This window comes from Centruroides vittatus, unplaced genomic scaffold (genome assembly GCF_030686945.1).
Source record: "Centruroides vittatus isolate TY-2023 unplaced genomic scaffold, ASM3068694v2 contig_549, whole genome shotgun sequence".
NCBI lineage: Eukaryota > Metazoa > Arthropoda > Arachnida > Scorpiones > Buthidae > Centruroides > Centruroides vittatus.
This window is the reverse complement of record NW_027122325.1, coordinates 3,473,314-3,525,520: the sequence shown is the minus strand read 5'-3', so window position 1 is coordinate 3,525,520 and position 52,207 is coordinate 3,473,314. Positions and strand designations below refer to the sequence as shown.

The window sequence follows — 52,207 nt, the reverse complement described above, 5'->3', positions numbered from 1 at the left end:
ATACACTTAAAACAGAAAACACACATAATTTAAAGTAAAAATAATTCAATTAAATGCCCTATTAATAAATTAAAACATGAAAACAATAAATAAAATATATAAATACTGCATAATAATAAAATGAAAATTACGCATTTACTGATCGTACACTATCAACTTCGGAATCTTAAACATAGCTGCCAGGTTCGTAACGTGTACAACTTTCATGCAATTGGGTTGAACAGAATCATTCGAATGCAATCGTTCGAACGGCTCTAATTTCAATTGCTTCAGAGTTCCAGTGTGCTCTCTGTTTCATTCTTCAATTCTCTGGATTTAATGTTAAAAGAAAGTAGAATGAAATTAAAATGTAGGCACCAACCAGTTTTTTTATATATATTTTAACATTATTAAAAAGATTTGCTACCCTAGTATATTTAAATTTTCTTCCTCCTCCTGTTTTTTAAAATATAATACAGTATATTCATTTTTTAATAATTCACAATAAAACAAGAGTAATAATATATAAATGCATTTAATATACAATTCACAAAACAGTTGTTTACAGATTTCTATAAATTTCTTACAAAAAAATTTAATTTACAAAGCTTTTTATTTCTTTTTCATCGAGGCACAATGTGAAATCGACTTACTGAAGTTACTATATGTTACTGCTGATTGTCTGACTAGAAATTTAACAATTTTTCTCACTACAGTATTAGATTATTACAAAATTTTAATAAAATCTTTTAAATTGCTTGGTAACTTAATTAAGGCCTAACCAAATTTAATTCATATTTTATCATCATCATCATCATCACTTGTGAGGTTTTGAAAACCTACTTATTTTTATATTGATTCATATAATTCAATTTCAGCATTAACTGCATCAGTATACAGACTGGCTTTACTTGACGATTCTAATTCATCTTCAGCTACTTTTCTTGTTTTTTCGATATACTGATCTTCTAATTTTTTCAATTTATTTTGAAGTTCTCTTTCTCCAAGTAAGTTAGAATATATTCGTCTGTGAACTTTGTACAAATAATGGCTTCGATCCAAATATTTTTCGTATGACGATTTAATCTAAAAAATTAAGAAAAAAACTATATTTAATGTACGATGCAATATTTATCTTATATTAAATACCATACTGGCCCGAATATAAGTAGATTGCCAATTCTGGAGTCCCCAGGAGAAGTAGGTTTCCTTCATATGTATTCCATAAAATGTACCTACAATTTTCATGACTATCGAAATATTTTTCATAAAGACCAAAACATACAATAATATCGAATGCATAAATTTGTAATTAAAATAGGAATTTACACTTTACAACAGAATAAATTTTGAGGCAAGTTTGCAGCAACCTGCACCCCAATTTTTGATGATTGCTGGATTAGTAGACTCCTAAGAGTAAAATAAAAGACATTACCAAAATAAAATTTATGTACAAGTAACCTAATTGATCTTTAAAACTGTTAAAATATTGACTAATATTTGGGCCAGTACAATAAAAATATTTTATAAGCTTTAAAAGCTTTATTCTTTTTGTAATGTAACAATATTATCTCAAAATCAAAAATTCATCTTAAAGTTAAATTTAATATAATATACAGCAGGGCCGCATAGACAATCCTGTATGGCAATCCTGAACCCACTATCACGGTAAATATCTCCACAGAATGTGGGTGTGGTCACTCTTAGCTTCATTTTTCCCCATAAACCTTATTGTCGTGGGTATCTCTACTAGGAGCTTGTGCTCCAGCCAGCATTGCTCTATGGATCAGTAAAATTACTGGGCTCTCCCACCATTATCAGGTGGTGACCACAGGAGAGAATTATTATCATTATTAACATAAATTTTAAACCAAAGCTCATGCTTTGATTAAATGATTAAATAATTAAAAAACTTGAAACTTTAACAAATTTTGAGTATATTCTATTAAATCTTCCTAATTTTATGAAATAAACTGTAATCAAAATGATAATCAGTACAATATTATACAAATTCTTAAAAAGGAAAACAAAAAGTACACTCAACTGCTTTTATTTATTGCAAGGAATCTTTGGGTATAAAATATTTACAATCAAATTCTAAAACATTTAAAAAACGAATTCAAATATTCTAAAATCTAGAACAAACTGCATATAATATTATATATTCCATAGAATAAAAAGCAAGATCTGATTTAATTCACTTGATATTATTCATGATGGATCATGATAAATATTTCTAATCAAGTAAAAATTACCATCAAAGTTTTTTTAAGTAAACATGATCTTTTTGAACCTTTAATCTTGACATTTTATGCTTCTAACAAGCTAAGATTTATATTTTTAAGCATTGGAATGACCAAAATTAGACTTGTTAGTACTTTAGCTCCTGAACTTATTTGTTTTCCTGATTGTTTCTGATTTAATGCAAGGAATTTATTTTCAACAAATAGATTTCTAATAACATCATAACTTTTGTCAATTTTACTGAGATCATTATTAGATCATTAGACCTGTTAAAAATTAAATACAATATTTTATTCTTTATTAGCATTGCTGCTATTAGCATTATATATAAAATAATTCACTAGCATAACTACAACTTTTCAAGATTTATTAATATTTATTTATCTGATAAATATTAATAAATTTAAATATTTTTAAATTTAATAAATAATAAATAATAAATTATAATTTAATATTTTAATATGTTAAATAGAATTAATAAACTTTTGTTCCAAATTCATTATAATCCGTCGTAGACTGCATATCGTATTAAAACACTACACATATGCCACCTTATAAAATGCAGCCGTGTTTATTCGGTACGAACGTTTTCGGTCGTGTTAAACGACCTTCTTCAGGAAAATATCCAAAAAAGAAAAAGAAAAAATCGAACACATCGAAAATTTGCAAAAGCGAATAAACTTTGGAACGTTTTTAAAAATATTCTAAAGAGAATTGCATGCGCCATCTCTACATCGATGCGTATTAAATAACACATTACATGAGAATAAGATAAAAATAAAAAATGAAGATAAAGATAAATAACGGACAATGAAAAATAATATGCTCCTTGGAGACATTAAAAGTAAAGTACAAACATAAACTATGGTGCAAGCCGAACGGCGCACAAAACATCGGGAAGGAGAGGAGCTGTGCAGAGACAATAACTACGGTTTCTGTCCTTGCGTAGACGTCCGCATATCCGCTTTTCTGACGTTTACATGTCGCCTGAGCGCCAGGTTGCAGATATTTTACTAGCCTCTCTGAAGTTGATAGATTGTCCTTTCTGGCTTGCTTTACAGATATGCCAAGCTTCTGTATATATTTACCCCAGATATTATTATATAATATATATATTCTGTAAATATTTACCCCAGAGCCCTTACAGCATAAAACAACCCCTAGACCTTCTACAAAAAATGGCTAACATGAGCCCGCAAGAAATTATATATATGACCGTATTAGACTTCAAGGCTCTGTATCCCTCTGTCAAGCTGGAACCATGCTTCTGTCATCTAAGGGACTTCCTGTTAACCGTGATCAAGTCCCCAGAAAAGAAGAGAAAACAAATACTAGAGATGGCGCACCTAACCACTTTCTCATCCATCTTTAGCTTTAATGGCATCACTTACATGCAACAGAAGGGTGTAGCCATGGGTAGCCCCCTGGCAGGTACTTTATGCGAGATGGTCCTAAGAACTTTGGAGAATGCACTCCTGCCAAAATATGCAACGCAAATCCTAACATATGCAAGGTATGTTGATGATGTGGTTGTTTTCTGGAATGTCAAACCCAACTTACACTAATTCATAACAGACATCAACGATAACAAATTCGGCCTCGAGATCGAACTCGAGCAAGAAAACGATAAGCATATACACTTTCTAGATTTATCCATACAGCTCGACAGCCAAGGAGCTTTCCGTACTAAGGTATACATTGGGTTAGGGTGAAGGAGGGCCGCACTCGGAGGTATAGCCCAAGAACTAAGGTATACAGAAAGCCTACTTACAACCCAATCTTTATCCCATGGAACTCGCACGACCCGCCAGCGTACAAACTCGCAGCATTCCGAGCGCTCGCTGCACGAGCACACACACACTGCAGTAGTACCCAAGACAAAAATGAAGAGATGAACTACATCATTAAGCTAGCTCAGAAGAACGGGATCAGTCCTAAAGCTTTCACTAGCAAGAGTATGACACGCAATAAGGAGCGAAACCTCCTAAATACAGAGGAGTTTACATTGATGGAATACAGGGCGGAACTGGGCAGCATCTATAGGCGTATAGGAACCACCACTAACAAAAGAATAATATATAAACGGAATCCCACTATATACCAGCTGCTAAGAGCGGTTAAAGACGCCATGGACACTAACTCCCTTCCGGGGTTTACAGGATCCCTATTACGAGACACACGAAGGCAAAATAAGCTATTTTACATCGGAGCCACCAGAAGATCACTCAAGGAAAGGCTGGCGGAACATCAGAGAAATATAAGAAGTGAACAACCATGCACAGCGTTGGCGACTTACGTCCTGGCAGATCCCCAAGAAGTCCAAGCTGAATGGGCACAAGCAAGATTAGTACAAGCAGTTCGCAACATAAAGCACCTCCAGTATACAGAAGCTTGGCATATCTGCAAAGCAAGCCAGAAAGGACAATCTATCAACTTCAGAGAGGCTAGTAAAATATCTGCAGCCTGGCACTCAGGCGACATGTAAATGTCAGAAAAGCGGATATGCGGACGTCTACGCAAGGACAGAAACCGTAGTTATTGTCTCTGCACAGCTCCTCTCCTTCCCGATGTTTTGTGCGCCGTTCGGCTTGCACCATAGTTTATGTTTGTACTTTACTTTTAATGTCTCCAAGGAGCATATTATTTTTCATTGTCCGTTATTTATCTTTATTTTTATTTTTTATTTTTATCTTATTCTCATGTAATGTGTTATTTAATACGCATCGATGTAGAGATGGCGCATGCAATTCTCTTTAGAATATTTTTAAAAACGTTCCAAAGTTTATTCGCTTTTGCAAATTTTCAATGTGTTCGATTTTTTTCTTTTTCTTTTTTGGATATTTTCCTGAAGAAGGTCGTTTAACATGACCGAAAACGTTCGTACCGAATAAACACGGCTGCATTTTATAAGGTGGCATATGTGTAGTGTTTCATTATAATCCATATTATAGCATAAAATATTAACAATAGAGATGCATTAGGATCTGACCGAGTTTTCACAAGGTCATATAAAAAGACAAATCAAATCAGTTCTCAACAAAGTTAGATATGTTGTTCGATTTCAAAATTATTTATTCTAATTGGAATTTTACTAAAAGTGCAGCTTTGTTAATAGTATGAGCAGAAAATGCTATTTTTTCACAAAATTATGGAAACTCCTGTTATGATCCATCATTTCTTGTTCATAAGAAATAAATCAGATCTTTTTATTATTACAATTTTCATTGCATGAAGAATACACTTTCTTTTTTTAACTGCAGTTAATGTTTTAAAATGTTGTTTTTAAATGTTTGATATCTTTTTGTTATATCTGAAGATGCTTTGTAATAAAAACAAAAAGCATTTATAGTATCTATTTTTTAAAGATTTTTTACTTAAAATATTTATGGTTATACTATGCATATTTTGCTTTCTTAAAATACATATAACATAAAATAAATACAAAATGAATTATAAATTATATCTTTTAAACAATTTTTAAATAAATATTAGTTTTTACCTTTGTAGAATCTTTAGGATCCATATATGTAGGAGAGACAGTTTTCTCTGTAAACTGTATATTTGGAATAAACATAAAAGGCTTAAACATGGATCTCAATGGATCTGGTGTTGCTGTGAAAAAGTGATAACAAAATACTTTTGATGCTATTGAAGGAAGTACAGAAACCTGAAAAAAATATTTAATTTTATTAAAAATAGAAAGAACTAAAGTTGCTAACAATAAATAATCATCCTCAATTAGTCATTTAAAATCATTAACAGTTATATTATAACAGACATGTGTTTATTGATTTGTAAAAATCTATGACAATGATGCCTATTTAACTATTATATATACTATATCTTAAATTGTTTAAGAATAACACAGTTCATTTTAGTTAGTTAATTAAGAAATGGTCAATTTTAATGTAATAAAATTGTTTGAAAATAATTACAAAGAAAATTTGAGAACTATAATAAATAACACGAAAAGTTCAATAATATATAATTATAATATTAATAAATTTACCAAATTACAAAATAAATAACTTAGACAAGTTCAAAATTTCAAATGTAGATGTAATAATATTTAAGAAAGAAAATGTTACAAATTAAAAATTATTTATTGCCAAAATATTTTCATAAGTCTTAGATTTTTCAGAATATTTTAAATGGAAAACGTTTTATTTAAAAAGACAATTTCTTATAAAATATTCATTGCTTGGATCCACATCTTAAAAATATCATTAAATATTAAAAATTTCCAATGTCACTTTGTTTATTGTTTTGTTAATTGAATCAGAAATAATATAAATTAGAACTTTAAAATTCATTTTATTATAATTGTTATTTTTTAACTTATATCTTACGTTATTTACTCAAATGGAAATAAACAATGCATAGTTCAAGATATACAGTCATTTTTACATGAGTATAACTGTGAATACCTTACAACTGCTTAGATTGAGAAAAATCCCCATGAGATTCAACAAATGGATTCCTCTGTTGAAAAATCTCGATGAGATTCCATTACACAATGAAAGATATGATGTGAATTTATACAGACACTTTTCTCATATGTCTATTCTTTTTTCAAGAAAATCATTGAATCAGATCTGTAATCTGCTCTCTTGCTACCAAGAGATATCAAAACATACTAAACAGTTTTGTAACCTCATAACTGCAGTAGCAAGGATGCAATGATTTGACAGATTATTTTTTATTCAAGATTGAACATATCACAGTAAATAGTCAGTATAGCAGATGTTATAACGTTTAACCAATAACAAAGTGATTAATAATTGCTCACTTTCAATAGCATTATCATATTGTTAATGAAATCAATCTCTGTGATTTTTGGTTGTACAGATGATTCAAAAGCAATATGTTTTTAATTTTGCAATCTTGAATAACTGCTTCTGAAACATCACTGTAGACCAGCAAGAATGTGAAGGTGGTAATGTTAATTAATAGTCTGGCCTTCAGGAACCCAGTGAAGGTACAAAATCCCATGAATATCGAAAAAAAAAAACAATCATCATCATGAATCATCTTCGACGTCTTCTCGGCCATCTTGAAAATGCTTAAACCACTCAAAAACACGTGCATGCGATAAACATTCATTGCCATACACTTCTTTCAATAAATTATAAGTTTCAGTAGCAGTTTTTCCAAGTTTCACAACAATTCATTGCTCTATTGTTACAGTTAACATTTTTCCAGCGAAACAAAAAAACAACTCTAATGCGAATGAAGGCTACAGCTATATGAAAGAGAGAGGTACTGCATTCAAAAGAGAAGGCTTCACGCTAAACAGCTGTCGGTCGCTGGCATTTGGTGCATGCGTACATCTTCTGTAGCAGCGTCAGTCTAATTATTTAATAATAGCCACACCTTGTATAGGCAACATTTTCTTCAAAACAGTTTCTTTCAGCAGTTTTCCATTATAATGCAGAGAATAAAAAGTATAGTTCTTGTTACTTTGAACATTTGAAATTTACAAATCCAAACTCAAATGTGGGTTCCAGAGAGATAGGCTGATGCCTTTTCTGCCTCAGCCATCTAGCCATTGAATGAATGGTTACATTTACACAAAAATGACAAATTTATTTGAGGAAATCAGTACAAATTACACAGCACTAAGTAAAGGTTACAATATCCATTCCAACACAAAATTTCCAACTTTGCATATAATCTCTTAAATTAAACATTTTGTCTTCCATTACTCAAGGAAAAGAAGAAATAATCAATACAGTAGACCCCCCCTATAACATGGTAGATAAGTTCCGTGTTATAGAGGGGTCTACTGTAACCATAAATTGCAGTTAATTACATTTTAAATAAAAATTAACTGCAATTTATGGTTATTGAAGTGCATTTTTAGTATATGTATCAGTGCAGTTTCTATTACACATCACAATTTTTCTATTTCTAGTGATGTTTCCTCATTTGCTGCAGCTGATGGCCAATCTGAGCAAGGATCATCTTTTCCACATCAATTACATTCATTTTTTAAACGTTATGAGAAGGAATCTACATTGCACAATAAAACATCCTATATTTTATCATGAAGAAAATAGTTGTATAATATGTCATCAAATTAGTTTATAACAAATTTGCTATTTTATCATTATAAGTATGTTATCAATATCATTCTGAGAATGTTTTTGAAGCTACCATATGTTTTATTAAAAATGATAAAATACCTGACTTGCAGTTGAGACAAATGAACCTGAACACATACATATTCCACTTGTAGTGTCACGTAATATTTTCATCATATGCCTTTCAGAAAAATCCTCTGAAAATTACATAAACAAATTAAAATCATAGTTCATATTCTGAATATCAATTTACTTTATATGAAACTTCTTTCTGATATCATTAATAATAGGAATAAGATAGCAGAAAAAGTTTTATGTAAATATTAATAAAAAATTCATAAATAAAAAAATGCATAATTTATGTTGCTTAAAAAGATTTATTCAGAAGCATTTTTTGACTTTAATCAGACCATGCTTCATTTATATACAAATTATGCAAAACTTTTTAAAATAAAAATTTTGTATACTTAATTTTGTTCTACAACATTCAATGTTGCATGTTCAATTTTCATTCTTTTAGAGTAGCATTTGAAATCTTTTTCAATATCTTCATAGCACTTTTTTAGAAAATATTACATCAAAGAAATAAAATTATGGCATTTTCAAAACTAATCAATATTATAGAATATTGAATAACCATCTATAATAAAACTATAAATATCTTACTATATTAGTTTAATGTCTCTAAATTAATGTTGTTTTCAATAATAAAGTAGCTTTATTCATTAATTGTGAGTTTGCTTTTTGGAACAAATCAGACAATGACTATAACAATGACAATAAGATAGTTACTATTTCAGAAGCATTTTATTACTAATCTCTCTATCAGATATGTATTTTGAGCCTAGCCTTTGTCAGTTTGACCTATTCAGAGATCAGAATGTAAGAGTGACAATATTTAATAATATAGCATTTATCTTATCTGTACATACAGTTATTCTAAATTTTAATTTGTGTGACTAATTTTACAATTATTGATTTCCACTCATTATAGATTAGTAAGAATGATAATGAAAGATTAGTAATAAAAAGCTACTGAAATAGTTGCAATGTATCCAGGGCCTTTCAGAGAAAATGCAAGGCCCGGAGCACTAGCAAAGGGATAATTGTGTGCACATGAAGAAAGGGGCAGGGTCTTTGACGTTATCAAGTGTGCTAGCACATGTTTGCTAGAGTTTTGCTCTTGCAAAGATGTAGTTTGCAGAGGCTCTTAGTATTGTAAAACACCATTAGCACAGAACTGACCAAACAGGCCTCGTTCTCTGCTTTTATGCATTTTTTGTTGGGCTGGGATTCAGAGATGGAGGAAGGGGTAACTTTTGAGTGTGGGTATGCATAGTGAAGAACATCCCCTCCAGAATAGGGTTGGTCAGGGTGGTATACTTCTAACCAATCAGGAACTGGCTCATATCTCTCAATCCTCTCTGACTCCTCCTACAGAAATTTAGAATTTAATTTGATAAATGTAAAAATTTAGCAAATCACTTTGCCTTCTCCTATATTTTTGTCTAACATACTGAGTTGCCAAGTTGAGGCCTCTAATATTGCGAGACCCAGGGCAGTTTTCCCCTCCTGTCCCCCCTCTGATTGACACTGTATGTATCTGAGATAAACATGTTTCTATCATCTTTAAAAAATGTTTCATTAATTTACTCTTATTACTTAAACATCCAAAGACCAATTTTACAAGAATTATTATTTTTATATTAGGAAAAAATAATGATTCAAAAGTTAGTAGTACTTGTTTGATGTTACTAACTGATCAGTTTTATATTATACAAAGAGACAAAACATTATAAAGAATTATTATGTCCAATTGAAAAACATATAATATCCAATTTTCATATGGATAGTTGATTATGCAGTTTGTATAAAAGAATACATCATACAGTATAACTCCTTATCTAATTATATAAAATAATCATTTAATATCTACTTATATTTTTATAATTCACAAAATGTTTTATTTTGTTCTCAGAAATATGACTATTTTCAATCTCAATTTTTTTTAAACATATTAAATACCACTACCATCAACCCAATATTTGAGTTTTTCTTCCTAATTTAACATATCTCATAACGAGCAATTATTTATTGTGACATTGTCACAACGCTGGGCTGCAATTTTTAATCATGTTTTTAATTTATTTAATTTAATGTGTGTGCTCTCCACCTCAAATTATTGATAGTAGTGGCTTGCCCCTGTACATAATACTTTTCCTTTAATAATAGAGTTGTGCAGGTCATCTATTAACTGCTTCCAGGAGAAAAGTTTTGAATTGAAATAATGTGACTTCTGGTTTGCATCAGAAGTTCACATATATTTAATCGGGACCTCCTGCCCCTAAGGTTTCCATATCTTGTCTCAGGATTTCATCTATCTATCTTTCATTCTGGAGATTAATTAAGCAAGAAACGAGAAAATTAACATCCAGGCGTTGTGTTTATGAATATCGCTATAATCACTAGCGCTTTTGACGAAACTATTTTCGTCTTTCTCAGGTAGATAAAAATGGTTAAAATCCTTTTTCGAATCAAAAAATTTTCGAAATGCAAAAACTGCTTTAGAACTTTGGAACAAACTCAACGATGGAACAGAGCGAGAAGAAATTTAAATGTGCGCTACGTCACCACGCACGCACATTTAAATTTCTTCTCGCTCTGTTCCATCGTTGAGTTTGTTCCAAAGTTCTAAAGCGGTTTTTGCATTTCGAAAATTTTTTGATTCGAAAAAGGATTTTAACCATTTTTATCTACCTGAGAAAGACGAAAATAGTTTCGTCAAAAGCGCTAGTGATTATAGCGATATTCATAAACACTTAACGCCTGGATGTTAATTTTCTCGTTTCTTGCTTATTCAGAGATTGGCGTGAAGTCCACCATCGTACGATTTACTTTTGAGATTAATTAAGAAAAGATGGACGGATGACAGTGGGAACTTATAGGACTACGGTACAATTCTTTCAAATTGCAGCCCAATTAATACTCTGGAGACCTTTAATAAATATTAAAGGTTTAAATACATTAAAATCTTTCCCTGAATATTACTTGCTAAAATATGGGTGTGTCTAATCTTCATATGTTCTATAAGCCATCAGTATACAGTAAAAATATTTTCTATATAATATCATATTATATTTTTGACCATAATGGATAATTTAAATATAATTTTAACTTATTAAATTTATATCATAAGCTGATAGAAAGAAAATAAGGTTAATATTTTGGAGAAATGTTAAAATCAGTTATTTTATTGCCTATAATATATCTTTAAATTTAATTATGATCATCAATAATAGTAATTAAATTTGAGCTTAAAAATTTCACAAATGGTCATGATTTATAGAACACACTGCTTACAGTATAAATATATCATTGATATTTCATAAAATTTTACTTGAAACTGAATGCTGAGCCAATAATTGTCTTCCACTTTTAAATCTAGGATCATCTCCAGTTCCATCACCAAATGCTTCAGCAAAGTCAAATTCTCCTTGGGACAAATGCCAAAGTTTATGTTTCATGGCATATTCTTTCAAGTTTTCACTCATTAAATCTATTTTAGTATGAATTGATAAACTATTTGATATATTTCTAAATCCACCTAAAAAAATCAATTAAGAATTCAATAAATAAAATTTACTACCAAAATATTTTAGTTAATATCAAATTTTACTTTCACTAACTTGTAACATGTTCAGCTGCCCACAGTTTTCCTGCTGTTTCCAAAATCCAAGCTTCTTTTCTATCAACAATAAGAAAACTGTTATGGTATGTGAAAGAAGGCATAATATCAGAACAAGGACCCCCTTGGCCATATTTTTCTAGCAATTGGGTTATTACGTCAAGTGCTTCTCTTGCAGTATTGCCACGCTCTAATCCCAATCTAAAAAAAAATATCATTTATATAATACTAGATTACAAATATAAATAATGAAATGATACCAGTAATATCCAGCAAATAATATATTTTTAAATTGTCATCATCAGGTTAAAAAAGCAATCAAACATATATATGAAAAGTAATGACATAACCAGATATTTTTAAAGATAAGATTTAAAATTATAAGTGTACTTCAAAGATATTGAATTTTGTATACACAGAAAGATCTAAAAACTAATTAACTATTTTAAAGTAAAAGAGCTTTATTGTGTGATACTTCTTCTAACAAAATTTATAAAATTTACAAAACAGTTTTAAAATGAGATCTATTATATTCAATATACAATTTACAACATTTCAGTGCAAAGCTGTAAATCTTCAGTTATTACAGTTTTTGGATAAGTGATTCACTGCTCCTATTTCTTCAAATATTTTTATTAAATTTGAAAATAGTTTAACTTAAAATAATAGGAAAAAAATGTTTATCCTTTTGAAACTTTTCAAGTAAACATTTTTTTTCCAGTATTCCATCAATTCTATAAAAAACTTGATTTTGATTTATATAATAATTTAAATCAAAATCATGTTTTCCATTCAATTTCTATTAACTAATTCAATTTACATGGGAATGTCATTACATGCAAGTTGTGCCAAACGATCACTGTAATTAACCGGGTTATTATTTTGCTATTATTAATAATTAGATATTAAGTAATTTAGTAATAGATGTAGACGTTAGGCATCATCTCTTATCTAAATTAATAATTATAATTTTTAATAATTTATTAAATAATTTAAAACTGTCTGGAAGAACTATTCTGGGCTAGTTCTTTTCTTCCAGATGGTTATCTATTACTAAATTACTTACTATCCAATTATTAATAATAGCCCAATTAATTATGGCAACCGTTTGGTTTTGTATCAATGCATCAGGCTTCAGGATGTTTATTATATATGCAAGTTGTGTAATACTTTTACTATTATTTATTTCATAGTTAGACATACGGTATTTATCTAGCTAAGAGGACATTTCTCTATGGTCAATATTTCTATTTTTTTATAAGAAAGTAAAACGTAGACTATTTGATTATCAGAGTGAAAGTATAAAGCTTTGATGTTAATTCCATTAATTAAAATGGAATTAACATCAAAGTTTATCAATCAGCTTTACAACTTCACTTTGCTCATCAAATAGTCTTTGTTCTTGCTAAAATTCATTTGAAGCATTACAAAAGAAGACGATTCTTTTCTTAAGTGAATAATTACTATAGATAAAACCTAGGACAGACTGTATGAAGTACAGCTTAAAGGCAGCCAAATGAATGAAAGCATTTTGATTCTCCCCAAAGCAATAGCTATATGGAGTTACAAGATGGCTAACCTCCTCAGCTTAGTCAGCAGCACCCATATGCAGTATATATAGTATGTACCGTACTTTCTCTTTCATCACATAAAAAAGTAATCTAGCCTAAGTTAATTGCTAATTATGGGAAATTCTAGAGCATCACCTTTATCCAGCTGTATAGTGCAAGCAGCTTGACCTACTACAAAATACCAATCATTCTGTAGAATAATGTTCACTGTCATTTTCTGCCAGGAATGTCAAGTTAAGAATATTCTTTTCAACTAAGGCTGGGAAGTACTAGAACATCCCCTACTTGCCTGATATGAGCTCCTGCAATTTTTGTTTGTACAGATCAAAGAACCACTACATAGAAAACAATTCCAAGACAGAGAAGAGATTATTTGTATTTTTGAGCAGAGAAAAACATCTTCAGTAAAATAATTCCACAGATGGTAATGCAACTTTTAATTAAAGTTTTAAATAAGGAGAGAGACTACATAGAAAGAATTCACACACAACTAATTTGTATAATAAGATTTCCGAAAAATTTCTGCTGTCAAAACTTAATTGACAGCCTTTACAGTATAACTATCAACAAGGAAATGAAGCTATATATATTTAAAATGAAAAACTTTATGCACTTTGTACAATTAATATCATGAACTCTTTTGAAACAAATGAATTAATTGCTAAAGAAATGTAGGAACTCTTTTCATAATTTAAGCTAATTAGATTAATAAATTTTTCTTGCAGAGCAAATTAAAGTAAATCTTGACTTTACATAAAATAAAAAGTTTTGAATTAAAAATATTTTATATTAAAACTTAATTGAACAGCAAAATAAATTTTGTATCTCTAAAATGTTTCTAAAATTGAAAAATTCTCCATGAAATGGTAGACTGTATGATAGGTAGGCAATGATGAACAGATATTTATACATGCCATCTATCATTGGTAAATGTTTATATGGTACATATTATGTTGTTATACATTTACTAGCAATGGTAATGATGTTTTGAAATAGAAAATATTTATAACTATAAAAAAAGCAATTAAATAAGCATTTTGTATTGTCTTTTATCTTATCATTAAATTTTGAAACTATTAAATATAAATTTTTCTTTATTTTTTTTAAATTAGAATACTTATAAAGTAACTAAAGTTTAAATTACTAAATATACTTTTAATGAATAAATAGAAATTTTTAAAATTTTGTATAAATAACAATTTAAATTTATATTATTTGTGTACATATACTTGCTTTTACCTAAGAAGATCCATCCCTAATAATGCTTTTTCATTGTCACGTGGACTATTAAGAGCAGTCCATACAGCTTCATTTCCTATACATACACCATGCTCATTTGCTCCCATTTCAGCTCCCCACATCCATGCAGGTTTACTCAAGATTACAGCATATGAATGCTGTACCTGATCAATTTCTATGTAAGTACACTAAAAAAGTAAGTTAAAACAGAGTTAGCTATCAAAGCATACACAAATATATAAAAATACTTATGCACAAGTTAATGAAGACTTCATTAAAAAGACACATTTTGTATTATTAAGATTTATGTTAAATGTTAAAAATTATTTCAAACAATAAATATAAAATTGTTCACAGTTTTGCTTCTTATAAATAAAAGCAATATATAAACATTCATTTTCATTTTTAAAAATTCACAAAATCAATAGTTCTGCTGTAACTATTGATTTTGTGATTCTTTTAATACTCTTCTGGTCTGATTTTTTTGAGTTAAGGGACCAAATTGTACTTGGTCAGCTTAAATCACAGAATTAAAAAATAATTTTTTTCATCAGTATGTGGAAAATAAGACATTTTGAATTCTTAATTAAATAAAAGAGAATATAACTAGACAATATTTATATAATAATCTCATTCACAACATAATTGTATCCTGTAAATAGTATACCTAGTTGACTCAACATTGATTTATGTTAATAAACTTAATGATCAGCAAGCATCTATGTTGATAAATATGAATAAACTTAGTATATTCCAATACAGTCTCTTCAACCTTAAAATTCCCGGTACATAAGACGACAGTTAACACAAACTAACGTTTTCGATCCTCCACCGAGTATAAATACTGTTAACAAATGCATATTTATTTATATTATTATTATTATTATTAATTAATGAAAATAGCATTCTGTATAAATAGCCATATTCCACTTGTTTAATAAATTACACAGTTATGTGACATTTGGCACAGTGTACAGGATATGTAAATCTTGGATAATTCAAAATTTGATAATTTTAAGTCATTAATATTTCATCCCCTAAATTTCAAACCAATAAGGATTTCCTGTATTTCCCAAAATGTTAATAAATGCATATCATATTCAGATCTTTCTTATTAATATTTTTATTATCCCCAATTCAAATCTAATTCATTTGGATTTGATTCCAGATCCCCAGAACATTAGGCTGCCACCTTAATCACTCAGCCATCTGTAGTAGCTAATTGGTTAGACTGGACAACAGCGATGTTGAGTCAAATATTGTTACAAAATAAGCAGCTTATTAATTTCTGTATTAATGTTTCTCTTGTTTTATTTGCTATTAATTAACTCTACAAATTCATTACAAGTATAGTAAGAAAGATAATTTAATCTGCCAGAACAACAGTTAGTGTACATTTTAATGTAATGTTTTAAAAATTCATCAAATTCACTTAAATAATGTAGACACAATAAATAATTTCATTATTAGCTGGCTGAGTGCTATGGAAGAAGGGTATGGGTGCTTAAAGTCCTCTCAGTCAGTGATGTGAGTGACAAGTATGATTATATCTAAATTAATAGTTCTAAAGATGAAGATTGGTTGGAGATCTGAGTAGAATAACTGGCAACATGTCTTCATGGTATGTGAGAGTTGCAAGTTGAAGTCCCATTTTAGGCTGATTCTTTTCTTCCAGAAAATTCTAAGTTAAATTTAATTTGTTATGATTATTAAACCTACTATAAGATGACAGCATAATTGTCTACCTGTAGACAAATTATTTAGTATCTAATTAATTTCATAGACATCTCATAGTCCAATAATTTGGCAGTGTATTCGGCTTTATAAATTTAATATTAAAAATATTAAAAATATGCATTTTATTTTTCCACTACAATCATTTATTGTGACATTGTCACAGTGCCAAGTTGCAATCTTAATCATCTTTTAAATTTTAATTAAAAAAAATCATGTGACTTTCAGTCCAGGCTGGAAGCTAATATATAGTTAGTCAGAGTCTCTGGCCAATAAACTTTCCATTTCTGTTCTTGATTTTCACCTATCTAACTCTGTTCTTGAGATTAATGAAGGAAGACAGATGACAATGGGAATGTACAGGTCTGCAATTTCAAAATTGCAGTCCAATAACTAAATTATTTTTTATATCATTTTTTGTGAGGAGTGAGGTTTTAAAGTGAAGGCCCCCAGCTTGTAACTAATGTACCTTATGGTATATACAGTCCTGCTTAATTAAAAAGCATTAAATTTGGAAAAATATCCAAATTTAATTCTACTCCTGTTGAGTGTACAAAAGTAGAATGTGGCAAATCATATTGAGAAAAATGCTGTAATTACCAAATGACAACAATGCAGATCAATTCACTACCATGATTGAGCTGAATTTGGGTGTGAAGCTCATAGTTGTACCACCTTGAGTTAATGTAAACATATAATCAAACAACAGTCAAAATCTGCTATAACGTATGTTCATATTATATAGCATCTGTTAAATTAAGTGTATATTGTTAAATTTAATCAAAATATAAAATTAATATGGTCATTTTGTATATTCTTTCTTTTTATTAACAGACAAATGAATTAATCATTTGTCTGTTATTATCATAGATATTATTATCATAGATATTATTATCATAGATATTATTATCATAGATAATTATATCATAGATAATTTCTTTCTTCTATAAAAACAAGTTCTTTTACCTTTAATTTTGTTCCAGGAGAATAATCTCGAGATGACACATATACCACTTCTTGTACTTCTTCAGAAGGCCTATCTGAATTTTTCCCAAATATAATAAAATTATTTGCTGTGACTGGTGGTAAAACAACAAATGTATCACAGCTGGAACACTTCAATTTGGGAGATGCCATATCTATTTCATAAAAAGAAACATAGGAATGATATTAATAAAAAAAAAGTCAAATTAATTATATTATTTTTTAATATAAAACTAATAAACTTGTCAATTAAATTGCACAGAAAATAGATTCCATAAAGCAATACAGGAAATCCTTGTTAATTCAAACTAGGATAGTTTGAAATACTATTAGTTCATAACTGCACTTTTGTCTCAGCTAGGGATATAGAGATTTACATGATAAGGAATTTAGTTAGTTCAAAATACAGTTACTTCATAATTCAAAGTGGAAATTCTGTCCGAACTGTGATATGCATATGTTAACTCATTCATTTAAGTCAAGGCCATGCAGTAGATTTTCTCAGTATGATGCAAGCAGGACACAAGTCTTTGAAATGCTGCCCCTTTACGGTGCCGCCTGATGCGGCTACCTCTCTGTATCATAGCACAGCACAGCCCTGGTTTAATTCGAAGTGCCTCCATGCTATAAGAGAACAATGAACCAAGAACAACTCTAATCTAGTCAATATCTGTTTGCTTTTACAGTAACACATTTTCAAGTGTCACCTTACATATGGACTACCCTTTATTCTTGTCTTTCATAAAATATGGCTGGGTTTTGGGATTGCAAAAGTGGGTTACAAGTAGCTGGTTGAGATATTTGTAGGACTTTGGGCTACTTCATTTACTACTTTTTGGGCCACTTTTAAAATAATTTGGGCTAAATTTTGAGGAATTCGGCTTTACGCTTTAGAAAAACCTATCTGGCAACCTGTGAGGTTCTCACCAGACATGTGTAGTCTACCTGCAGTTTATTATTATTATTATTATAAATTATTAATTAATGACATAGTATTCTGTATAAGTAGCCATATTCCACTTGCTTAATAAATTACATCAGTTACATGGCATTTGGCATATTGTACAGAAATATGCAAATCTTGGATAATTCGAAGTTTCATAATTTGAAGTTACTAATATTTTGTACCCTAAATTTCAAACTAAAAAAGATTTCCTGTATTTCTCAAAATGTTAATAAATGCATATCATATTCAGATCTTTCTTATTAATATTTTTATTATCCCTATCTAATTTATATAAAGTATTTAAATAAGATTTAAGTTTTAAGTATCCAGTTCATCTGTTTACTTTTAATTGGGAACTAAAATAAGTTTAAAGATGTGCATTTAAATTATTTCAGATTTTCTTACTATAAAATTAATCTATAACAAAAAACACTTGAAATTATCTATAATATTCTCTTTATTTTAGGGGGAAATCTATAATGAGAATCTCCATAGTATACATTTAATCAGTGGCACGCTGTCCATGGAAGATGTGGAAGCACAGTTTCCCTTGTATTTTCTAAAATATAAATACATATTATGCAATTATTTTCATATTTTAATGTACTTTGAATTACTCAAAATTAATATTTTATTATAACCTCATTATGTATTTTATTACAAATTTCTATACATATGAAAAAAATGATAAGATTACTATTGAATATTAAAATATAAATTTGTATATGCATATTCCCAATAGGGCACCATATTGTCAAATACGGGATAGCTTCCATGGCAAAAATATTTGAATCGTGTAAAGCAGCCAGATTACACGCATTCATGCATGTCCTTTACAGAGGACCAACCTCAGACGGTTTAGCTCATGGATGCTACACACCAAAATATTGTATCGTATAATGCTTCTAATGATTCCATCCATTAGCCACTCTTTGACTAAGTGGATTGTTTTAAGATTTAGAAAATAAAGAAGAGTTCATGTTATTTTTTATGTACATTTCTTTACAAAGCTATATTTAATTATAATTATATTGACAGAATTTCAGACATAAAATCTTTAGAATTTGTATCACTTTTAGATGTTAATAATTTTAAATATTATGAAAAACAATTTTCCAAAGCAAGTTTGACTTCTTTAAATTAAGTAAATTTTATGGAGGATTTTTTGATTTATCTAAATTATGTAGTGAATTGCCATATTTATATTCATTTCCAGATTATATTGGCAAGTCACTTTTAGACATAAAAGATATCATAATTAATGATGATCTGAACAAAGATGTACTAAAATAATTATATGATTTAATATCATTAATTTTTACAGTACCATCCACAAGTAGGTCTGTTCGGCACATTTTTCAACCATGAAGTGAATTGATACATTGGCAAGGAACATTCACTCATTCAGAAGAAAGATTGTTCTCACTAGCATTGCTTTCAATAGAAAAAGAGCTTTTAAATACATTGATGGAATCACTGAAAAGCGATTTTTATGATAAAGTAATTAATGACTTTGTGGGAAAAAATTGCCGAATAGAGTTTATAAAAACTAATAATAACAAGTTTTTATATCTTTGTTTCCTGTCAATTATCCATTTTAGAATTAAAATAAATAAACTGTTTATTTTTGTAATTTCTAGTATTTGTTTAAAATTTTTATGAAAATATAACTTCCCTATCATCAAATGTCACGGCACACCACTGTATTTAATACTTTAGAAAATATCACATCAGAGGAATAAAATTGTGACATTTTCAAATCTAATCAATAATAAAATATTGATTAAACCTGTAATAAAACTATAAATATCTTGATTAGAAAAAGTATATAAAATTTAAATGTAATTTTGTAAAGTTTATGTATTTTAGATATTTTTCTAAAGAAAACTTTTATCGTCTGCAAAAAGAATACACATCTGAGATAAATACACTGAATTCCCAATTATCCATGCTAATTATTGATGGGTGTGCACAGAAAACTGAAAAGCATGTATAATCCAAAACAGCCCTTTAAACTATAAAAAAAAAACAAAAAACTATTCAGAAGTTTTAAATGAACTATAGTATATACACAGTTCAACTCTACAGGGTAGTATATCAGTACAGCAGTTACAAACTTTCAGGAGAGATAGAGTACACCTAGATGATGGGATATCATATAGCAATGCATGGTCAGAAATGCTTTCCTGGTGCAGTAGTGACCACACAAAACACAAGAAATGAAGTACACAAACAGGGTGAGAAAACATGTTTATTATTCTTAGTACAGCAAAAATCAAAGAAAGTGTTCGAAATTATGACCCTGGGCCATGATGCAGGCCTCACATCTCCAGCGCATTGAAGATCTAATGTTGTCAAAAATATCAGGTGTGTCCTGGACTTTCCCAGCAGCTGCCACGATGCATGCAACAAGTTCCTCAGCACTGTTAATGAAAGTTTTATACACCAGTGCCTTGACGTATTGCGTACACCAGCCAAAGATGTCCCATTTTTGCTGTACTAAGAATAATAAATATAACACCAACCAAATGCCGAAATTCTATCGGGCTAGTATAAGGCTAATTACTAAATAAATTACTGGCAATGCATCTGCACGGTAAGCAGAAGTTGTGGGTTCGAGTCCCACTCCGGGCTGATTTTTTCTCCCAGCAAATCTAAATTATTTAAATTAATTAATTAAAAATTATAATTATTAATGTTAATACGAGATGGCGCCTAACGCCTCCCTCTAGAGTCAAATTGCTTACGTAATTTATTTAGTAACTAGCCTTATACTAGCCCGATAGAATTTCGGCATTTGGTTGGTGTTTAGCTTTAATATATCAGGTTTAGTGATGATGTTTAATAAATAATAAACATGTTTTTTCACCCTGTTTGTGTCCTTCCTTTCTTGTGTTTTGTGTTGTCACTACTGTGCCAGGAAAGCATTTCCAACCATGCATTGCTATATGATTTCCCATCATCTAGGTGTACTCTATCTCTCCTGAAAGTTTGTAACCACTGTACTGATACACCCTGTATTATAACACAAAGCAAATGTGAGTCCTAAGTTTCATAAGCTGATATGTATATTTAGTCAATAAACATAGTCCAAATTATTGTATTTTAATTTTAGGACTAGTAGGATATTTTTTTCAAATCTGCTGTTAGATATTTTTTCAAATCCCATGGATGTTTTAGATCATTTATTGGAAAGTCAGCTGAGCTTGAAAGCTTACAGCTTATACACTGATGATATGTATACTACTTCCCATTCATTAAACTGCCCATGAACAAGCCAGATAAAATATTTTGACAATGCATGGATAATCCATCCAGAGATAATAGGGAGTTCAGTGTATGTTTCTATCATTCCTTAGAGCACATTTCATTAATGTATTATTATTATTATTAAATAATATTTTAAAATAAACTCCTTTAATAAACTTTTAATATGTTGTTTTATTAAAAACTAACGAGTACAGATATTCTCAAACATTTTCACGGGGCAAAAGATTTATGCTCAAAGTCTTAAGATTTTAATAGAAATCTTAAAATAAGGTAACTAAAAATTTCAAAATTATTATTATTATTATTATTATTTCAATTACATAATTATAGAAACTTTTTGTACTAAATGAAATATATCTTTAATTTTGAAATTATTGGCAAATTATAATTAAATAACACTAATAAACTTCACTAATAATTAATTTGAATCATCATCATCTCCAAACCCAATTTATTAGTAACCAAACAAAGTGTCAAATTATCAGGCTATAATATGGCTAATTTAATGATTAGAAACTAATTAATCCACTTACCTTTAGAATTTTGTTTTGTTTTTTTGTAAAATTAGCTAAATAATGTTTTAAATCTTTTTAAAATTCTTGTAAAAAAATATGAAAGACAGTATTGATAATATAATCATATTGATATTTTCACCATCTAATTTGATGTATGAAGTAGTGCATTTATTATTTATGTAATATTGACATAAAAATAAAATATATACAGTATTTCATTACTTGAAATTTAGCCATTTAAGTTTTCAGCATCAAAAATTTTTGATGCTGAAAACTTAAATGGCTAAATCAATATTAATATCAATATTTTGTAGGGTAGTGTTTCACATTTTAATTTACTAATTTTAAATTATAAAGTTTGTAGAAAATATTTTATTAGAAAATAAGTACATCAAAATACATTTAATTTACAAATATGTAGAAAATAATTGGTATACAAAATTGCAATAGGCCTATATCTTGCTACGGCATAATTTTTTTTGTGAAAGTACAAACTATTAACCTTTATACTTGTGCTAAACACTTTTTATTTTAATTTATTATGCAAGTTTTAATGCATAGTTTCATCTAGATGATTAATATAAAAGTCATTCTTAAATTGTAAAGAAATTACTTCACAAATCAAAGTTTTGTTTGCTTTATTTGAATTTTTTTATTTTTTGCAGAATACAGATATTTTTGTAATACTTTTTCAAAATATTTTAATTTCATATTGGATAATGTTATTTCAATCAAAATTTATTTTTCGTATTAATTTAAAAAGCCATAAATAATAAATATAAGCAAGATTTATATTGGTGAGTTATTACTGTTATTTATTTTCTCATTAATTTATAATTTCAAGAATGCAAAAAGAGATAAATGAAAATTATTGTATAAAATAAAAATTTAATTTTCATATAATTAAAACTAACAAAAATCTTTAATAAAATATTTAACATTTAAGATAAAGTTAAATTATTTAGACCCACTATACCACAAAATTCCTGTAAAATATCATAAATATATCTTGAATATTTGCAGGTCTATGTATAAGAGTTTTAGAACAATGGGGGTTTTTAAAAAGCATATTATTTTTTCATTACAGCTTATTTGCTTTTAGACTATAGACTTTTCTAATTATTTTTTATTTAGTTTTTTTAATTATTCCCATATAGAGGTTAAACTCCAAAATTGCCATGTGCATGGCCTTGCATAATAAAAAGATACTTATAGACACGAAATAAGAGAATCTAACAAATTTCAAAGCCCACCAGTGACCGATTGGATAAAATCACTGAACACCGGTAGTTGGTTGTGGGTTCGCACCTCACCAATGGGCTGGCCATGTGAGGTTTTCCAGGTTTTCATCACATTTGTAGCAATAAACAGAGGCTAATTTTCCCCATAGAAAGTCCTCTTGGGAGATTCACAGTTATAGAATATATTGAATTTTAAATAAACAAATATGAAGTTTCAAATAGGCTAATAAAAAATTCAATTGCACAAATGTTTGTGTAAAACTAACACCAATGAGTATTAATTAACAGTAATTAAAAAAAACGCATTACTGCTTTTAATAACTAAGCTTTATCAAAAACAGTCAACAAGATATTTTTTAAACATATACAATTAATTAAAGCAGAATATTAATAAAAATCTATTCTTCCCTACTTTTAGGATGAAAATTCATCCATTTTTCAATATCTTCCATTATTATCCCCTCCTAATTATTGAATAAACTTAAATTTAAAAAGTTTGTATCTTATTCCATACAGTTTAATCTCAAAATGCAATACTGTATTATGAAAACAAAACTATTCATGAGTCATGAATCACAGGAAAAATGTGTAAATGATATATAGTAGGCTACAGACAACATTAATTTGAGAATTTACTTATATACGAGGTAAAAACATAGCCTATACACAAAATATATATTTAAAAAATTTTTTTAAATTAAATTGTATTACCTTCTACGCAGGTATGTTATGCAGCGGCGTGTCCTCTATTTTCTGCGTGTCACTGACTTCCAGCAAACGCTCTTATACAACTAGCAAAAGAAAATAAAAAAAAAGGTTAAAAAATAACATATTGATCGATGTTCACGTTTACAGACATTAGTGCGTACCACATGTCAAATGTAGTTCAGTGCAGCATGTTGCCAACCGTATCAGAAGGAACCGTACCATTACCTACTCTTACATTCGGAAGGTCGCGCCATTAGCGAAAAAGTCGAAGGAAGAAAAAAGACATAAGAGTAATTTTAACCAGGAAAGCTGTTTATCTGTTAAAGCGATAGTATGGTGCAGTACTGGGTTTAATAGTAGTACGGTAGTATGGAGATCAATAGTTTAATTTTTAATGTTTACTTTTATAAACATTATCCATAGAATATAAAACTTTTTCCAGTCAAAATTGTTTCTATAATGATTAATAATAGCCCTTATCGGCGCTTGCCTTATCAAACATCTTTATTTCACAAATTACCGTGTAATAGCCGTGGGCACGTTTCGGATCATTCATTCCCTCTTATTTTTCATATCCCTTATTAGGTTTTTGACAAGACATCTTTGAGATAAAATAATCACAAAACCTTCTGGCCCACCAATGAGTTATTTTTTCTACACTTGTATCCGATTTTTAAAGGTCATTTTTTGCTCTCTCTTTATCACTAGTTATTGGGCAGACGGCCGGATGGCCGAGCTGTCAAGTTAGAAGTCTACCGCTCTGGGGGACCCGGGATCAAATCCGGACGGGTCGAAAAATCCCCGGGAATTTTTAGGGAATGGTCCGACCGGATATGTCGGCCCCCTCCTTCACCTGGCCGAACCTATAGTGGGCTTGGTAAAAGAGGCCCTCTTAGTGCCCACAGGGTTGAAGGAGTTAAAAAAAACAAAAACAAAAAAACTAGTTATTGAGCTCAACCAATTAGCCTAGTAACTAAGGATTAAGGCAAGCGCTGAAAAGAACAACTTTTTATACAAAGAATTTGAAAAATAAATGACACGATTAGACAGGCAGGAAAACTAAATAAAAAACACAAGAACGAAGCAATCGACGTGGATTTTTATTCTTGGATCACTTCTATGTGTCGGCAAGTGCAGCGATGTTTGTCCAGTGACAAGTCTGTCCGCGTAAGCATCGTCTCTTTCTGTCCAACTGCTCTTCAATTCTATCGCGATACGACAAAGTCGCGCGATGTCTTAATGTTTTCATTCTAAAATTAAAAAATTTCAATTTAACGAATTACAATAGATTTGAGAATCACTAAAATACATTTCAAATGTATTTTCAGTTTATGAATTTAAGTCAATATTGCGTTTTAAATACTCGTTGAATTTTTCGTTTCATTTCACATAAATATCCTTAATTATATCCCAAATTCTCCTTAATGTATTATAGACTTGAGCCATCTGAAATAGAAATAATAAAGCGTACAGTAATATTACAATCTATGGTGATTAAATTTAGACCTGTATTAATTTTTAAAACAATGGTTAGATTTTCATATTCAAATAGTTTCAAAGCATTTCTAATTTAGAATTTATTTTGTAGTAGTATGTATAAATATCTTTATTTGCAGTGTAGCAATCTCCTCAAATGAATGTTAAATTATAATGAAATAAGAAATGATTATGATTTTATAAAATAAATAACGTGAATTAAGGAATTAATATATTTTGGCATGAAGAAGCAATAGAAAATACGAATGGACTGAAACAATCGCTCCTATATCAGGTAACCATCATCCTTGTAGATTTACGTCTGTTTTAAAAACAGTATTGTAAACAATAGCGGATCTATAAATCTTTAGAAGGGAGTTGTAGAAAAGAAACAATATGCCTTACAATTTTTTTACTTTTAGTAGAATTGCTATGTGACATGTTGCTGAAATTTATGCAATGTAAAATTATATAACTATATAGATATAAAACGAATAAATTTATTACTTCACTAATTACGTTGTTATATTTCGTACGAAAGTAGTATAAATATTTTACCACATGTTGAAGTTCAGATGGACGACGTCGGAATTCAACAGCCAAACAGCATTTTTCTCAAGAGGCAGGGATCTAATTGCCTGTGACATTTTGCTTCCACTATCTGGGAGATTAGCAGGTATTCTAGATATGATTCAAATCCCACAACCGAACGACTAAAGTATAACGATTTAATAAACTCTGTTTCTAGATCAGCTTTAAAAATGTGCAAATAATGCCACAATTTCGCGAGGTAATAATAAAACTTTTTATTTATCTTTATTAATCTATATATATTAATTTTTTTTAAACTCTGTCCTGAGGGAACTGAAAAGGCCTTTTTCCAGCAAACCATTATGAGTTCGGCCAGACCCAAATCGGATGACCGGGTGGTGAGGAACTGGGATCGCGATACGGTCAACTGAGTAATGGCGTGTGGACATCTAGGCGACGAAATTATAGATCAAATATGCGCAAATGACAAATTACCAAATAAGCTATCTTATGCAATTTAGCTTAGAAATGTTTCTAAATTATTTTTGAAAATTATTTGCTCTTATACATAAGCCTACTTATTAAAATTTGTCTTTGTTTTAGGAATGGAAAAAGTTAAATCGCCGAACGATGAAGGATGATTCATAAAATAAAGCAATTAAGAATTCAAATTTAAATACCAAATGAATGGACTATATGAGATAACGACAATTCAAAAAAGTGAAATAAAAAATATTTCGTGAAAAATTCGTAAGAATCATTTTCATTTTCATGATCATTTTCATTTTCAGGTTAAACTAAGAACACGATGACAAGTAACATCATGTTTAGGTCGATTTATATACTACATTTGTTTTTGAATATTTTTAAAAGCATTTTCCACTCCATGCGCAAGGTTTTCAACATGACCACTATTGATTGGTAGACCCATATGAGATTGAGGATGGTGAGGAATAAAGCTCAAAATTCCAAGAAAATGTCCTGGAAGACCTGGAACGCAAACTCGGATTCATGAGAGAGTGGAGCACGCGTCTTGGTTGCCTTAGTTATTTAATGATTCTTTAAATATGTCCTAATTAGTATTTGAATCAACTAAAACTATTTATATTATTATGGATGTTTTTATAAAAATACGGAAAAGTATTTTTTTGACAAATTTATGTTACTGACAAGTTTGTACAGTACGTATTCTATATTATATAAATTTATATGCATATATTGTGTACTTTATAAACTCTAAATATGTATCTTTAGGTGATACTTGAACATTTTTCCTTTATTTTGACCGTTTTCGCCTTGCAAGCTCTAAGAGAGCTTTTTCTATGTCCATTACGGGTCCGTCCGGCCCACAAGGAAGCAGTCGGATGAAGAAGAATAATGCTTGACATATCCAAAACAGACAAATAGACCGCTGATGAAAAATTCTTGGATTTGCTCATCTGGGTTCGATCCTATGTTTCCCAGAGCGGAAGACAAGTGACCGTTAAATTTGACTTTGCTATGTATCATTCTGGAAGTGGATCATATTTTCGTTAGGACAGCCTGAATTCTAATTTCTCTTCGATCAGATTTTTCTCTCTTCTCTTTTTCTAGGACTACAGAAAGAAACTATGTAATGAAAAATACTTTTTCTTCGTTTTCTTCATTAAAGATGCATTTCATCATATTAATTAATATCGATATTCATTTTTCAGGAACAAATTTAAAAAGATTTTTCTAGAAAGTTCTACATCATCTTTTTTTATTTATTGCAAAATGGTTCGGAAATTTGTCGTTTTTCGTGACATCGCAAAAACTTTATTAATATAAATTACCGTGTGATAATTAGGAATGGTTATAAATGACACGACTTGTTGACTGTTCGTGTGCCGCTATGATTTCTTTAATTAAAACTTATCAGACTAGATGAAGAGGAAAAAATTTCTCTGTTGGTTTTAAGTCATCTCCAAAGGTAATTATTATTATATTGATCAATTAAAAAATAGAATAAAGTAGCATCAGAGTGTTATCAAAAGAATCAAATTTTAGAAATAATATTTACTTAAATTAACTGGATAAATTTTTAAAGTTTATTATTATTTTTTTAAGATATATATAAAACATATCATTAATCGAAATGTCTATTTAATGTTTTTAATTATTGTACAATATAGTGCAATGATTAAACTACATTACCCTGTATACAGTGTATAATACAATACAGAATACAGTATATATTGTAGTAGAACTTTATTGCAATCTTAGCAGAATAAGTTACATTAATTTCTAATAGTCTAGATTTATTGTTCTATTGTATATTGCAAAAATTATTTTCATACATCACTCTATTTATGTATAGATCTAAATAATATAAAATTCTTGTTACTTCAGATAAATTAAATATATGTGTCATATGTGTGAATAATACAAGTTGAAAAATACGTTATTGTAAGTTACTGCATGCTGTACATACGTTGTCTAGTTAAAACAGTTTCTAAAAATTAAGCTTACGTTTCGTATTAACTCTTACTTTTAAATACATGTATTTTAAAAATATTAATTTTTATTTACTTCATGATTTAATATTAAGTTTTTTTTTTCATTTATTTATTTGTAAACTGAATTTCAATAATAATTCAGTTTGTAAATAAAGAGTGATATTTGTTAACAGATAAAATCACTGCACTAACAATTAAAGAAATAATATTAAAAAATTATAAGAATTAATTTTTACATAAAATTTTCTAAAAAGTAAATCTATAATTGATCAACCCAACTTGAGACTCCAGCTAATTCAATCTTACAACAGACTCTCCGAAATTTAAACCTTCCATCCTTTACAAACAACCCAGATGATTTATGGACACAAACAAAAAGTTGGATTTTAACTGGAGTACAACAATGCACCGCACAACATCGGTCACAGAAAAAGAAACATTGGATGACAAATGGTACCCTTGAATTAATAGACGAAAGGAAAAAATTAACTTCAGCAATCGTTGCAGATGAAAAGAAGAAAGAGTTAGACAAAAAAATCAAAAAGGCTTGTAAGAAAGACAAAAATGATTATATCGACAGTATATGCAATGAAATTAAAGTCCATGCAAATAATAATCAGACTCGTGAACTATACGATAAAGTTAGATTTCTAGCAAGAGAGTTCAAACCACGCACACAAATAATTAAAAATGGTGAAAATGAAATCATAACCGATGCGGAAGGGATTGCGGATGTCATGCATGGACAGGGGAATTTGAACCATCTATTCTTAAATCAGAGGTAGAAAAAGCCATAAATGCATTAAGAAATCACAAAACTCCGGGACCTGACAACATAAGCACCGAAATTTTAAAAGCAATGGGAGAACTGGGTGTTGACATATTTCATAAAACCTGCTCCTTAATTTGGAAAACTGAGAGATGGCCAGAGAAATAATGTAAATCAATATACGCAATCAAAATGTGTAAAATGGCACCAACTGTGGCCCGCTCTCCAGAATATGGGAATCCCGCGCCATCTGATTTCGATGATCAGAAACTTATATGAGAATAACGCTGCAAGAGTAAGAGTTAACAAAACTATGTCTAATATACAGTAGAGAGTCGAAAATCGGAATCAATTGGGGACTGGGGTTGTTCCGATTAGTCATTTGTTCCGATTACCCATTATGTACGAAAAAATACATTAACCTGTCCTATGTTCAAATTTTTCTTCGTTGCGTGTCTCTTCGTGTTGAATTTTCGTCGATTTTAAGCCTAACGAAAATTTTTATAATAATAATCGAGGCTATCGTATCGTTAAAAATTATTTCTGCATTTTGTACAAACAAAATAAATATATTGAAGAATATAAAAACATGAAAATTATACTTTAGAAGTAAATTTAGTATCAAAAACGTTCGATTCAGCACAACACAGTCCGACTGAAAATCGTGCCAATTACCAGCGATTCCGATTACCAGTGTTCCGATTAACGACGCTCTACTGTATTTACGTCTGACGCTGTTGTAAAACAAGGATGTATTCTTTCCCCTTTACTCTTTAATGCTTATTCTGAAATAATCATGAGAAGGGTATTAGACAACTGGGACCGAGGCATTTCCATCGGAGGCTGTAAAGTTAACAACCTGAAATACGCTGACAATACACTTATTATAGCATCCAGTGAATCAGAACTTGAATATATTATAAAACTTCTTGGAACTGAGAGCAGGGAAAATGGTTTGTTGATTAATGGAAGTAAAACGAAAGTTATAATAATTGATCGTTCCTTGACAGAGACTAAAGAAATTGAAGGCTATAAGGTGGTGAATGAATTTGTTTACCTTGGATCACTTCTTACGAATAAAGGAGAATGCGATAATGAAATTAAACGCAGAATTTGCCTCGCTCGCAATGCAAACTTTAAATTATTTAGAATTCGGGAAGATTCTGCAATCACTATTTTTAATAAACTAAAGCTGATAAGAACGCTTATTTTTCCAATTGCCACTTATGCCTCAGAAACCTGAACCATAAATGCACTTCTCGGAAGAAACTTGATTCCTTTGAAACATGGACATATAGAATGCTGAGAATCTCTTGGACACAGCGGCGGACTAAGGCTAAAGCGGGCCCTAGGCAACATTGTAATCCGGGCCTATTTTTCAGTCATGACACATACTTTGCGTTTGGTAGTTTGGTTTTAAAGCATATAGTATGTAGTACTATTTAATTATCGGATTCCAAGAAAAAAAAGGAAAAAAATAATATACATGTACAAAAATTAAATAAACATAATTTATTAAAACAAACAATAATACTGAAACAAACATACCCAGATTGATTAGTTATATTGCCTTTTTTCTCACTTTTAATTCTGCAAACTCGTCAATTAGTTTGTCATAATTAATAGAGTTATTAAATAACTCTTTTTCTATATAAAGTAATGATAAATTATTTAGGCCTAATTTTTGTTGGCCTAACGTGGATCTTAAAAAATTTTTTATTCTGGCCATTACTGAGAATGATCTTTCACCGCTTGCATTGCTTATTGGAAGGGTTAAATAAATTCTCAGAATTATGTTTAAATTAGGGAATGTTGAAATAATATTATTTTCCTGAATAAATGACCACATGGATACAGGCGAAATAATATTTTCTTTACTTATAAAAGTCTTAAATTGTAATACTTCATTTTTCAGTTCTGCTAGGTTTAAATCTTGTTCATAACATTTTAATTCCTCTATTGAAGTCACTAACATCACTATCATGAAAAATTGTTTTGAATTTATTGTTAATAGTTTTATATCCCTCAGATCTTTTTTTAATGTTGCTAATTAAAGAATCGCATACAACAAAAAAAATATTAACTTTAAAATGTTCTTTGCCACTGAATCTTATTTCATGTTCTGGAATTTCATCATGAAATAGTTTTCGTATTTTCTGCCGTTTGTTATCATTAGTATATGCAATATCTTTAACTTTTTCTGCTTCTTTTTCTAAATTGTCAAAATCATCTCTAACAGTTTGTATGAAATCTATCAATGAATCATATATTAAAACTGCTGTATTTAGGGATTCGTCTTTTTGTTGAAGAGTCTTGTTTGAAGCATCTATTCTCTCTAAAATCTTTTCCCATATAGTAAGTAACAGTACATACTCAAATGTATCAAGTTTTTTATGTAAATCGGCAGCTTCGGACCTTGTTAATGGTTTTTCATCTATGTTTGAGGAAAAATGACGTAAACAATGTTTAATTTCTTCATAATTTTCCTTTAAGGATTTCACAGCATCGGAACGAGCAGACCACCTGGTGTCACAAATAGGTTTAATACTCAAGTGTTTGCTCTTACAAAATTTTTGTAATGCATTCCACCTATGTGTAGAACTTGAAAAAAAAATACGTACAATTCCTGAACGATATTGAAAAAAGTGGTCATTTCCATGCAACTTTCGGCAGCAGCGTTTCCAATTAAATTTAATGAATGATTTGCGCATGGTATAAAATGGGCAGAAAAAATATGTTGTTTTATTCTGGATTGGAGTCCCTTATATTTACCTGACATATTAAACGCATTATCATAACTCTGTCCCCGACAGTTAGTGATGTCTAAATCTATATTATTTAAAAATTCTAAAATAACTTTCTCCAACTTTTCACCCGTATGAGAAAATATAGGTAGAAATCCCAAAAATCTTTCTTTTATACCACTTGGAAGAACATAGCAAATAATGACGGTCAGCTGATCTACGTGAGATATATCAGGTGTTGAATCAATAATTAGAGAGTAAAATTTGGCTTCCTTTATTTCGTTCACTATTGTGAGTTGTAAATCTTTCGATATAATAGAAATAAATTCATCACATATTGTAGACGACAAATAGTTTATAGTACCGGTGCCGCAGTTTGCATATTTTTTCATGTGTTCCCGCAAAAATGGATCGAACTCGGATAAATATTCCAAAGCACCTATATAATTACCATTATTTTCACTAAAAAACACTTCATTTTTACCACGAAACGCTAAAGAGTATGAAGAAATAAATTTGATTGTCGCTACCACACGTTTAAGTACTTCCCTCCAATATTTTTTTTCATTTATAATTTGTTTTTCCAGTTCAGTGTCAATGCGTCCGGTAATTTTAGATCTTGTTATAAAAATTAAAATGGAGTTAATGTGGTCACTGGAGTTTTCATGCTCTGACAATTTTTTATGTACATTTTTCCAATCATTCGTCCCTTTTGTCATTAGCGTTGTTTGCTTGGAAAATAATTTACAGACGTAACAGTACAATAAGTTGTTGGTTTCAGTAAAAGCCAACCAATCTTTTTTAACTTTTTTCCCGCTATTAATAGTTCTGAAGAAGGAGGCAATAGTTAATTTTCTTGTGATTTGTTTTGACCCTTCGTTGCATCGAATAGAAGATGATTCCGAAGATCCATTTATTGATTTTGGTGGATTTTTTATATAATACTCTCGCATGGCGTCTGTTAAGTATTCTGGCCATAATGCAATATCGTTTACAAAACTCTTAGTTTCATCATTACTTTGAGATGATTTTAAATTTATATTTTCTCCTTTTGTTTCATCTTCACAAACGGAATTGCTTGGTTTCTCCTGCTGGTCTTTTTGCAGAATAGTTTCGGACACAAATGATGTTTCTGGAGTTTGAGCAGGTGAAATTTGTGAAAATGATGACGATTGTTGTAATTGTTCTCCATCTACAGTTAAAAATTTGTCCAACGATCTTTTCATTTGTTTTGCCACTTTATCTCGATCTGCTTTTCGTTTTCTTTTTTCACTTCCACTTAAATGTTTATAGGAACTCATTTTAAAGACCACGTACTAAAAAGAAAGAAGAAAATGATCTTCAATTAAATTTATTTTTACTCAATATCACAATCACAAACAAAATCACAATTTGTGGTATTTTATATTATATATTATTTTAATTAAATAATGTAATACTTTTATAAAAACTTACATTTTTATTTTAGGAATTCCAGAAAGTATTAACTGTAAATCTAAAACAATCTATTTGCAATCAAGTCTAGGTACTTAAGTCTTAATTGCACAATTTTCAATCACAACTCACATAAGATGCAATACGTTCAGGAGACACTGATTTTAAATAGCTACGTTTGACTTTTTAAACACGTGCATAGTAAAGGCTCGATAGGCGCGAGGCTCGATCGTATTTACACACATCGACACTCGCGGGCGTGGATGCATAAGCACGGGAACGCTCGTCCACACTTGTCGACTTTATCAATCAACGATTCGGCATAATTTGGATACGTTTCAGCAATAATTATGAATATCACGTTTTTCTGTTAAATAAAAGTAAAAATTAATTATAAAAATTAAAAAATTAAAAACCTAATTTTCGGGCCCCAAAAATTACGGGCCCTAGGCACGTGCCTAGGTTGCCTAGGCCTTAGTCCGCCCCTGCTTGGACAGAACACCGAACAAATTGCTCCATCCTAAATCAACTGAAAATCACAACACGCCTTACCACCAGCGCCGGATTAAGCCTCTAGCGGGCCCTAGACAAAATTTAAATTGGGGCCCCATTTAAATAAGTTGCTTCTAAACAAATCTTATATAATGTGACATAGCATGGGTGACACCCGGTGCGGATATCGTGGTGTCACCCAAGTCACACCGTAGTGTCACCCTTTTTAACTCTTTTATAAAACACTATTGAATTGTAATATCTTCGCACTCGAGCAACTTGAACGCTATATCGAATATGCGATGTCGCGACGTATAGGTGTAGATTTAGAAAATAAATCATAACCATACGTCAGTACTACCACGAGAGGCGGCCCTAGAAATATTTGTAGATGGTGCGAAAGATCTCGTGGCGTACATTACTTCTGACGCACGGGTGGCTGTTGACCTTTTTTTTAGGTAATGGCTAGTCGAGCGGAGCTTAGTAGGAATTGTTAAATACAGCCTTTTCTGTCCTATCGAATTTCTTAAATAATTTTTAACTCGTTTTGAAACAGAGAAATCTTCTGCACTGAAGCCGGGCCCCTCCGAATTACGGGCCCTAGACATTTGTCTACTTTGCCTATTCGATAAACCGGCCCTGCTTACCACTAAATATATCAATACTACCTTCGCTTCTTGAGACATATTTCCAGACGCAAAAATGGATTTGAGAAACAATTTCTAGAAGGGAAGATCAATGGCAAACGCCCTAGAGCAGATGTCGGATTAGGTGGGCAGGCCAAGTAATAATGATTACAGGACATACAATGTATGGAGCCGTCCATATGGCACAACACCGTGAGCAGTGGAAAGATACAATTAAAGCCGTCAATTCGTAATATCGAAAAGCCAATCTTCACTACAAACGATTTCGAATTTGTATGTTCGAAATGTTCTGAACGATTCGAAATTTAAAGTAAAACTGAATTTATGACATACAATGCATTAATTGTTGTTTATTAAAATCAATTTGGTTACTCTTTACCAATAAAAACTTGACTCTGAAAAGAGCCGTTTGGTTACTAGATTACAGTAATCTAGCAATTCCATTTCCGGTTTCGGGGATGTTCATAAGATTACCGACTTCCTATTGTCTTTCTGTTGCGACTACCCCTTCTACGAGATCTTCCGCTTCGTCCCTTTCTCCTCTTAGATCTTCCTCTTCCTTTACTCCCTCCTATTCTTTTCAATTTTGATCGTCTTCCGATCTTCCTTGTCCTCGATCTCTTCCTAGATGTTCCGTGTTTTCGAGTTCTCTTGCTTCCTGTCTGTTTTCTTGGAATATCGTTTTGTATTTTTCTGCTTGTGTCGTAGAAGACGTGGTGTAAACTCTGAAGCATTTTTCGATCGACAGGAGTCGGTTCCTTCACTTGAGAGGAATCTTTTTCTAACATAGATGGGCTGAGATCGCCTTTTCTTTTTTTAATTTCCCGACGATCGTTCATAGATGATGTTTCTCTTCTTCGGAATCAAAGCAGAATAACAGAATTCGGTGTTTCGAACGATATTAAAAAAAAAAAAAAAAAAAAAAACGATTCTGTTCTACAGCAATGGAATATTTAAATTCAAATTTAAACATGATTACTTAAAAAATTTTTGTTTTTCTTCTTTGAGACAAGAGAGATGTAGTTTCATTAGCATTATTTAAAATGTTTTTCACGATATTTTTTAATATAGTTTCTAAATTTAGTTGAAAAATTTGATTAAGAACTTTGATTTTTTCACTGTTTATACATTAAAAGCATCAAAACTCATCGACATGATGCAATATTCTTACTTCTAATCGATAAAAAATGTTTTTTTCCTAGAACCGTTATGTAACATTGTCTTATTTTCTAAACTCTGAAACAATAGGATCAATTCAAATCAATCAAACACAAGATTTGGCTTCTAACATTAAAACTAAATTTAATACAAAATTTAAGGTGTTTATCCCAAGGACTAAAATCTTTAATTGAAAATCTTATGATAATCCGTAACCGTGTCGTAATTCTTCTTTGTTGCTTAAACACTATGTAGTATAATAAATTCGAATACTTGGCATTCTTTCATCGTTTATTTTAGTTCAGTTGAAAATCTTATATTAAACTTTTAAAAGTTACTTTAAATCAAACAGAACAAGTGTAGCTTAATGTTTTACTAATATACGGGTACAGTAAGCTATATAGGATTAATGGACTAAGGCAACATAACAAATGAGTGATTTGTCAAGGGGAGTGCCACTTGGGAGGACTTTCTAGTGCAAATTGGCCACTATTTAAAAAAGTCCGGAAAATTCCACGAGGCCAGCCATAACCAGCTATCAGTGTTTATTGATTTTTTATCCACTCGGTCACTATTTTACTAATATATGCGTATGTACTGTTAATACATTCATGTGTGTGTATTAATATTTATGATTAATGCATCATCGTTGGATCAGGAATAAATGATTATGACTTTGTTCGTTTGACATGCAACCTTATATCAATTCGACGTCATCCCCAATTGTACAATGTGAAATCAACTAACGTCAAATTTATGCAAAAATGTATATCTCAATCGATTGCATAAACATCATATCTTTATCAAAGATAATAATGAAACCATTATATAGCCGTATCCTAGAAATGAACTTGCCTAAGATGGCTTTCCCCTGTTACTATAGGTTATATTAACAAACTTCAACATTTGCCATTATTTCATTGTTTAAATATTGATCCAAAAGCCCTATTAGGAGTATACATGATAGCAGAAAATGTTTTCAAATTTATTATATTATAAATAAAGATAATTTATTAATAAACTACAATTGTTTACGCCCATTATTATTAATGAGATATTAAATTGTTCTGAAACTTCATATTAAATCAATAATAAAGTTAGTTGTATTATCTAACACCAATATTAATTTGGCTAAAATTTAAAAAAAAAACAAAGAAATTATAGCCAAATTAATATTGGTATTAACACAACTGGCTATCTAAAATTTCAGGTGTGGTTTTAACGATTAACCAAAATCCAACTAATACTGCATTACTTTTGATGTCTAGATTAAAATCAAATACAATATAATATTTTTAATTTATATACGTTCAGTTAAATCATTACTCTGGTATTAATTATCAATAATTATCACTATAAAGCAATTTTCTAAATACATAACATATGTGTACAATTTAAAATATTGTGTTGAACTTTATAGTTTATGAAGATACGGTCTTAGCTATTATTATCGCTTTTACAATATGTTAAACGTTTTTGTCGAATTTATATTTTATATCACATTACAATATACGATCGTCATATTATAACGTATTAAATAACTACTTAATTACAAATAATATTACAAAAATAAATAAGTATATTCATACAGTTACGTTATGTTCACGTAATTGCCATATTTTTCTCTTTATAAGATCCACCGTTGTATTGGACCCATCTCATTTTTCATGTCGATATTTTTGGGAAAGTATTATTCACAGTATAAGATGCATTCGACTCATTCTAATTTTCAGATAAATTTCATGTACAAAACAGGACGTATTATAAGGCGAAAAATGTGGTATATACCGGTATTATCTTTTTCTTTGTATTTTGTATTTATAAAATTTCATTACCACACTTGAAAATAACTTCTACAATAGGGAAAACCAGAGCAGAATGAAACCGCGAGGTAGAACAGAACATCCTCTAGTTTTTGGTCAGTGAATGGTGCAAACTAGCGAGAACTTCAAGAACTCCATAATAGGTCCTACAGCACATGTCTGCAACGTCGAAGTCACTGTGCTGAAACAGCGTTCATCCTTTTTCCAGTAATGTATTGTAATTTTGCTAATTCTTATTCTCATTATAAGTCAAACAACTGGCTCAAGTTATTCAACAAGTCAAAAAAGTGTCATGGCTCTTTCACGAAATCTATCGGAGGTTTGATGAATGAGACTGATGTCAGTAATGGAATGACAATTGTGAAATATACTGAGCAATAGGAACCGATGTTATATTTTCAGTTATTTAATACATATAATTAAATTAAGTTATGAATTAAATAATTATACTTATGTAAACAGACTTTTTTCGAGATTAAACTTATTTGGAATATTCTTTATTGTTTAAATTTTTATAAGCAACGCCACAAAGCATATGGTAGCCAACTCCATTTAACAAATCCCTAGAAATACAACATATATAAAACAAAATAACAAATCAAATTAAGTATCGGTATTATGCGTAATTTTTGATAGTTAAAGTGAAGAACATTTTCCCCTTGAATTAAAGATAATTGATGTCTACAGAAAAGGAATCGTCGTACAAAAACAACTATTATTCCGAGAAAAAGAAAGAAGTTAACATGAAAAGAAAAAAATAAAGGTTCAATAAGACCGTTGAAATTTTTATGAACAAAGAGTTGATCAAAATAACAATCCTTTTTCGTAATTGGGGTAAACGTAGTCTGTGCCGTAGAATATTTCAAATCTTACTTTATTAAATATTATTCATTATCAATTTTATTTTAGGTATTATAATAAACATAAACATGACAATTACTTATCAATTTAATGTGGCTAACTCGAGCTTTTTCGCTTTCGGAAAACTGTTATTAAAATGGAGAGGAAGTGTTTACAAGCTAATTTATAAAGAACTTTTGTTTTACGCTCTGGGTTATGCCATTATCAGCGCCAGTTATCGATTATATATGACAGAAGAACAAAAAAGGTAATAAAACTTTTATGGTTTATGTAATTTAAATATTATTTAAAGCTAAGTTTTATTTTTATTCAATGTAGAATGTTTGAGAGATTAGTGCTTTATTGTAACAAAACGATAGATCTAATTCCGCTCTCTTTTGTACTTGGATTTTACGTAACATGCATTGTCACTAGATGGATGAATCAATTTGTTGCAATACCTTGGCCGGATAGGTAAATAATTTACTTGCATCGTATCTAAAACTTAAAAACTAGAAGTAAATAAATTTTTACGACTTAATTAGAATATTTTATGTATTACAGAACAATGCATTGTGTAGCGATGTACGTCAATGGAACAGATGATCGAGGCAAATTAATTCGTAGGACGTTGATGCGTTACATTAATTTGTGTATAGTTTTACTATATCAGTCCATTAGTGGAGCTGTCAAGAAACGATTTGCATCTACAAAGCAATTGGTCGATGCTGGTTTGTGTTTATATGAACTTGTTTTATTTTATAGGATTATTTATAATACTATTGTTGTCTAATTTTCGTCTCGACTAAATATAAATCTGTAAATTTAATGTGGTTAATATTGCTTTAAATTTATTTAACCTCGTAGAAATGATTATAATTGAACTGCATTTTTACAGCGCTCTGAAATGTTACTATTTACATTTTTTGAAAATTTTTAATTATTTTTCGTCCATTTTTATAATTTTCAATGTTTTAAATTATTTATATGTTCCACTCTAGAAGTACAGCTGTCGTCATTTAAGTCAACTTAAAATTCAGAATAATCTCTCATCAATGAATGAGACAGTCATCAGCTTAAATGGCCTCCTGACCTCACATCAAATCATGTAATAGTTGCTGTTTATCAGTCGTCTAATGATAGTTATCTATTATGAATAGCCTTATTACATATTTAATTATTGAGAAAACTTAATAGTTATTTATATCTACATGATTTTATTATCATTTTTTAAAATAGTATAGGCATTCGATGATCGGATATCGATCCCCAGATGTCATATTGAAACTCTGGAGATCGACTCGGGGCAAGCAACCTAAGGAACTTTTTGGGGATGGTTTATATCGGATATGTCGGGCTTCCTCTCTCGCCATTGTGAACTGGCTTAACTCATTATGAGTATAATTTTTTTTAAAAAACCCTCTTAATGACTATAGGACGAAAAGAATGAAAAATAAAAACAAGCACAGCTATTCATTATATTATTTTAATTTTTAAATTATCTTTTTAACGAAATCTGTTTCTTATATAGAATAGTAAAACAAAGATAGGAATGGCAAACATCTGCGCAAACTAAAACAGTATATAGGAAGAATATACTTGGCACATAGCATGTTTCATACTATTTAATTTTATTTGTTTTATCAGAAGTTATATATTTTATTGTAAACATCCGCAATAATATTTATAATATTCTATATCGTTAATTCTTCATTTCAAAATGACACAAAAAATAAATAAATAAATAATAAAAATTTCGATCAATTAAATAACACAAAATTAGGTGAAAAATATTATTTTCAGCTTTTCATTTTTTCATACATTCAGTAATATTCTTATAATTTATATTTAGTTATAGTAATGTATTATGTAATGTATATTATATGTGTGTTTTTGTTATTATATATTGTCCTCTTGATTCTCTTAGGATGGAAGGAATACAAAAAACAAAAATTACATTTAGTACGTTATTTTATTATCGGGTTTTTTAAAAAAAAATTCATTATAATATACACTTTCTTTCTTCATAAATTATGAATCCATAGTTTATATGTCCATATCACTTTGACTTACGTAAGCATCACCTTTTCAAATAAAATACGGTAAAACTCCAATTATCCGGATTGACCTCAGGCTTTGTTAAAAATCAATAAGCCTGTATGTATATGTACAGTATATACTGCATATGCATGAAAAGTAATTTTTTTTTTAAATATATAGAATAAACCATATTCATTTTTAAGTAATGTTTTCACATTTAATATTTTATTTGCACATAATTATGTAGCCTACTTATGTATATACATAACCGGCGTATTTGGATAGGAAAAAAATAGCTATTTTAAGCAAAAATCTAATTATCCGTGTATTCCTCATATCCGGATGATACGAATTAATTCGAATAATTTAACTTTTTTTGTATAGCTTAGATATTTTGAAACGCATGCCCAAAAAGATGTGCAACCATGCTGAAAGTATTGTAAATAATAAGTTTATTCAGTCCTATTTTTGGTACTAATAATTTTTTTTAATGTTCGCAAAATAAAAAATTCATAGGATTTATGACATCGGAAGAAAGAACGATTTTTGACATAATACCGACTAAAGTAAATAAACATTGGGTACCTCTCATTTGGTTTGTCAACTTACTGCAAACAGCACAGAAAGAAAAGAGAATTGAATCTTCTGCAGCTGTTAAACACATATTAGAAGTAAGTAAACCAACATCATTAATCTGACCTATTATCTCTTTTTTTATTTGTATTTTATAAAATAAACTGTACAATATCTGTATAAACTTTATAAATTAGAGAGTGCATGAACAAATAGGAAGTATACTGCTGCATCACCGGTACAAAATACTGTATACCGCAATGTCTGCAATGTTCAGATCGCTTATAACTTTTCGTATTTTGCAAAAATACAAAAAGTCCGGTGATCTGGCATTTTCGATAAGGATTAACGAACTTTACTACTGTATAGGGTGACTTAGGGTTGACGAATTCATCTTATATATGAGTTTTTAAAATATTACATTGATACGTTATTAGTGATGAAGTGTTAAAGAATTTCATCCGTTAATTATTACAATTTTTCAGGAAGTTAATGAATTGAGATCCAAAACGAGTCTTATGTGGGGATATGATTGGATCAGTATTCCTTTAGTTTATACTCAGGTTATGTATGATAAATTACTTGATTTTTTGAACAGATAACATAAAACATTGATTTTCAAAATACAATTTCAGGTAGTAACTTTGACCAGCCATTTATTTTTCCTCACTTGTTTGATTAGTCGTCAATATCTAGATCCAAATCAAGGATATCCAGGACATGATTTCGATTTATATTTTCCTATATTCACATTTTTTCAATTCTTCTTTTTTATGGGATGGTTAAAAGTAAGTCGATAAAATAAAATGACAAATTTATAAATTATAATTAATTACTCTATTATTAATTTTTATTCATTATTTGGCAACACGTGAGCTTTATTTAGGGATTATTAAATAATAACTATTATAATCCATTTTAAAATTTATTTCTGTTTATTTGAATGATTATTTTATTTATTTTATTTTTTATGTAAAATTTAGCATAAAGTATTATAAAGTTTATAAATAATCTTTTGAACTTTATTTTAATTAAAAAGTGAGATATTTTGCGAAAATGAATTGTAAAAATTCATAGTCGATTTCCAAAAATTGGAAAGTAGCAACTGAACTAAGTAAAACTTAAAGTATTTATAGAAATAACAAAATATATTATTAATGTTAAATTTACATTTTTATTCTATTTTAGTATTTATATTTTAATTAAATTAATATTATTATAACTCCAAACAAAATAAATATGTTTGGTTCTATACACTATGTATAAAATCCCAATAAGTAATATTATAGGAGAGGAGGGTATTATGGAATAGTCGGGAAATATGGAATACCGAGGTTTCGGCTCTGTTTGTTGCTGCTATCACGTGGGAATACCATAAACTACTCAAGAAACACTCCTATGATGCAGTGCAGTGAGAGTTGACCGCTCGTTGTCGTACCACTCGCTACAGAACAAAGTGTGTTTTGTGATTTTCAAGAGTTCTTGCAAGTAAGTTTTCAAACATTTTAACCTACTAGTATACGTGTGACTTGAACATCGATGTTAAACATAATGTACACTAAAAGAATTGTAGTTTGTTATACTGTGGTCATTTTTTAGCTGCCAATGTTTTGTCCATCAGTGTAAAGGTTCATTTTTCAAGATGGCGTGTCGGGTATTATGGAATACTAGGTATTTCATAATACCCGAAGTAAAAGTATAGTATTCCATACAACTGGAAAACGAAGACGCCGAATGTATCTTCTGTAACGGAAAATTCTCCGAAGATCAACGAGGGGAAATTTGGATTCAATGCTTCAGCTGTTCTCTGTGGGCTCACCTTGACTGTACTGGAGCAGAGAAAGAAAATTACAGTATATCTGTGACTTTTGTAAATAGACTCGAAGCAGAAATGACATGCACATAATCTTAAAAATGTGGTTTTTATAGTTATTTTTAACTATGTTTTATGAAGTATAATTAGTTTTTCAATGGTTTAAACCTCCTATTCCATATTACCCGACTATTTCATAATAATCTCCATTTGTGACTTTTTTAAATTAATTTTTTTATAACAAGAAAATAAATAGTATTTTTTTACAAGTGACAGTTCATTACAATTAGTTATAGTGTGTACTCATGATGATTTTGGGGATTTTAATCAAAAAACAGTAAAGTTATTTTTAGAAATGTAAATGGTATTCCATAATACCCTCCTCTCCTCTATTTTTAAAATAAATACGAAATGAACAATGTTATCATGAATATTTCTCTTGAATAATTTAAAATTTTTCTGCCTTTTAGTATGTTGACAACACATCTGCTCGCATTCACAACAGAGGCAATCAGCATTAATATTAACCATTCAAAAGTTTCCAAAAGATTGTTTTAATGAATGTGATTTAGAAATAACCCAAATAATTTCATTCATAATGATAAAATTTCTCAATTTAAAAGATCTGAATGTCATTACTAAATTTATTATTTAAATTTAGCACAATCATTTTATTATTTAAATACTTAGCCAAACGTCGATCAGATTTTATATTATTTGAATTTAGAATACTATATTTAGTTAGACTGTTTAATTTTGGAAAAAATGCAAAATGTTACATAAACATTCAAAGTTATACAATAAAATTCGTGAAAAACTTACAAGATAAATATCAATAAAAATATTTTATTAAAATGAAGAACTCAGTTTGCAAACCAGGTACTGATGCAGTTAATTATTCCATTTTTAGGTAGCCGAACAATTAATTAATCCGCTCGGAGAAGACGATGATGATTTTGAAACAAATTGGATGATTGACAGAAATATTCAGGTATAAATCTAAAGCAATCAATATGTAAATACAGTAAGACCCCGCTTAACGCGGGGAATGCGTTCCTAGACGACAAAGCGCTAAACGAAACAGCGTTAAACGAGGTCATTTTAACATAGAGTAAATAGGGATAGGGGAACACGCGACAAAAAATAAACAAATTTTACTTTAATTTTAAGTTATTTTTATGTTAGTTTGTATAATAATATATGTTAAATAAATAACACATAAACATATGCACATAGAAATGTAAAGTTCATTTTTTGTGACAAAGGTCCTGACTTTTCTGAAATTCTTGTTTTTTTCTGATAAAGTTGTGTAGTTTCATTTGTCGCATTTTTTCTTATTAGTCAATACTTATTAGTAATGTCCAAATATAGGCCTATAAAAAAGTCGCGATAATGAAAGAAATTCTCTTTAAAGTGAAGAAAATGTTAACGTCTTAGCATTTAAAAGAATTAGTATTAATAAATTTCCCAATATTAATTTATAATTTATATATCAGAGTGAGAAATTATATATTTAACAATTAAAAATTCTACTCTTTAAAACAGGTTTCTTACCTTGGCGTTGACATTCTTTGTCGAAAAGTTCCGAAAATAGAAAAAGATATTCACTGGAATAATAGCGAAGAAATCGATTTACCTTACACAGAAGCATCTTTGATTCATAAAATACCTACTTATCGTGGATCCACCATGCACATGGTGTAAGTTGATTTTGTTCTTTACACTTATATAATTCAGATGGAAATTTTTTATTTTATTTTATTTTTTTTTATTCGAGAAATTAAGTGAAGTATACAAATTTCGATTTTGTAGCATCAACAATGCATCATCTGAATGAATAATAAAATTGTTGATTTATAGGCCTACATAAAAATATATCTGAATAAATGTATCAGAACACATACAATCTTTTTTGAAATAATCGTGGGTAATTTATGTTTAAGTACGAAATGATGCGCTTTAATTAATATGTCAGTGAACCAGAGTGATGTATTCATCTCGTCATTCTGGTTCGGTGCATCACGGATCACAGTTGTGCGTAATGAGTAGGGATTGCAATCCAGCAGTGTTTTGAATCCAGCTGGATTTTTGCTGGATTGAAATCATTCCAGCTGGATCCAGCGCGGATCCGGCGTGGATGTATTTTTGGTGCAATAGTGTTATCTGTCTATCTATCTATCCTGCAATTTATGTTTTTTTTAATGAAATAAAACATTTTTTAAAAATACTTAAGAAGCTTTTATTATTTAGACTGGTCACTATAAATCAGTAAAACTTCTTACACATTTAGGTAGTAAACTTAACTTTGGTTCGGTTTAACACTTGAGATAGAGATAATTAACTTTAAATGTTTAGTTAGATTATAATTATAATGTAATCTTTAAGTTAAATACTAGCAAAGGCAATTCTACTGATTAATTTATATTATAATATACTAGCTGACCCGGCAAACGTTGTTTTGCCATATAAATTATTTCTAGGTAATTTCTAGCTGACCCGGCCACACGTTGTTGTGGCTCAAAATGTATCTATTATAAATGTATAACACTTCCCCCGTGGGGGGAATTTCAAAAAATCCCTTCTTAGTGTACATTCTCTTGACGTACCCTATTAAAACGCAATCAAAAACGCATCTAAAATAGTATAATAAAAGCCGAGTTCTTCACAGTAAGCCTTAATCCCGTCACTTTTCCCGCTGGGGAATATCGAAAAATCTCTTTTTAGTGTATATTCTGTTGACGTAACCTATTAAAACGCAATTAAAAACGCAAAAAACCGCATGTAAAATAGTATAATAGAAGCCGAGTTCTTCACGGTAAGCCGTAATCCCGTCCATCTCCTCCCACTAGGGGGAATTTGGACATGTATATTATATAAAAACACGTGCGTATTCGAATGCAACGCTGTGTCAAAATTTCAAAGGAATCGGTAGGAACAAACGAACGTTATATTTTATTTATACTTATATTATACGTATTATACGTTATATTAAATATTTTATTTATATAGATAGATAGAATATGATCTGCTTCAGTCCATTTTCACAGAAAAGCAGAATGCCTCACAGAAAAGCAAACTTAGGTCGTCAGAAGGTAGCGCCATCTGTTGGACATAAAAGCCTTAATCCATATATAAATATATTTTTGAAAGGGGGGAAATGGTGTAGGGGTATGAAAAATAGATAGTAGCCGATTCTCAGACCTACTGAATATGCATATAAAATTTGGTAAAAATCGGTAAAGCCGTTTCGGAGGAGTACGGTAACTAACATTGTGACACGAGAATTTTATATATAAGATTATAATAATGTAAGGACGGATAATCAGTGGCTAAGTGGCTATCAGTCTTACCAGTTTTCATATATAGGCTCTACATATTAGTCTGTAGTTATTTATAAGTATATAAAACTATTTACTGGAAGTAGAATAAGTTAAATAAACTACACCTTTATTAATCCAGCAAAATTTAATAAAATAATAACGTTTTCAATCGTTTTTAACGATCTTCCTCGGTTACAAAAAAATAGAACATTAAATATAGAATATAAAATATAAGATAGAATATAAAATATTAAATATTATATATTATATTCTATATTAAATATAGAATATAAAATGTGTTCGGAATAAATATAAAAATTAACGGAAAACGTCCAAACGGACAAAATATAGATAAATAAATAAAATAAATAGCGGAAAAAATATATACAGGGTGTTTTTTTTAAACTGACGGTACTCAGAAACATCTGTAGAGCAATCTAACAGCCGGACTGTCGCCAAATTTGGGAGAGTGACTAAGGACGACATGGAAAAGAGATTCCGCGAAGAAAAAAGTAATACCTAAATTCGCCGGTAGAGGAAAATTTGGCGCTGTTGTAGCGAAAAAGTTACCAGCACTTCACTGAAGAAAGGGTCATCAGTCGCTTTTTTCCACTTGCATGGCCGCCTCGCTCTCCGGATCTAACCCCATGTTACTTTTTCCTGTGGGGTTACTTAAAGTCCAAGGTCTATCTTGGTAGTGTCCCAAACTTGATGACTTTGAAGGACAACATTTCTCGAACTGTGATGAACATTCCTGCGGACATGTTACGTTCGGCCATAGAGAACACGGTGTTCAGGATGCAATGCTTTTTCCAGCAGGACGGTGATCACATTGAAGAAGGGAGAAGGTTATTTGCTGATTAATTAAACCTTTGTTATTACACTGAAACCTCTGTCTGATTATTCATTCGTGTGTTTGTTAATTGCAGCTGGATTTTATGCAGATTCTTAGCTGTTTCGCTACAACAACGCCAAATCCACCCCTACCGGCAAATTTGGGTACTAATTTTTTCTTCGTGGAATCTCTTTCCCATGTCGTCCTTAGTCACTCTCCCAAATTTGGCGACAGTCCGGCTGTTAGATTGCTCTACAGATGTCTCTGAGTACCGTCAGTTTAAAAAAAAAAACACCCTGTACAGTAATACCTCGACTTACGCTACCCCGACTTACGCGAACCCGGAGTTAGGCGATTTTCAAATCTCGACGATTCGTCTTTTGTTTGAGCGCCACGCAACCCTTGATTACTCACTCCCACCAAACTATTGTTCAGCTTACAGGTTCGGAGGTGTCGCGCGGAATCGACGCATAGATACAATTTATTTTGTCTTATTTATTTCTGTGTTTGTTATATCTACGGAGAATTGAGACTCTACTGTGTCATCCAAACGAAGTAGAACTGATTCTTCTGTATCAAACAAGAAAAGAAAAACTCCATCTTTAATAATGTTAACTTTACATTCCAAAGACTTTGATACAAAAATGAAATTTTGTAAATTGGCAAAACTTGATCCTTTAGACCCAGTTCAATCAGATGATCGAATGACGGTTGGAAACTTGACAGAAAGCCTCAGTTTAATTAAAAAGAGGTTACAAATTTTAGAAAATATAGACTCCAACGAAGAGCGTATTTCTTCTACAAAACAAGAAATAAAAAAATTATTAGCATGCTACGAGGAAATTTTGCGGGAGAAAAAAAATCTTTGAGCCGTCAGACGAATTTGTTAGATTTTAGGAAGCCTTCTATAACAAAATAACTTCGATTTACGATTTTAATAATATAATTTGTTATACATATGTATTATCTAAGATTTTATTAAACATTTTTTTCTAAATTATTGTTTTCTTTAGTCTCCGGCCCCAATTAAAAATAATTTGTATGTATTTATATGCGAAGTTATACCCCGACTTACGCAAATTCGACTTACGCGGTTATCGCTCGGTCCCACCTATCGCGTGAGTTCGGGGTATTACTGTATATAAGATATAACAACGAAACCAGAATTGTCCGTTAATAACATTAATTAATGTGAAAGGATCTCCACATGGTAGACAATGAGTCCGCATCTCTATGGTTTATACAACCAGTTGTCATGTGCGCCTTGCAGATTTCCAATCTCTCAAGATGTTTGACCGTTTGCCTATTCGTCGTCGTTTTTATAATTGCCGCTCGATCCCATTGGACGTTAACATTCTTCTGTCTTGCGTATGATGTCAGCGCAGTGTTGTCAAGGTTCTTACTGATTGCATATTTGTGCTCTTGAGCCTTTGTTTTAAACTGCGCATCGTTGCACCCACATAAACAAGCTTGGAATTGAAACGTTGGTTGTGTAAAGGCACCGAATATATACCCGTTGTTGAATTCCGATCTTCTTTCTTTTTATCGTTTCTTAAAAGTTTGAAAACAGTGGGATTACGTCGGTATACAATACGAAAATTATCAGACCTGGCGGTACATCTATGTATCTTGTTTAAAAAAAATGGGATGTAATTAAGCACTATTCTTTTTATATTTATTCGAAACACATTTTATGTTCTATAATTAATGTTGTATTTCTTTTGTAACTGAGGAAGATCGTTAAAAGCGATTGAATACGTTATTATTTTATTAAATTTTGCTGGATTGATTAAGGTATAGTTTATTTATAAGTAATTTAATTATTAGTGTTAGTAAAGTAGTGAGTAAGTAATTAGTAGCAGTCTAATAGTTAGCAAAGCGGCAACGCGACAACGTAGACTTTTGCGCGATTATTTAGAAAGTTAATTGAGTATTTGCGGATCCGCAGCGCTGGATCCAGCAGGCCGAAGAATGCGCTGGATCCAGCTGGATTGCTGGATGAGGGATCCAGCAATTGCAATCCCTAGTAATGAGCAAAAGTAGCGTCATGATAAAAATCGCTGTAAACAGGTGCTTCACTGGTAAATTTATAATTTTATCTGAACACATACGAGAAATTCCTACATATTTTATATACATAAGTATTACCGTATTTTACGAACTATAAGACGCTACAGACTATAAGACGCACCTTAAATTTTATAGGTATTTTTTATTTTTAAATTGCTTAAGACGCTACGGACTATAAGACGCACCTAAATTTTGGAGGCAATTTTTCGAAGAAAAAAGTGCGTCTTATAGTCCGTAAAATACGGTAACAGTGTTTGGATTTTCATCAGCCAATATATTTCATAAAATGCTGTACAACTATTTTTATTTATTTGTAAAAATATCAATAGAAATAGAGGATATAGGAAGTACTATTTCCTTATCCGGTAAATACTGTAATGTCTTTTTACAGTATGAAAAATATAAATATTATTTCCTATTCTTAGAAGAAACGTTGAATTAAAATTTACTCAATAATTTGAGTAAATTAAACTTTAAATTTTTTTATAACTCTTTCCACCCTGTGGGCACTAAGAGGGCCTCTTATAGCAAGCCCATTATGGGTTCAGCCAGGCCCACAATGGGGCGGCCGGGTGGTGAGGGACGGGGACCGACATATCCGGACGGACCACCTCCCGAAAAATTCCTGGGGATTTTTCGACCCGGGTCCCTCAGGGCGGCAGGCTGATAACCTTGACCGCTCGGCCATCCGGCATCAGTAAATTAAACTGTTATTAGTCTCTATAAAAGTATACTTTTTGATTTCATTTTTCCTCCGAGTTTTCTTTGTACATTAAGCAAATAGAAATTTAATTAATAAAAAATTGTCATAGTTGAGAAAAATAGAGAGAGTTCAGAAAGACTTGTCAATGTTTTAGAATTTATTATTTTTAGGGTATTAATAGGAAGTTGAAAGTCCTAGAAAGGGGCGACCGTACATTGGGACACTTAGGAAACGTGTCCTCCCTTTGCCCTTTTCTTAATTCCCAAGAAAGCTCTGAGATTTCATTTTATTTTTAAATTAGTATATATTTAAGGGAATAAAACAACCTTATTTTGCTTTGTTGTTTTTTCTTTTAAAGAATTAATTAGATTATGGTCTAGCACCAAATCAAATTTTTCTTTTTTTCCTGCTTGTTAAAATAGTATCGTAATTATTCATATTTGATTTATTAAAAAGTTATCTGTAAGATATTATATTATTTCAATGCAAAACCCCTTTTACCAAATAAACTTTTTTGATTTGCTCTTTTGATATTTAATTTCTATATTTGAGAAATTTTATTACAGTTTATGGAATAAAATACCGGAATAAAAGTTCGTAAGAAGATCAAAACTATAATGTAGCAGTAAAAATGAATAACATTTTAATCTTGTCTTTTGATTACTGTTAAAAGATAAAAATTTTTAAAATAATCTCTTCTAAATTATCAACTTTTTGTGATTGGCTGTATATTGAATAGTTTGGGTCTGGAAGGATATATAGTTTTGTATATTATATATATATATATATATATATATATATATATATATATTATATACAAAACTATATATCTAATATATATATATATATATAACTATATATAGAAAACTGTCATCTGAGAAATGTTATAGGTGATACTGATTTAACAAGAATTAAAAACTTGCATTAATTTATTTACTTTTCAGAATACCAAACCAAGAACAAACTTTTGTATTTGGACAATATTTAAACCAAGTTTCTTTTTGTGAAAGTTTTTTAACTTGCCTTTCTCAATGTTTTTGCTGTAGATCTATTTGCCACAAAATATGGAATAGCAGGTATTTTCTTGTTATTTTTGAATCTAACTTTTTCTCGATAGTTTACGCATTAAACGTTTGTTTATTTCAGATTAATTAATTTAAAGCCTTCGAAGACATCATTGCCCGTTGACCAAAATGTTCGATTGAATAAAAAACATACTCGAACATTAGGGTCAAAATCGTCACTCTTTGAGCATCGATATTTAGGATACTTAAACAGGTAAAATACACATAATTAATTAACATTATATTTTGATGATAAAACGTATATATTATTGCAGAGATGAAAGAAGAAATAGTTCATTCAAACGTTTGAGCTACGATTATACTCCTGGTGAAGGTTATGTTTGTGGACCAAGCAATTTACCATACAGGTCTTGTAGACCATCTATTGATAGAACTGCGTTACAACAACGGTAAAAACAGTTTAGTATATTTTGTTTAACTTATGTATGGCACAATATACATTAAATGATTATTTTGATTTATCAGCATGTCAATAACGGATCACAACTGCATAATAGAAGAAGATATCGTTCCATATTTAGAAAATAAAGAAGATGAAATAGATTTAGAAGAAGTAAAATAGTTTTTCCAATTTTATAAAATTCAAATTTATACAGGACAAGGAAAATATTGGTTAATGATATATTATCTATTATTAATAGCGAAAATAATGATATAAAAATATTCCAAATTATTATTTAGGATACGCTAGTAATTCATTATAACAATAAAATATTTTTTTCTCTAGTATTTTGAAAATGTAAATAAAAGTTTTTGTTTGTTAAAAATTACAGCAGTGAATAGATATATAAAAATTAATTTCAATAAATTTATATTGCTAAATGAATCTAATTTATTTAATATTTTTTTAATCAAAATACGTATAAAAATCTATTGAAAATATTTCAGGCTATTTATTACAAAGGATAACTTAATTAATAACAAAAATATATTTCTATCCCAATCACGTTGACAATGTTTTATTAAAGTCAGCGTATCTTATGGGAATTGTAATTATAAGGAGTTAACTTCTTTTTTATCAAGTTACTCTATAATAGTTCATAGCAGTGGCGTAGCTAGGATTCTCCGGGCCCGGTGCGGAACCAGATTTGTGGGTCCCCGAACAAATTTTTCGGGTCTTTTTTTCGTGATTTTGGGGCCCCCATGGGCCTATCGTTTTCCAGGGGCCCGGTACGGAC

General features: G+C 30.0%; 3 protein-coding genes across 5 annotated transcripts; 1 reads left to right on the top strand and 2 right to left on the bottom strand.

Moving 5' to 3' along the window:
• Positions 1-495: 495 nt before the first annotated feature.
• On the bottom strand, positions 496-24,479 carry LOC136978722 (secernin-2-like). 2 transcript variants are annotated; one of them, XM_067274510.1, is made up of 9 exons: positions 24,361-24,479; positions 24,203-24,282; positions 17,502-17,674; positions 14,802-14,989; positions 11,993-12,192; positions 11,704-11,910; positions 8,409-8,503; positions 5,723-5,890; positions 496-1,065 (listed from the first exon to the last, which is right to left on the bottom strand). In XM_067274510.1, the coding sequence occupies exons 3-9, from the start codon at positions 17,670-17,672 to the stop codon at positions 829-831; spliced, it is 1,266 nt and encodes a 421-aa protein (XP_067130611.1). In that variant the 5' UTR covers positions 17,673-17,674; positions 24,203-24,282; positions 24,361-24,479; the 3' UTR covers positions 496-828. The 2 variants fall into 2 exon arrangements, with proteins under 2 accessions (XP_067130611.1, XP_067130612.1); XM_067274511.1 differs by lacking the exon at positions 24,361-24,479 and having other exon boundaries at positions 24,203-24,354.
• Positions 24,480-28,099: 3,620 nt separating this feature from the next.
• On the top strand, positions 28,100-51,624 carry LOC136978640 (bestrophin-3-like). Of its 2 annotated transcripts, XM_067274381.1 has the most exons (13): positions 28,102-28,157; positions 28,577-28,633; positions 38,660-38,858; positions 38,930-39,064; positions 39,155-39,321; positions 41,147-41,301; positions 41,689-41,766; positions 41,839-41,991; positions 43,927-44,007; positions 44,562-44,716; positions 50,889-51,222; positions 51,284-51,418; positions 51,495-51,624. In XM_067274381.1, exons 3-11 carry the CDS (start codon positions 38,680-38,682, stop codon positions 51,097-51,099), a joined length of 1,314 nt encoding a protein of 437 aa, XP_067130482.1. In that variant the 5' UTR covers positions 28,102-28,157; positions 28,577-28,633; positions 38,660-38,679; the 3' UTR covers positions 51,100-51,222; positions 51,284-51,418; positions 51,495-51,624. The 2 variants fall into 2 exon arrangements, with proteins under 2 accessions (XP_067130481.1, XP_067130482.1); XM_067274380.1 differs by lacking the exon at positions 28,577-28,633 and having other exon boundaries at positions 28,100-28,157.
• LOC136978607 (zinc finger MYM-type protein 1-like) lies at positions 31,390-33,497 on the bottom strand. The gene is made up of 2 exons (XM_067274347.1): positions 32,225-33,497; positions 31,390-32,078 (listed from the first exon to the last, which is right to left on the bottom strand). Exons 1-2 carry the CDS (start codon positions 33,495-33,497, stop codon positions 31,390-31,392), a joined length of 1,962 nt encoding a protein of 653 aa, XP_067130448.1.
• Positions 51,625-52,207: the final 583 nt, after the last annotated feature.

Excerpts from the sequence above, each read along its gene's own strand:
- LOC136978722 (XM_067274510.1), bottom strand. The coding sequence starts at position 17,672 with ATGGCATCTCCCAAATTGAAGTGTTCCAGCTGTGATACATTTGTTGTT. Across the intron at positions 12,193-14,801 it reads TTAGGGATGGATCTTCTTAG|ATTGGGATTAGAGCGTGGCA; the intron begins GTAAAAGCAAGT and ends ATTTTTTTTTAG. Across the intron at positions 8,504-11,703 it reads GGCTCAGCATTCAGTTTCAA|AGGATTTTTCTGAAAGGCAT; the intron begins GTAAAATTTTAT and ends TGTAATTTTCAG.
- LOC136978607 (XM_067274347.1), bottom strand. The coding sequence starts at position 33,497 with ATGAGTTCCTATAAACATTTAAGTGGAAGTGAAAAAAGAAAACGAAAA. Across the intron at positions 32,079-32,224 it reads TAATGCGTTTAATATGTCAG|GAATTGTACGTATTTTTTTT; the intron begins GTAAATATAAGG and ends AATATCGTTCAG.
- LOC136978640 (XM_067274380.1), top strand. The coding sequence starts at position 38,680 with ATGACAATTACTTATCAATTTAATGTGGCTAACTCGAGCTTTTTCGCT. Across the intron at positions 41,767-41,838 it reads TTCCTTTAGTTTATACTCAG|GTAGTAACTTTGACCAGCCA; the intron begins GTTATGTATGAT and ends ATACAATTTCAG. Across the intron at positions 44,717-50,888 it reads GGATCCACCATGCACATGGT|AATACCAAACCAAGAACAAA; the intron begins GTAAGTTGATTT and ends TTTACTTTTCAG.